At 35.0% G+C, this 72,089-nt stretch overlaps 4 protein-coding genes and 2 long non-coding RNA genes across 13 annotated transcripts; 5 read left to right on the top strand and 1 right to left on the bottom strand.

The window, feature by feature from the left end:
* Positions 1-3,209: 3,209 nt before the first annotated feature.
* On the top strand, positions 3,210-4,722 carry LOC133791546 (uncharacterized). The gene is made up of 3 exons (XM_062229467.1): positions 3,210-3,441; positions 3,631-4,139; positions 4,255-4,722. The coding sequence occupies exons 1-3, from the start codon at positions 3,210-3,212 to the stop codon at positions 4,720-4,722; spliced, it is 1,209 nt and encodes a 402-aa protein (XP_062085451.1).
* A 5,269-nt stretch (positions 4,723-9,991) lies between these two features.
* LOC133789524 (uncharacterized) lies at positions 9,992-11,371 on the top strand. The gene is made up of 3 exons (XR_009873594.1): positions 9,992-10,679; positions 11,026-11,085; positions 11,257-11,371. It is a non-coding gene; the product is annotated as an uncharacterized LOC133789524 (long non-coding RNA).
* Positions 11,372-11,560: 189 nt separating this feature from the next.
* LOC133789523 (alpha,alpha-trehalose-phosphate synthase [UDP-forming] 1-like) lies at positions 11,561-14,759 on the top strand. Of its 2 annotated transcripts, XM_062227355.1 has the most exons (8): positions 11,561-11,929; positions 12,124-12,192; positions 12,297-12,338; positions 12,935-13,115; positions 13,427-13,475; positions 13,821-13,921; positions 14,114-14,301; positions 14,505-14,759. In XM_062227355.1, the coding sequence occupies exons 2-8, from the start codon at positions 12,137-12,139 to the stop codon at positions 14,611-14,613; spliced, it is 726 nt and encodes a 241-aa protein (XP_062083339.1). In that variant the 5' UTR covers positions 11,561-11,929; positions 12,124-12,136; the 3' UTR covers positions 14,614-14,759. The 2 variants fall into 2 exon arrangements, with proteins under 2 accessions (XP_062083339.1, XP_062083340.1); XM_062227356.1 differs by lacking the exon at positions 11,561-11,929 and having other exon boundaries at positions 12,128-12,192; positions 12,927-13,115.
* Positions 14,760-30,954: 16,195 nt separating this feature from the next.
* Positions 30,955-41,591, top strand: LOC133791066 (uncharacterized). Of its 7 annotated transcripts, none has more exons than XR_009874115.1 (10): positions 30,956-31,634; positions 32,521-33,243; positions 34,574-34,669; positions 34,867-34,909; positions 35,114-35,247; positions 37,629-37,716; positions 39,430-39,494; positions 39,878-39,931; positions 40,621-40,710; positions 41,289-41,591. It is a non-coding gene; the product is annotated as an uncharacterized LOC133791066 (long non-coding RNA). The 7 variants fall into 7 exon arrangements; XR_009874116.1 differs by having other exon boundaries at positions 34,867-34,936; XR_009874113.1 differs by lacking the exon at positions 34,867-34,909 and having other exon boundaries at positions 30,959-31,634; positions 32,521-32,627; positions 33,169-33,243.
* Positions 41,592-45,662: 4,071 nt separating this feature from the next.
* Positions 45,663-46,485, top strand: LOC133791065 (16.9 kDa class I heat shock protein 1-like). The gene has a single exon (XM_062228955.1). The coding sequence runs from the start codon at positions 45,869-45,871 to the stop codon at positions 46,343-46,345; it is 477 nt and encodes a 158-aa protein (XP_062084939.1). The 5' UTR covers positions 45,663-45,868; the 3' UTR covers positions 46,346-46,485.
* LOC133791064 (uncharacterized) lies at positions 46,467-49,153 on the bottom strand. Its single transcript, XM_062228954.1, has 11 exons — positions 48,950-49,153; positions 48,714-48,848; positions 48,485-48,551; positions 48,272-48,368; positions 48,148-48,192; positions 47,781-47,877; positions 47,519-47,602; positions 47,244-47,284; positions 47,025-47,150; positions 46,851-46,902; positions 46,467-46,740 (listed from the first exon to the last, which is right to left on the bottom strand). The coding sequence occupies exons 1-11, from the start codon at positions 49,110-49,112 to the stop codon at positions 46,652-46,654; spliced, it is 996 nt and encodes a 331-aa protein (XP_062084938.1). The 5' UTR covers positions 49,113-49,153; the 3' UTR covers positions 46,467-46,651.
* Positions 49,154-72,089: the final 22,936 nt, after the last annotated feature.

Raw genomic sequence — 72,089 nt, 5'->3', positions numbered from 1 at the left:
AAGGAAGGGGTCAAGTGGAATATGGTGTTACTTGCTAAATATATCTGGGTTGTTTCTTCTAAACAGGATATACTTTGGGTGAAGTGGATAGATATCATTTATCTTAAAGGGCAATCTATTTGGGATTACAAACTTCAATCAGATGTGAGCTGGTATTGGCGTAAACTAATTAAGCTGAAATCTGTCATCAATGTTGAGATGTTGGACAAAGCAATTTTGAGAAACAATTTGAATACCAGCAAACTGTATGTTCAGTTGGTTCACAAGGAAAGAGTTCTTTATGCTCATGTTGTTTGGTGTAATCTGACCTTGCCCAAGCATCGGTTTATACTTTGGCAAGCTACTTTGAGGCATTTGTTAACTAGAGACAACTTATTAAAGTGTCATATGCAACTGCCTTCTGACTTGTGTCCTACTTGTGAATTGCAGCAGGAATGCCATGAGCATTTGTTCTTTCAATGCCAGTTCTCTCAATTGGTGAGATTTTGAGTTGCTGAATGGCTGAACTGTGATGTCTGACCAATTCAGTTTCAAGGCTGGGTTGATTGGATGGTGGGGAAACCGAAGGGGATTCAGCAAAAATTTTTAGCTGCTCGTTTAGCAGCTTCAATTTATTTGATATGGTGGAATAGGAATCATTGTTTATTTAATCTTTGTTCTTTATCTGTTAATTCAGTTGTTTTTTTGTTGCAAAATTGCTTAAAAGCTATAATTAAAAATTGTCTAGAGCTAAGTTGAATAGCAAGGATATAAATTTCCTTGAGAAAATTAATCTCATGTAATCCTCGGCTTGAGGGGCTCTTTTGAGCTTGTCTTTGTATTTGGTTTGTGGTTCAATTTAATTTTAGTTTCATCAAAAAAAAAAAAAATTAATCTTCCATTTTATAATTTTTAATTAAAAATAAAACTATGGCTTAATCACCAATTTATACAAAAATATGGGTAAATAAAACCCATAACTTAAGAATTTTAATTAAAAAAACCATAAAATAACTTTTTTTTAAAAGCCATATTTTTGCACAAATTCTATAAAAGCCATAAAATGTGTAATTTCCTCTTATTTAGGAAAAAATGGTAAAATTTTTGTATTATATGAAAATGGAAAATAAAAAGAGAACTTAACATAAATATGGGAATCTTAACTAAACTTAACATATATATGGACAAAAAATTTTCTCGCCCACTGCCAATCAAGAAAATTTTTGTCCGCGTACAGCAATTCATCGACCATTTTTTCCGATCACAGCTTCATATTCTCCATTGTTTCCGATCAAGAACTGGTGGCTGCTACTGTCATCATCGTCTCCGATCAAAATACGATCAAGAATTGGTGGCTGCTACTCCATCATCGTCTCCTTTCTCCAGTCATCCAATTAAAAATTCAATTCAATTTAAGATCTTCTTCTACTTTTTCTCCGGCAGATCTTCTTCTTCTTCTTCTCCGGCAGATCTTCTTCTCCGATTACATCCCCTGCTTATATGTTCGTTCACATAAGCAAAAGCAGAAATCAATCAACTTCTCTGATTTCTCAAACAGGTAAGCAAATCTTTCTTCAAATATACGACATGCAAAATATTTACACAAAGAATCTGCAAATTACTTCCTGATAAAATTCTTGACTCAAACTACTTGTTTCAAAACTTTTTTAATTACACACGTGAAACTAGTTACATCACAAAAAAGTTCAACATTGGATAATTCAAATATTACAAAATAATATAAAAATAACAACAAAATAAATACAGAAACCAATTACATACGAAAAATAATAATAATAACATTCTGCATAATAAATTATCATGAAAAATGTAAAAATACAAACTGATTTACGTTTATGAAACTAGTTACACAATATAATTTTAACTTTGCATATTTGAAAATAAAAATAAAAAGACAACACATTCACTAAAGTAACCAGTTACACACACAAAAACAGAATTTAATGCAACATAAATAATTATGGAATCTGGAAAATAGTTCTCGATTCAGTAAAAGAAACCAGTTACTAAAATAATTTCAACATTAATAATATTCATTCACTAACACAACCAGATACATTTTAAACATCACTAAAAATTATGTTGTGCTATATTGCAGATATGGAGACCATAATGACATTGATTAGTTTTGGATGAAAATGGATAGATAGGTATCAGTATGATGAGTACACCATGACTGGACTGATAATACCAACAAATTGTTCTCTAAACAATTTGGTTCATTTAGTGAAAACTGAAATAAAATGCAATATTCAAAATATTGAGCTGAGTTACCAATTATCACCAGGTATGCCACCAATGAAATTACTCACTGACAATTCAGTCCTATTCTACATTGAGCTGAAAAAGAAGCAAAATGAAGTAACTGAGCTACCACTATGCATCACCACTGTTGATCAAGCAATAGCTGAAACTGTTCAACACACTACATATGAAGAAGAAACACAAAAACAAAACACAGATTTAGAAAAGCTAGTTCTTCAACTAAACAACGAGCAATCAGCTACAGAATTACAATATCACGAAGCAACCTACACGAGAAATAACCAGGTACAAACGTTCCCAAATACTACAGACATAGCTGATGATGTAGGAGAATTTATCATAGAGAGAACAGAAGAAAACAAAAGAAAAAGAAAAGAAGAAACATAAATTATAAATGATCATAAAATTTTCAAAGTTGAAGAAGGCCAGATTTATAAGGACAAAAAGCTCTTAAAATCTGCTCTATGTTATTATGCTATGATCCACAACTTCCAATTCAAGACAAAAAGATCTGAACCAAGAGAGTACCTGGTAACCTGTGTGGATGACAATTGTAACTGGTTACTTAGAGCTTCAAAGTTCAGGAAAACAGAAACATTTAAAATAAGAAAATATGTAAAAACTCACACATGCTCCTTGGATATCATTATGGAAGACCACAGGCAGGCTAATTGCAATGTCATTGGGGAACTAATAAAATCAAAATACATGTCAATAAAGAGAGTACACACACCACATGACATAATCAACGACATGCTAGATGATTTTGGTGTTTCAATGGGGTACCAAAAAGCCTGGAGACAAGAGAAAAAGCTTTAGAATTGGCAAGGGGACACCAAGATGATTCATACCAAAAACTTCCTATCTACCTTCACATGCTAAAAGTCTCGAACCCAGGTACAATTACACACCTGGTTACAGACAATACAGATCACTTCAAATATATGTACCTAGCATTTGCAAATTCCATCAAAGGATGGAAACACTGTAGGCCAGTCATTGTGATAGATGGAACTTACTTGAAGACATCATTTGGGGGAACTTTATTCACTGCTTCAACAATGGATGCTAACAACAACATATTCCCATTAGCCTTTGGAATAGGAGACTCTGAAAATGATTCATCATGGTTATGGTTTTTCACAAAGCTGAAGGAGACATATGGAGAAAGAGAAGGTACTGTTTTCTTCTTTATATTCTTATTGAAACAAACTAAACTCATAAAATTACCAGTTTAATAATAATCCAGCAATAAAATAGAGAAAATAGTGTAAAAAAATAATAATAACAGTCATATAAATTAATGAAACCAGTTACTCAGTTAAGACATAATAACCAGTTACTCCATTGTGATTTTGCAAACAGGTATGTCAATCATTTCAGACAGGCATAAAAGCATAGAAAATGCTATAGACGATGTATACCCAAAAGCTTTCCATGGAGCATGCATATTCCACCTGTTAAACAACATCAAAGTCAATTTTGGTGTCCATGGGGAGGACCTAAACCTAAACTTTGTCAAAGCAGCAAAGGCATACAGGGTACAATCATTTGAGCACTACATGCATGAAATAGACAAGATTGACACACGCATAAGACCGTATTTACAAAAAATTGGATATTCAACTTGGTCTAGATGCCATGCTCCAACAAGAAGATATACAATGATGACATCAAATATAGCTGAATCAATAAATGCTGCATTGAAAGCTGCAAGAACGCTGCCAATCACTACAATGATGGAGGGTCTTCGAAGTTTAGTTCAAAAATGGGTATGGAAAAATGGTAACGAAGCAAACGGAACATTCACACAAATAACAACAGATACTGAAACTATGCTTAGAGAAAACTTTATTCGTGCCATTAAATTTCAGGTACCTGACATATATTGAGCACTGAATATTATTTATCAAAACTTTTAGTAACCAGTTACTCAAAAATATCACAGTATCCAGTTTCTAACATGTGTTTCTCTACTAAAATAAACAGGTCTTCCCAGTAAACACTATACTGTACCAAGTTGTGGTTGAACAGAAAGGAAATTTTTTGGTCAACCTAATGGAGAAAACATGTGAATGCAAAAGATTCCAACAAGACGAAATACCGTGTGCACATGCAATAGCAGTATTCGCCAAAACACGGCTGAAAACATATGATTATGTTATTGATTACTACAAAACTACAACTATGAAAGCAACATATGACTCAACTGTTCTTCCATTGCCAAATGAAAGCGAATGGACATTGCCAGAGACTTTAAACATAATTGTCCTACCACCAAAATCAAGAAAACCACCAGGCCGCCCTAGAAGAAAAAGAATCAGATCTAGAGGAGAACCAAAGGTGCAAATAAAATGTGGAAGATGCGCGCAACAAGGGCATAATAGAAAAACATGCAGGAATGAACCAATCCCAAAGCTGCGAAACACAACAAAGTCAAAGAAAATAGACAAATAATTTTCTAAAGAATAGATATACTACAATTTCAATATTTTCATTTGATGTAATAAAATTGTATCCTAATGTTTTCTACCTCAATAAAAGTACAAACTTTTTAAACATTTTAATTTTATAAACTTGATACTCAACTTCATGGTTCCAAACACAAAGATATTCCAAATTTGGAGACTCAAGTACCTGGTTACAACATTATAGAAAGAAAAAAAACAGATATTATAACTAAATTTAACAAACAACTACATATATATGTAACCAACGATTTAAAAACCTAATTATATAACCACAAATCTTTCACAAAAAACAAAAAAAACATAAATATTATAAACTTGATACTCAACTTCTAGGTTCCAACACAAGATATTCAAAAACTGAAAATTCAAGTACCTGGTTACAACACATAAAAATATATATATAAAAAAAAAAAAAGCAGTTACTATAAGAAAATTTAACAAACAACTATATATCAATAAAACCAACTACTTAAAAAACCTAGTTATATAATCACAAATCGTTCACACAAAAAAAAACACAACAAATATAAATAAATCAAAAAATAATTAAAAAAATATATATAAAAACTAAAGAAACAGTAACCAGTTACCTGAAACATATAGCTTTTACAATCTAACACAGAAGTAACCGGTTACACCATCTTCATACAATAATAATCGAAACCTATATGAAAAAAAAACATGTACATAACAATATCTTCACACTTTAAAAAAAAAAAATCACCAACTCTATTGAAAAAAGAAACATACACATTAAAATAAAATACATTAAAAAAAACTGTATATTAAGCCAAAAGTTGAAACCAATTCTTTACATTGACAAAAAAAAAAACCATACATAAGTCCAGTACTAAAACAGTATCCAGTTACAAACCACAACTTCACTATTAAACAAAGAAAAAAAAAAAGACATGGTCGTTAATACAGCTAAAAAAAAAAAAAATCCAACATCTCTACTTATAATTCCTTCTCCTCTTTGATTTCTTTGATGGAGCATCATCTTCTGTCTTGTACCCACCAATCTGCTTCTTTTTTGCATGACTATACAAGTTAATGGCAAGATAATCACGATAGGTAGCAATTTTGGCAGCCATGTTCTTCGGGATGTCATCAATCTTCCCATGGATAAACAAATCAGCATACTTGATAACAAATACTCCACAATCACTGCAAAAAAAAAAACACAAAAAACAGCATATGAAATTATTTAAAAACAAACAAAATAGAAAAATAAACAACAATATACAAAAAACCAGTTACTTACTTATCCTCTTGAAATGGCAAGTCTTTGGCAAAGTTAAAATCAATTGGATCCTTCTTCCCAACAGAATATGGACCAACATTCAAGTCCAAATCTTTCCTAGAACAATAAAAATCAAGAAAATCTAGAAAATATGGTAAAACAACAGAATAAGTCTTCACATATGGCAAAGCAATACTCTCATTCTTCTTCCCCGTCAAAGAATTGTAGACAGTTAACATCCTACTCTTAATGGAAAAGTGAATAAAAACCCAATGCAACTGAACCTTCACATGCACAGGAAAAAGAACATGATCCACATCCACCCAAGGAGTGTTACAAAACAAATATTCACCAATAATGTAATCTGAAATTAGGTTATTAAAATGAATGCTGCTTGAATCACATTTGGCTGCCACAAAATTATCATACAAACCCTTGATAGTTGCATCAAATCAAGAGTTTGTAGTTGTAACCCTCTTGTTCAAACCATGAATCAACTTAATCTTCTTCCTCAAGTAATAAAAACATATATTTATATGCTACAACAAATAAATAAACATACAAAAGTTAGGAACCTGGATACTAGCAAATATATAATAAAAAAAAACAAGTTACACACAATGCTACAAGAACCTGGTTACTACCCATAAATAATAAAAACAATTTACACACAGTACTAAAAGGAACCTGGTTACTTGTCTTAACCATAATCAACAACAAAAACAAAACATCTAAACAAACAAATACTAATTAATAAACATTATACCAAGAACCTGGTTACTAGCCAATATATAATAAAAAAAAACAAGTTATACACAATGCTTCAAAGAACCTGGTTACTACCCAAAATTTAAAAATAATTTACACACAGTACTAAAAGGAACTTGGTTACTTGTCTTAAACATGATCAACAACAAAAAAAAAAAACATCTAAATAAACAAATACTAATAAATAAACATTATAACAAGAACCTGGTTACTTACAGTGTCCATAAGCTCCTCCCCACAAGTTTGAAGCTTGTAAAACCACATTTTCTCAGAAATTTTAACAAAAGAATAATCCATTGGGGGATTGATAATGTTATTGACATCAGAAAATTTTTTCTTCCTTCAAAACAAAAAAAATATATATATTAACAAACAATTAAATATCAAGAATAATAATATTAAACAAAATATAAAAAAAAACATACTTATTCTTAAAATTCATTTTATTCTCAATTCAAGAAATATAATCCAGGCAATCATTCTTTGAAACATTCTGCCCAATTTCATTTTCAAATGGAAGAAATCCTCTAACAATCACCACTTCCTCTCCCTTCCTCTTCACAGTTTCTTTTACTTCAGAAGAGCCAAACTCAGTAACAAAAGGAGATTTGACATGAGTACTAGGTTTAGGCTCCCTCTTTTCAATAGCAACAGGAACCTCATCATCATCACCAACCATCACAACCTTCCAATCATCCTTACTCCCACTAAATATCTTTTCTCCTTCTGCATACTTAACAGTTTTATCAATAACACTCAAAATCTCTGGATCCACATATACTTCTTCAAAACTTAAACCAACTGAACTGAACTCAGGCTTCTTTGTAAAATCCTATAATGAATAAAAATAAAATCAATTACAACAAATTCAATTTTAAATAAAATAATACAAGAAACAAAAACAAAAATAAATTACAAAACCTTATCTCCACACACAACATTTGACAAATCCAACCCAGAATAAACAGCATCAAAATTTTCATTTAAATCATTCTCGACACCCTAAAAGAAAAAATGAAACTGGTTACAACAGTAACTGGTTACGCTAAACAACTACAAAAACACAACATACTATTAAGAAACATAAATCAGTTACCTTACTACCATCAGACTCTTCAGCAGAATCATTTCCACAATCCTAGCCAAAAAAAAAAACAATCTGGTTACAACTAAAAATGGTTAAAAAAAACAATAAAGCATAAAAACAAACAAGTTACCTTAGAATCATCAGAAATAGGACTGGAAACATTATTACAATCAGCTGGCTTTTCCCCTTCATTAAAACCAACACTTTCATCACTTGTATTTGCAACTTTTTCAGAATTTTTTGCAACAAATTTTGCAATCATTGCAGATAAATCACTGAGTTTCCCCATGAACTCAGATCTCATAATTGCAATGTCACTAATAATAGTTTCTTGGCATGCTTTTATTGATGAGATTGATTCACAAATCAATCTCAACTTTTCACTATCAACCTAAAAAAACAAAATAAAATACTTTACAAAACAGCAAAAAAAAAAAAAAAACATAAAAAGAAACCTATAAATTTCAAAACAAAATAATAATTTTTTTTTTAACTAAAACAAACAACAAAACTAACCAGTACCTGGGTACCCGGACTACTGTCTCCATCTTCAGCACACACCTTCGGCAAGTACAGAGGCTCAAACTTAAACTTCTTTACTGCCAGTTTCTTTCTCTCCTCAGAAGACGGATAGACATTCAGGATAGTCAACTGAATAAATTAAAAATATATATATATATATACAAAATCAAGAAAACTGGTTACCATCAACTGAAACCAGGTACACAAACAAAAATCCAAAAATGAATAAAACAAATTTAGCAAGAAACGAGTTACAAAACAAAAAGATTATACCTTCTGATTGTTGAAAACCTTTCCCACCAAGTTTGCATAGAAGGCATTATTTGTACTCTTCCAATTCAACAAACGTGGAAATTTTTTCCCAACCCGTTGACAAAACTCAGCTATACTTTCATATATCCATACAAGAAAAGCAATGGGAAACCCAAGAAGTTTGTAAGGGTGAAGGCCAACCTTCCCATCAACAAACAGTCCATCAAAGATTTTATTCCCACCCTTCAAAGCAGTTTTCAAATAATGAAAACTCCTATCCCATACAAACTTGCCAAAACTAATATTTGCTAATTCAGAAAAATCTCGATCAACCATCTCAAAAAAGAAATCATCAACCAACTTATCACTAGTATAGCCGTACAAATAGTTAACTAGGATATGAACTATACCCAATTTGACAACATCCTCATCATCAACTAGATCCTTACTAATAAAAGCATTTCGTAATTCAGACTTTGACACCTTACCAACAAAACGGCCAAATATTTTTTTCTTAAACAAAACTTTCTTTTTTTGAAAATGACTTAAATCAAAATCACCATCACATCTAAGACCTGTAACTAGAACAAACTCTTCAATAGAAAACCTACACACTCTACGACCAAGCTTAAACCACATTTCCTCTTCCACTACAAGAAATCTGATTTTTACCTACCAATATTTTACCTACCAATATATATTGGTAGGGAAAGTAATGTTTTGCCTACCAATATTTATTGGTAGATAATATTAGTAGGTAAATGCTAGTCCATTATATTATATTTCGGAACATAGCTTTACCTACCAATAATATCAGTAGGTAATGATCTTTACCTACGTATATTATGGAGGGAAATTTTTTAACCATTCCCGCTCAATTTTCCCCCCCCATTTTTTATTTTCATTATATTATTTTATTATTATAAATGCTTATTTGGAAGCTTATGCGGAGTAAATAATATGATGTGTACACATTGTATAACATGTGGCATGCCACGTGTGTACATAGTTAGAAAAAATATAAATAAAATATATTTATAATAAATTTGTATTTAAAATTAAAATAAAAACTAAAAATTCTACCTACCCACATTTTTTTCTTTTCTAAAAACCCAGAAAAGTGTACTACTACAAAATACACTTTACGGGACACCCTTTTAGGACATGCACCTAAATGTAAGTCCTAAAAAATATCTCTAAAGTTTTTAGGACTCTCATTGAGAGTCCTTAAAAATCATATTTTAGGACTCGCAATGAGAGTCCTTAAAACATATGTGAGTCCTAAAAAACCTGAATAAATAATTTAAGAGTGGTGACTTTTAAGGACTCACTTTGGTGCCATAAAAACTCTTTTAGTACACCCAAAGTGAGCCCTAATTTTTTTTAAGCAAAATTAGGTAAAAAGCTATTGTTGTGGTCGAAAATTGGGGCTGCCATTACATTTTCTCAGCAAACAAGTGAAGAAAAAAAAATCTAAAAATATAATTAATAAATAATTTAATTTTAAAAATAAACTAATTTTTTTATAAATTAAAAATTAAAAATTAAAAATATGAAGCATATGTTTCCAAAACTAATACAACAATTTATTTTAAAAAGTGAGGATACACAAGCTTTAGGCGCCAAATGAAATTGTAAGAAGGCACCAAATGAAATTTCTTTCTAATCATGGACTACCTCTCAGAAATTCAATACACCAAAAGTATGAGATTTAAAAGGGCAAAATACTCTCTCCCTCTCTCTTCTTTCTTTCACTCTCTCGCTTGTCTCTGCCACTCATAGACGAGCCACCTCTGGCCTCCGACCAGAGGCACACGACCCACCATGGGCTTCAGAGTTTGTTGAAACCTCTCTCCCTGTGACCCCGTCACCTGACGCGCCGGAGATCGCCGCAGGAGGAGCTCGGAAGTCGCACCGCAGTTGTGGGTTTCGAAGCTTTTTCGGACCTCCACCGTCGTCCAAACTAGATTCCAAGGGAGTGGTTGTGCTCCGGACATCGAGAGGATGAAAAGCCACCAAAGAATCTGGGTAATTATGAAAGCTCTTAAATCTGAAGACGTCAAATCGCAAGGTTTGCTTTCTATCTCGTTTCATTTTCAGAGCTTTTAGTTATTCAAGCTTTGATGAATTTTTCTTATTTGTTCAATTATGCTAGTGGGACACAGATAGGTACTGGAAGCAAAATCTAGTTCTCAGTTTCTATTTTTTTTTGCAAAACTGGTTATATACTATTGATTTTGTGGGAATTCATCTTGGGTTTATTCAGAGATTAATGGGGACTTGAACTTCATTTAGTTGATTCCTATTATACGATTGATTTAACTGAACTTGAATTACTTGTTTATCTTTTCCAATTTGCTTTCTGCATCTAAATCTCATTTGTCATGCTTGGCTTATGTGTTTTGATCCCATGACAGCTCGGGTTGGAACTTGTTGGTGAAAGCCTCATCTTTTTTCTTTGTTTTGTTTGCAAAAAGGTTAGGTTCTGATTATTACATATTTGTCGAGCATTTTTTTTAATGTAAACCCAGTTTTCTTCTTTCCACTTGATGCTGAAACTGAATTTTTTTCAATGGTTTTGTGTTAGTAATATAGGTTTGTTGAAGTTAGTATTCATTGATTTTTTTTTTGTCTTTAAATTGCATTAGATTCTCCTATATTGCAATATGCTACCTTGCATTGGTGCATCAGTTGAATAAAATTAATGTTGAGAAGGCTGTGAAGTATATAGTTAGTTGCAAAAACATGGATAGTTAGTTGCTACATATAACTTGACAACATGAGTCAGGTTTGTAAAAATATGTTTTTGAATATTTTTTTTATATATATTGGCTTTTAGATGACGAGGAATGGATTAAGACAGAAAACTTAAAGTTGTTATTGCTATGGAGAAAGTGGTCACTAATTAGTTTCTCTGTCTTATTTATTTATTTTTATACAGGTGGTTTTAGTGGCAACATTGGGCATGATCCACATGTAATGTATACCCTAAGTGTTGTGCAAGTTTTAGCCCTCTTTGACAAGCTTGATGTTCTAGACGTTGAGAAGGAGTCAAATTGTATCCTTTTTACCATTTGTTTATGTTAAAATTACTTTTACACAAGTTTGAAAAGAAATCTTCTTTCATCTTATTACAAATGTTTTATTTTAGTCCATGGTTAATTTTTCATTTTCTTGATAGAGAACAACTTGTTGACATGCTTGGTAGCTGAGAAAATATGGGAAGAAGGAATCATTTTCAGACTCTACACATGGGATATTGTATCTTTCTATTGGTGTGATGTTCATCCCTTTTCTCACCCCATTTTTCTGGACTTAAAGGTTCATATAAAGCTTTTGAGGCTTTTTATTTTGTTTATTATAATTTTTTTCTTTTAACTTGAAGATGTCAACTTGTATAAAACTCAAGTTTCTGCAACAATTTTTTTAATTGTTTTCTTTCCTGATTGTATATCACCTTATTGTTCAACATTTCTAATTTTATATCTCATCAAAATCTTATGGCATTTTCCTAGGGGCATTTTGAAGATGTTGAAAAGCCACTGCCTTTACCCTCTAAAGCACCTTGAGAAAAAAAGGAGCTGGTAAGCATATTATGATTTGGTATTGATATTTGGATTCTTCACTTTCTTTTGAGTTCCCATGATGGAAGAAGTAATTTTTTCCAACTTTTTTTAATGATATGCAGGATGAGAATAAGAGCAAAAAGGGTCTGGCTGAAATTTATGAGGTTCATAATTCTTGGTCTGTTGACATACATAACTGAGTTTGTTGTTTCTCATTTTTTTATATTGTTTCCTTGTGGCATTGATTTTTAGTAGTCCTCCAAAAATAAGAGGTAAATAATATTTAAAATCAAGATAAGAAGAAGAAAATAATTGCGAGGGAATAACAACATTACTGATTAATAGTGTATCTTATCTTGTTCTATGTCACTACTAATAGAGCTTGGGAGAACGGATCGGCCCATAAGAAAATATATTGATTTTAAGCCATGGTTAGCAATTTGGTTTGCAGCAGAATTCTCTCCTGTAAATGTAGGAAAAGATTTCCTGTAATGTTAGAAAAGCTGATAAAGAACATTCCTAGTGTTCCTAATATCCCAACGGACTACAGGGCCCTGCAGAGTCACCATAAGCTAGCATCATCTGAATTCATTGATGCTCCCATTTCTCGACATCTCTTCCAGGCTATAAAAATAGTAGTAATCTCATCATTTATATTTGTATTAGGAGCTGTTTTAACAAGAAGATTATACTTAATATCTTTCAAAATGATTCCTGTTATTTAGAAAGACTATTTCTAACAGCCACCTCAGATGTGCAGGATGCACCGTTTGTGTTCTTTTCCCAGGAGGGGAAAGAGGAAAGAAAGCATAAAAAAAAGCTTTGGAGCTTATTTAATCTTTGAACTGGATATGTTTCAGCATATAAGCCAAGTTCATGAGATTGTGGGACGCATTAATGGGAGATTTGGAACTCTTACTGCTGTTCCCATACACCATCTGGTTTGTCTTTTTTATATATCATGTAAATTAGAGACAGTGTTTCAAGTGATCTTTGTTCTGTTTTAATCACTTTCCCAAATTTCTAAAGACATTTTAATGAAAGAAAAATCAAACAAAAGGAAGAATAAAAGGTCTGAGTTCAGGTCTTTTTAAGCAACAGCATTTGATTAATATATGTTTTGAGACTACAATTTAGTCAAATATTATATATGTTATGTTTTTGTCTCTCATTTTCTTTGAACTTGATTTTCTTACAATTTTGTTCAATGATTATGTCAAGACTGCTAAACCATTTTCTCTTCTTTGTACAGGACCAATCTCTTGACTTTCACGCATTGTGCGCTCTGTATGCTGTTATTGGTACTCATTTTTGTTTTGTAACAAAACCGTTAATCAATTTTGTTTTAGATAAGTAAATTGTTCCTAGGCTGCTTAGTTTGTAGTGATTCCTATGGTAACTCAATCATGTAATACATTAATATGGTGACTCAATCATGTAATACATTAATATGGTGAAACAACAGAATGCAATTGTGCCTTCAATTAATTAATTTTGTTTACCATGAGTAACTCAATTGTTATTTCTTTTTCCGGTGCAAATTTTATATATATATATATATGTATATATAAAAATAAATATAGATATTTTTCATTTCTGTTTATATGCATGTAATTTTGTTTATTTGTTTGTTTTTCCTTGTTTAGATGTTGCACTTGTTACTTCTCTTAGAGATGGAATGAATCTTGTGAGTTATGAGTTTGTTGCTTGCCAAGCATTCAAGAAAGGAGTCCTTATTCTGAGTGAGGTAATTTAACTTTATATTTTCTCTGAGTTTGCATGGTAGGTTTTTTCCATTGTTAAATTCATCAGAAAAGCTTAAATTATCAATAAAAAAAGAAAAAGGAAAAAAAGAATACTTTGTTGTGAATTCTGTTCAACGCATTGTCTTCATAGTTCTTCGGGCTTGCATCTTCTTGTTTATTCCATTTAAATTTAGTTTGCAGGTGCAGCACAATCGCTCGGTGCTGGTGCCATTTTAGTAAATCCATGGAATATCACAGAAGTTGCTGCTTCCATTGCTTATGCTTTGAATATGCCAGCTGATGAAAGAGAAAAGAGACATCAACATAATTTCATGCATGTAACAACTCATACATCTCAAGAATGGGCTGCAACCTTTGTTAGGTATGCTCATATATAACATTAGCATTAGCATGCATGATTTATAGATAATGAAACCTTCTCAATGTGGAGATTGACATGTATTCTAGGATTTCAAATTTCACTTCTGTTCTAAGAAGCAAAAATATTTATCTGTTCATATCAACTAGTGTTTCTTTTTCAGGCTTTATTCTAATCTAGTGTCATTTTTTGTTTCTCCATTTCAGTGAACTTAATGATACTATTGTGGAAGCTCAACTGAGGACTAGGCAAGTTCCACCTCTACTTCCTATGAAAGAAGCCGTTGATCACTATTTGGAATCCAATAATAGATGATTCTTAGTTTATTTACATTAATTTACTAAGGAATGAACTTTATGAAGTTTTTTTTTTTATTTTGGTAGGGGTAACCTTAAAATGACAACTTTATGACTTATTTTAGTATTGAACATTATAAAGAATTTTAGCATTATTAAACAATTTATTATTGAATGGTTTTTTTCTAGTTTATTTCTAACATATAACATTTATAAATAACTGTTATTATCTTTTACCTACACATAACCATTAAATTTGAACAAAATATAAATTGTGTAACAAACCAATAAAATAATGCTATGTGGGCTAATAAAATGACACCACGTAGGATGCCACATATGATGCTACGCAGAATGCCACGCAGGATGCCACATATGATGCCACGTAGGATGCCACATATGATGTCACGTCATCAGACACATAAAACTACAAAAACCATGTCAGCATACACGTAGGATGCCATGTCATCAAACACGTCATTTGATGACTCATCAATTGATTTATAACTTAGTGGGGTCCACTGATTCTTTTACCTACCAGTGTTAACAAATGTAGGTAAAGACTCTTTCCCCACTAACTTTTACCTACCAATCTTTACCAATTCAATATTGGTAGGTAAACCATATTACCCACCATTAGACTAGTTTTACCTACACTTACAGTTGGTAGGTAAATACCCCATTTTCTTGTAGTGTTCCTCCCTCTCATGAGAGACCTCTCTCAATAACACAAGCTGGGCAAGTTGAGTTTGAAAATAAATATCACATACTTCTAAAAAGTGCCCAAATGGGGTCTTCTTAAACAATGATTTCTGACTTTTCGTAAACTTAGATTTCAAGTCAGTAATGACACTCTTGTCAGTAAAATGTTGAACCTTACTACCAAACTTCTTGGAGGGGTTTATCTTTAAATGAGCCTGCAGAAAAAAACAAAATAATTAAACATGTAACCAGTTTCAAAAAATATAAACATGAAAAATTGATAAGTACTTTACATTTATAAAACCACTTATATGTATTTAACTTTGTATGGTTGAAATATACATATAAAAAAAACAATTCATTCACTAAGGTAACCAGTTAAAAACTCATTAAGCAAAATCGTTCACTGTTATCTGCAAAGTAACCAGGTACATATGTAACCAGGTACACATGAAACCAGGTACAAAAAAAAATTAAACAGTTTAACAAAAAAAAACAACAATAATAATAATAAAACAAACACAAAACAGAATTGAAAATTATGCAAATTAACTACAAATCTACAAGAACCCAGATACACAACCATAAAAAAATACAAAAAAAAACAGAATCCACATGTAACCAGGAACACATGTAACCAGGTACAAAAAAAAAATAAAACAGTTTAACAACAAAAGAAAACACAACAATAACAATAAAACAAACACAAAACAGAATTAAACATTATGCAAATTAACTAAAAAACTACAAGAAACCAGATACACAACCATAAAAAAATAAAACAAACAGAATCCACCGAATGTGAAACACAATAACAGAAACATAAACATATGAACAATTTTTTATTATAATAATTAAAAAAAGAAAGACATACCACAACATGTTTAGTCTCATGAGAATCATCTCCAGCATCCTTACTACCAGATGCACACAAATCCTTCATCTGTTTAACAGTGGAAGGCGATTTACTTGTCTTCCTTGCAACAAAGGAAGGGGATTTACTCTTCTTCCTTGCAACAGACTTCAAATGTGTAATGTTACTCCTTCGAGGAAGAATCTCGCCAATATCATCCCCTACATTCTTCGATTCATCCTCTACTATACCAGAAATTTTCTTCTCAGAACCAGAAACACCACCACATTCACCAGAGTGATCTATCACACAAATTCGAGCAAGAGAAATATACAATGCATTGCATAAAAAAAACAAACAACACAAATGAAAAAAGAATAACAGATATACATATATATATAGAGCACAAATTACAAATAACTACCCATAAACTTACCAAAAAATAAACTGATCAAAAACTGACAAAAACCCCACTAAAAAACTAACGATAAAATCGAGCACCAAAAATAAAAACCACCATTAACACATATTAAAAAACAACCACCCACGATCAAATCAAAATATATAATACAAATCAAAATTAACAATCAATATACATTAAAAAAATAAAAAAAATAAACCCTGAAACCGGGTACTCACCGATACGAAAACACCACAAAGAGGCACAAATCCACAACGAGAAACTTATAAAAATCCTAAGAAAAAGAAAAAAAAGAAGAAATCAACACAAAAAACCAAATGCTGAAGGAAAGAAAAAATTCGAACCAAACGATATATAAAAAACGTGATACTGAAGCAAACGGAAAAATACATACCTGAAACTAGGTACTCACCGAGACGAATACACGCACAGATGGCACAAAATCGACAACAAAATACTTAAATAAACCCTAAAACAGAAGGAAAACTAAGAACAAATATCATCCCTGAAGAAAACGTGATGCTGAATAAAATAAACTAATAAAATTGAAGAAACGTGATGCAGAATAAAACGTGATAGAGCATATGTACTCAAGTACCTGCATGCATACTGGGAATTGATTTCCTTACAAAAAATAATAATAAAAATAATAAAAAAAAACACATAAAATGACTGAAAAACGCTCACAAAAATCCATATAAATGCATAATAAACAACTACTGAATTAAAATTTTCTTACAAAAATGTTTACCAAAATAATAATAAAAAAATAATAATAAAAAGACAAAAATTCCCTCATAAAAATACCCCTATAGAATAAAAAAACGTATATAAAAAAATATGGGATACAAAAGTCATATTTTGATAAATATGGGAAAACAAAACTTATAAAAAAAAAAAACAACAAAAAAAACCATAAAAAATGCACACAAAAAGAAAAAAAAAACCATATATATCAAATTTTATTGAATTTTCCTATTTCATTTCATGTAACACTTGAAAATCTTGTTCCACATGGAGTTTCCGCGTTGTCCAGCAAAATACTACAAAAAAGCATATTCTTTTAAAAACATTTGAAATCTTAAGAAAAAACACACAATTTGACTCTCTTTTTTTTCTTTCATTTTTTCCGCAATGGAGGCGCAAAAAAATGTACAAATTGAATTCAATAAAGAAAAACGCATTTCTCTTTGATCGAATTTGAAGAAACACTTTGACCCATATATTTAGAATAGACATTTCATTCGAGCCTAATAGAAGAGAATGTTACATGGTCAGTCTTGACTTAAAATTGGAGAAATTTATAAAATACATTGAATTTAAAATGAAAAAAATATATTCTATTGAATGAATATTTGGTCATTTGTCAAAATACAATAAAATATCTCTCATATAATAAGTGTGTAGATAATATAAATTTTTTATTTTAACAATATTTTATTTTTTTTAATGTTAACTTTAGCAGAATATTCTTATATTTAACGGAAGTTTGTAAATACTTAAACTTAAATAAAATAAATAATTAAAAAAATTAAAATAAGATATTTTACAATGTTAATTATTTAAAAATAATAAATAATTAAACAAAATAAAATAAAATATTTTTGAGATATTTTACAATGATAATTATTTAAAAATAATAAAATAATATGTTTTATAACTTAAATAAAATTTAATTAAACTTAAACTCACTTATTAGAATAATATCATATTAAACATATAATATAATCTATTGTCAATTAGCAACAAATTATTTTAAAAATAAAAACTAGCAAGAAACTTAAATTTAAAATCTACGTATAATATTTAATATTACATTAAACATATAATATATAATCTCTTATTGTCACTCCCAAATTTAAAAATTAGAACAAACATAAACTTAAACAAAAATAAAAAAATTATTTATCTAAAATAGGATATTTATTTAAAATTTATATGATATTAATATAAATTTAATAAAAATAATTAATAAATTCTACAAATAAAATTAAGCAAACGTTGGTTGTATCTAGTATATATATACATAACTCAAATAAAAATTAAGCAAACGTTGGTTGTATCTAGTATATATATAAAAAATATTTAAAAAACATGATTAATACCGGCGGATTCAGTTTTCCGCCGGTAAAGATAGTATTATTACCGGCGGACTGACTCCGCCGGTAATAGTTCCGCCGATATACTTGATTTTTGTTGTAGTGAAAATAATTATTTTACAAAAATACGATGGGATAGGAAAAAAAATGTTATTTTAGCAGTAGCCCTTTTTGGTTTAAATAACATTTACAAAAATTAAGTTAGACAAGTAATAGGTGACTAGTGCTCTACTAGGAGCGTCCTAGTATTCTAGGGTTTGTTTCCGATCCGTTTTCACACTAGAGAAGGAATCAGGGAGGCTGACATAGAACGCAAAGAAAGGATCCCCTCACAACAATGCAGGGAAAAGAAAAACACAACAAAGGGAAAATCGATATGGGAACAAAAGTCCATCAACTTGTCGATGGAAGACGTCTCCATGGAACTACCGCAAAGAGGAGTTGATCAGCGGCTAATGTTCGCAAGATTTCTTTCGGAGAAGGTATACTCAAAGAAACGAATATTCAAAACCATTAGAGAGAGTTCACTTCGGATGGCATGGGCCTCAATCAAATATTAGAAATGGAAGGAGTTACAATAGGGCCTACTTGAGTTTGAGTTTCACAAGGAAGAGGATGTCGACTATGTGCTATCTAAAAGACCATGGGTGGTAGGGGATCTTTAATGGTGATACAAGAATGGCCTAGCCATAGTGCCTACTCAGAGGTCTCGTTTGATACAACGCTAGTGTGGATCATCATTCAGGGTGATTCCACCACGTTACTGGTCACCACAAAATCTATACCACATTGCAGCTAAGGCTAGCCCGGAGTATGAAATACCAGAAAGTGCAATGAAGTATGGAATTGGTACACTAAGATTCAAATCTAGAGTGGAGGTTGAGAAACCCTTATGCTCAGGATTTTATCTTAAACGAATAAGTATGGAACCACTATGGTTGCAATATAAATACTTTCATCTCCCACGTATATGCTTTAAATGTGGTGTTCTCGTCCATGATCACAAATTTTGTTTTAGAGCACCAACTATAGTAGAAGACATTCAAGGTGAGATTTTCCCACTCTATGGAACATGGATCCATGCAGAATCTTGGGAAAGGTCCTGTTTTGCAGTCTAAAGACCAAAATGGTTTGTAGATTAAACGAAAGGGAGGGTTACGCCTGCTTACAAAGTTGCAAGATTCCTCTAGTTTACATCGACTGAACTGTCGGTTGGCTCACCGCCGACGAAGAGAATAGTGGAAAATGATTCAGGGACACAAACGGAATCAAGCCACGCCATGGAAGGGAACTTACACAGTACGAGTACAGGAAGAGTACGAGTTGAGGAGCCATGCAACATGTAGGATTCTTCAGCCACTACGTATGAAACAATGACACAAAGGAAAAGAAACAGTGAGGATAGGGCCAACGTGGCGAGAGGTGTCAAGAATTCTGGGTCTAGAGCAGATATTGAAACACAAGATCTCGAAAAGGGAGAAATACGCGATGCCGACCCTACTCAGCCCAGCTTGGATAAGAGTTGGACCACACTATTTGGCCCAAATGTCCAAGCTATACCTTGGCCTTCCCAAGAGTGTTGGGCCAATGCTTTGGCAATGTACCTGGGCTCATTAACGGTGGATAAGTATCATAGCCAGCCTACTCTATTCAACCCTCCTTGTTCAATTGATGAATTTAGGGTAGCAGAACACACGAGGCAGAACACACGACTGGTGATAACCCTACAATATAGAGTTATTTTACCATATTTTGTAAGCTAATTATTGTTTGGTTCTTGAGTTTTTAATTAATTTGTTAAGTTTTTGAGTCATTCTGAATTTATTAGGTTTATTTTATTTTTATAGAATTTTGTGTGTTCTTATGATTATTTTGTTGTAGACTGTTGTACTTGAATTATTTAAATTGTTATTGTTTGATTAAAGGTAAAAAAAATTGTCTTATTGAAGTTAAATGTTAAAGTAATATAAGTTCTAATTAATATTTTCATTGATTTAATGTGATGTAATTTTAATATAGAAATATTTTATTATTATTTAATTTATGATATTTTATAGAAATTAAATTGTATATTTGGTTGATTCAAATGAAGGAAAGGGAAATAAGTAAAACTAGAAGAAATGAAGCTGTAATCCCCCAAATTTCCTAATAAGGTTTAGGATCTTGATTAGGAGGTCGGGAGGGCCATAATTGATTTATTATGGTATTTAATGAATATATGCATGTTTACGTGAATTATATTATTATATGATGGTGAATGCATGCATATGGACGTATTTATTATTATAAGGGTATTTTGGTAATTTGGCCATTGTGGGCGTAATTGTATATTTTGGGTGCATGGTTGTGATTAATTAATATAACCACATTATAAGGTGGATTGGTTCGAGCGATTCGGCATGAGACGATCATGAGATGTAAGTGTTCGGTCTAGTCATAACGGGTTTAAGTTTGGGGCTCGGGGTGAGTCTCGGGGTGAATTTAATGATTAGAGCATTACCGGGAATTAAAGGGTAATGGGATATGATTTATTGGTATTTGGGAATATTGAGAATAGCGGGAATTGGAGAGCGTTAATTATAATTAACGAGATAGGCGGGAAATGACGGTTTTACCCTTGGAAGCTTTTAGAGGGATTTAAGTGACTTAAGGGAAATTTGGTCATTTGGAGTTTGGATATATATGACTTAGGAGGGCTGTAGAAAGAACAGAGCCAAAACAGGGGTTTTCTTCTTCAACCCGTACATCATCCCTCACCATCTCTTCTTTGGTGTTCTTGAGGCCATCTTGAGGTTTTGAGCTAGGAAATCAGAGCTGGCAGCTAGGGGACTTGTTTCAGCCATTAAAGGGGATTCAAAACTGTGTTTGGGGTGAGTTTTAATCATTGAATTCAGGTGGTACTCTGTTTTCTTCTTTAGTTTTTCAGTTTTGATTTCTTGTTGGAAGTTTGGATTTAAAGGAGTTTTGGTTGATGGTTAGATTGGGTTTTGATGATGGGAGGTTATGGGTGATGTTTAGAGGTTTAATTGAGTGTTTGGAGAAGGTTTGGAACTAGTTTGAAGGCTTGGTTCTAAGGGAATATGCAGGGGAGGTTGGCTGATCTGGGTAATGAGCCGCGGCCTAAGGTGGCTTTTAAGGCAAATATGCCTCTGTCAGGGAGATGAGCCGCGGCATGGCTCTAGTGAGCCGCGGCCCATCAGGGCAGATTTGACCAAAATTGTGTTTTTAGCTTAGGGATGCTTACCGTAGGCCTCGGGGTTGATCCTACTACTCGGTTAAGTGGGGATTGATGTCCCGGAGGCTAGATATTGGTTTGGGAACTTAAGTTGATCATTTTTATTGATGATACCTTATATTTGGTCATGACTAGGTGACCGCTAAAGGACTAAAAGTTGATCATTCTCAAGGATCGTTCTTTAAATCATTCTAGCTCGAATCTGAGGTAAGAAAACTGCACACTGTGTATATGTGACATGCATGGCTATTATGATGCATGTTTGTTGATTATTGAGTATGACATGCGTGGTTATTATTGATGCATGTCGGTTGATTATTAAACGTGACATGCATGGCTATTCTTGATGCATGTTGATTGACTATTACACGTGTCATGCATGGCTGTTATTGGTGCATGATGGATTGCTGGATATAATGCATATGATGCATGAGAAACATGTGATTATGACATGCTTTGTATACTGGGTATGATATTGTTCAGAGCTTGAGCCTCTGTGGTTGTACATGGTCCTAATTGTACTGGTATCTGTTTAGTAAGCATGCTGAATACCTTGTTTATGGATATTGAACATGTGGTATATGTTTGGTGGCATGACTTGCTTGTGTATGGCACTGACTAGTCAGGGACCGACTCTAGAGTCGAGAATCATGCATTGAATGGCTCTATGGCATTAATGCTAGACCGACCCTAGGGTCGAAGAACTTATAAGCGCTTGCCTGGTCTATGATCAGATGTTTATAGCCAAGGTATATGACCCCGGTGACTGTTTGTCACATGGCTAGGGGACGCTGTCCATAGCACGACTCTAGAGTCGGGAGGAAGGTTATGTTGGTGACCATTCACCATGCACCTGTCCTAATCGAACTTATGAAAGGATCACTTATCAGTTAAGCCCTGGTGACCCCATCGTCACATGGCTAGAGGGAGCGGTGCTCATTATTGTGACTTTTGGCTATTGTCACCTATTTGCCTGGACTGATAGTCCTGAATGGTTATTATGATCGTTGTTGATATTATACCATGCTTTACTATGTTTTCTTGTTGGGCTTCGGTTCACGGGTGCTACGTGGTGCAGGTAAAGGCAAGAGGAAGCTGGACCATCCTTGAGTTGGAGAGCTTAGATGATGACGTGTTCATATGCAGCTGCTCGTCCGCCACAGCTGAGGTTTAAAGTGGAACTAGGGTTGAACCCTGTTTTGCCGCTTAGAACGGCCTGTTGTAAATATTTTTCTGTAATAGACTCTGAAACTTTATTTTCGGGATCCCAATGTATATATTAAACGTTCTAGTGAAACGTTACATCCTAGCCAAGGTTTTTAATCCCTAAACCGCTAATCATACTTAGTTCACGATTTTGGCCAAATGACTCGATTAACGAGTTTAGCACTGTTTACAAGGCACACCGTAACGGTCCCTGGAGTTTGGGGCGTTACAGAAGCAAAGATTGGTATTTTTTAGAGTCAAAAGAAGGTCGGCATTTTGTCCAGGCCCGATTTCCCCAAGCTCCCAAGCAGGCCCGCCTACCATTCCTTCAGCCCACGCTAGCCCAGAAGCCCACCAACGCCCTAGGTTCGCGCCTGCTCCTTGCCTTTTAGCTCCACGGGCCACTTGCTCCATCCAAGCCCACCAGCATCCCAAGCCCGCCTGGGCCTTTCCCTTCCCAGCCAGGCCCACGGTTCAGCCGCCTGTACCCACAAAAGTTGTCTGCACCTTTTTCTCTTGAGCACACAATTGTCTCCTTGTCCTCTTGTCTCCTTATCTCTTAATGTCCAAAAATGTCATTTTTTTACCTAACTATTCTACATATTTTACCACAAAATCCATCATTACACTCTAAAATTTACCTCTACTTGTCATATAATTATTCATTTAAAATTTAATATAATCAATTTAATTTATTTAACTTGATTATTTCAATACTTACATTTGGCTATAAATAGGTAATTTCAAAACTATTTTTAGGGTGCTTAATTTTTGGTTACTATCAAATTTTCTACACTTTGTCTCTACAATTCTCTTATCCATTTTTAGTGTTTTTCAAGTATATATCTCTTTTGTATTGTAATTTCTACTCTAGTTATGAGTTTTTAATCTTTTTAAGATTATTAAAGTGATGATGAAACGATATGTAACTGGATAATATTTATTTTGTATGTTGATTTCACATTTTGTGCAATAAAGTCTATGGATTTTCTTTTTTAAATATCTTCTTATATCTTTAATATCTTGTATTTTTTATTGTTGGAAAATATTTACACTTTGTTCGTCATTTGCGCAAAATCATAATATTCTTTTATTAAGGTGTGCCATTAAATTGAGCACATCCAAACTTAGAACAAAAATATTATATTTCGCCTTATAAGTAATATTCTTTGATTTTTTTTGTTGTTTCATTAGATTAATTCACACCAAATACTTTGAAATTATAATTTTAAAAGTGAAGATAAATCATATATTTCTATAATAACTTGTGCTTAAATTGAAAATCTAATTTGAAAAAAGTGATAGTTTGATTTGTTGGGATTTTACCCTAATAACCCTACACCAGTTCACTAAGACAATATAACACACAAAGGTTAGTATAGTCCTTTCACACATAAAACAAATGGCCCAGAAAATGCCACGATACTCTATCAATATTGATACAAAAACTCAACCCTAAAACCAATATATATCCGTAAGACTAACTCAGAAGATATGAGAGCTTTCTTTTTGTAACACTTAGAACATAGGGCAAAAAGTTAGGGCAAATTTTCATACACACACAGAGAAGAATAAAACTCAGAGATTATAGAATAGAGTAAGCAGGGAAAACAGAAATTCAAATGCAGTGATTTATCGCGGTTCGCCCTAAAATGGACTACTTCCTCGTTGAGCTCGCCTCAGGGATGCAACTCAGCCTTTTCACTATTCAATTAGAGTTTCAGTTACAGCAATGGAGGCCAAGCCACAAATCGAGTGGTAAGCCTCAAATAACTCTCTTTCTCGCTTTTGTTTCTCAGTTTCTGGATATCTCTCTCAATTTGACACTCTTTCTTTTCTTTACATGAACACCTCACGAGTATACTCTCTCTCTCTCAAGATCTAAAAACGCTCTATAGAAAAATGTAGCTTCTCTCTCTAAGATCTGGATTACTTCTTGGGTTGGTCTTCTCTGAACTCTCATCTCTTATTTATAGCTTTTATGTAGTGATTCATGCATGTAAGGAATTTGTTAGATCTAATGAGATTCTGTTAAGGCTGTTGTGTTGTTCTGTTTATGAGTTTGTTGTAAATGTTGCCACGCTGTAAGCATTAATGCCCTCCTCTTTGTTCATACTATGATTGCAATTATGTTAAGATAAGTGCAGCTTATAAGGGAATTTAAACAACAAATTCCACCTCAATTCTCTTATAAGCTCACTTTAGGTATAGTGAACAATTCCCTGAGGGTCCTCACTCAGTTAGTAATGGTTAGCCTCCATTACTAATTCCTAACAAGCTTATACAATGTCTGAACTTAGCTAGGTTTACTACCTTAGTACCCATATCCGCATGATTCTCTTCTGTAGGAAATTTTTCGACCTTAACTACTCCTTGAGTCACCGGATCTCTAATAAAATGATACTTGATTCTCACATGTTTAGTCCTATCATGAAACATAGGATTCTTACATAAGTGCATACAACTTTGGCTATCTGAGTAGATTGTAGGGGTTTCCTTTAGCAGCCTTAACTCCTCCATTAGGCCCTTTATCCAGATGGCTTCCTTTATAGTTTCTGTTACTACTACATACTCAAATTCTGTAGTTGAGAGGGCCCCTACTGGCTGTAGTTGTATTCTTCAGCTTACACAATTTCCTCCCACTAAGAAAAAATATGCTGAGGTAGACTTCCTGTTATCCCTATCACCAGCATAGTCAACATCATTGTATCCTTCTATTAAAGTGAAATTTAGTTGCTTAGTGAACCTAAGTCCCACTTCAATTGTTCCAAGTAGATATCTGATTACCCAATTCATTGCCTCCCAATGCTCTTTCCCAGGGTTTGCCATGTATTTTCTTAGTACACTTATAGCATAGGCGAAGTCTGGTCTTGTACATACCATGAGATACATTATAGACCCAACTGCATTAGAGTAGGGTACTTTATCCATTTCTTCCCTTTCTGATTGAGTCTTAGGGCACTGTTCTTTGCTAAGGTAGTATTGATATGTCATAGGTTGCTTAGTTGTCTTGGCATTCTTCATTGAGAACTTTTCAATGATTCTTCTCACATAGTCTCCCTGAGATAGAGTAAGCACTCATTTTCCTTTGTCCTTGTGTATACCTATGCCTAGGATCTTAGTTGCCAATCCCAAGTCTTTTATTTCAAACTCTAATTTTAGCCAGCCCTTCATTAGGTCTACTGTAGTTTTCTCCTTGCTTATTATAAGCACATCATCCACATACAACAGTAGGTAGATCACATCCTTAATCTGAGATCCCTTATAATATAGGCATGTGTCATAGTAGCTCCTAGAGAACCCTTTCTTGTTCATAAAAGAATTAAACCTTTTATTCCATTGCCTTGGTGACTATTTTAAACCATATAGGGATTTGATTAGCTTACAAACCATATATTCCTTTCCTTTAACTTCATATCCCTTTGGATGTTCCATATAGATGTCTTCTTCTAGTTCCCCATGTAGAAAAGTTGTGGTAACATCCATCTGATCAACCTCTAGATCATATTGTGTAGTAATAGAGAGACTGATTCGTATAGTCTTGTACTTAACCATTGGTAAGAAAATTTCAGTAAAATCAATTCCATCCTTCTGTGTAAAACCCTTTGCAACTAGTCTAACCTTGAATTTTATGGGTTCTTCCTTATTTCTCCCCTCTTTTAGCTTGTACAACCATTTACATGACACCACATTCTTGCCCTTTGGTCTATTTACCAACTTCCAGGTTCTGATCTTCATTAATGAGTCCATCTCTTCATTCATAGCTATGGCCCAATGCCTAGAATCCTTATCTCTCATAGCTTCCTCATAAGTAGCAGGTTCAGTTCTGTCTAGTCCAATAGCACTCACAAAAGCATAAGCCAACACCTCTTCCCAAGCATTAAAACTGAATTTCTTAGTAGGTTTAGGGATTCTTCTTGTTTTGTCTATAGTAAGCTGGTAGTCTGCCAATGTTTTAGCTGGTTCTTGTTCTTCTAGATTAGTGTTGACGGTGAGAACTCGTTAATGAATTAATGTCAGAAAATTCAAAGACTTAACCAAGAACCTATATTCTTAGGAAAACTTATGGAAACTTAGAGAATAACGAAAGAAAACATGTATATTGCTCTTTGAATAGCCTAGAATTACAAGAATTTCCCCACCCCTTAGTTTGAGGGGTGGAGGTCTATTTATAGCTTGGCTCTAATGGCCTCTGATACAAGGTGGTCTCAGGGGACAAGAAGGTACTTGGGTACACTGTCATGGTAGTGGCACAGGTTGTGGTGGAGCAGAGGATCGTGGTGTCGATGCTTGTTTGTGGTCAGAGTCATGCAGGTCATGCCACCACTCCTCGTACTTCCATTACTTGCCAGGAACGGATGTCAGAATTGCGCCTCTGTCATCCTCAGGGTCGTATATTCCGTACTCATGGGCATGCCTTGTACCTGATGGTTCTTTTTACTATTTCAAAGATACACCTTTTTGCCAGACTTTCTTACATTTTGTTAAGTGTTGTAGAACTTATGGATCGTCATGGAAGATATAGCGAGGCAAGGCACCTTTCACGGGTCTTCATCCCGGCAAGATGTGGGGTCTCGCATGGACCCTTGAGCGCAAGGCATGGCATCTCACATAGTGAGGCTTATGGGCCTATGGCGAGGCATGCCTTTGGCTATGGATGCTTTGGCAAGTGGCATATGTCCTATGCGTGACCGACATCACGGCAGGTAGGCGATATGGGCGAGATGGGCGAGATGGGCCTCGCTAGGTGATGCCCTTGTGTCTAGGTAGATGGGTAAGGCAGGTGTGCAAGGCATCTCCCGAATAGCCAATGCATGATGACCTTGCGAGGCACCTATGGGGCGTGAGATACAAGGGTGTGGTCGAGGCGGTGTCCGCGAGACCCTGGCGTGAGACGCAGGGGCGTGGTCGAGGCGGTGTCCGCGAGACCCTGGTGCGAGATGCAGGGGCGTGGCCGAGGTGGTGTCTGCGAGACCTATGGGGCGCGAGACGCAGGGGAGTGGCCGAGGCGGTGTCTGCGAGACCTATGGGGCGCGAGACGCAGGGGAGTGGCCGAGGCAGTGTCCGCGAGACCTATGTGGCGCGAGATGCAAGAGCGTGGCCGAGGAGGTGTCTGCGAGACGCACGGGCGTGGTCGAGGCGGTGTTCGCGAGACCCTGGCGCGAGACGCAGGGATGTGAGGGATATTTCCATCCTAAGCCTATACACTGAGGGCCACGAGGCGGCGGTCTCATTCAAGCAAAATTTTGGTATCCACAATTAGGTTCCACCTGACCTGTATTATCCTCTTGAATCTGTTCTGCTTGATCTGTTCTTACTTGGTTAGGTTCATTTTGATGAGGTTCTGCTTGTGTTGTTTTATGTTGATCCATTTCTGCATGATAGTTTATTATTGTACCTGCATGGTTTGTGTTTAAACTAGCATATGCACTTGAATATGCACTTGAAATAGGGTTAGTATTGCATGGAAAAACATCTTCATTAAAAACAATATCCATACTTAGTATAGTTTTAAGTCCAGATTTCTCTTTAACCCATAATCTGTATCCGTTAGTGCCCTCGGGGTAGCCTAAGAAAACACACTTTAGAGTTCTAGGTTCTAGCTTACCTACACTTTGGTGTGCATAGGCTGCACAACCAAATACCCTTAAGTTTGATAGATCAGGTGGTTTTCCTGTCCAAACTTCCTCGAGTGTTTTTCACTCAATAGCACTAGATGGGCACCTATTGACTAGATAAGCAGCAATTAGTACAACCTCTCCCCAAAAACCTTTTGCTAATCCTGATTGTAACATTAAGCATCTTACTTTGTTCATTAATGTTCGGTTCATCCTCTCAGCAACCCCTCTTTGTTGAGGGGTTAACCAAACTGTTCTATAACTTTGAATCCCAGCTTCCCTACAATATAGATCAAATTGATCATTACAAAATTCTAGCCCGTTATCAGTTCTTAGGGTCTTGACTCTATGATTAGTAAGGTTTTCCATTAATGTTTTCTATTGAGCAAACTTCTGAAAAGCTTCATTTTTATTGTTAAGTAGAAACACCCAAACTTTCCTAGAATAGCCATCTATTATTGACATAAAATAAGAACACCCCCCATGAGTAGAAGTCTTTTCAGGACCCCACAAATCCGAGTGTATGTATTCTATAATTTTCTTAGTTTTGTGTGCCCCTGTCTTGAACCTAGCCGATGATGCTTACCAAGTATACACGATTCACAGAAGTCCACCTTGCTCACTCTGTCTTTGCCAAACAGGTCTGTTCACTTAGGATTTGTAGCCCCTTTTCACTAATGTGCCCCAATCTTCTATCCCATAAAACAACCTTTTTATCTTCAGTTGCTTGTGTCATGGTATTGTTGCATTGAGTCACTAGTTCTCCTTGTAGGTAGTATAAGCCTTCATGCTTGTGCCCATTTATGATAGTCATTGCCTCTTTACTTAGTTTCATTGTACCTGCCTCAATTTTACTCACAATACCCATGTCATCTAGAACACTAATTGAAATCGAATTTCTAGCAAGATTAGGAACAAACCTGACACCTATTAGTGATCTTACAACCCCATCAAACATTTTGAAACTTACTATACCCAATCCTTCTATTTTAAATGATTGGTTGTTTCCCAAAATGACTTTCCCTCTTGTTGATTCCCTAAAATCAGTCAAAATTTGTTTTGTGTTAGTCATGTGAAAATTACAACTTGAATCTGGTATCCAATCGTCTGTGAATGTTGTAGCTGAGACATAGACTTCTCCACTGTCATTACCACTGCTTATATTGGCCTGCTCTGATTTATTTTTGAATGAATGGTAGTCTAATTTATTTGTTTCCAAATCTTGTCCTTCTGCCCTGAACTTATTCTTTCTTCTCAAGAAATAACAATCTCTTTTAAAGTGTCCTGGTTTCCCACAATGTTAACACCCTTTCTGGTCATTAGGTCCTCTAGAACTTGATCTACCTATGTTGTTATTGGGTCCCCTAGAGTGTCCTCGGTGTTGACTTCTGCCCTAATTATGATGATATTTCTTATGCTGAGGCTTGCCTTGACTAAAATTCACTTCTCCACTTGATGACCCGAGTCTTTCGTTTTTCATTTCAAGATCTTTAGATTTGAGAGATGAGATTACTTCTTCAAGAGTGATCTCTATTCTACCATATTTGATAGTTGTTTTAACCTCCCTGTAGGAATCTGGAAGTGAGTTGAGTATGATGATGGCCTGGTTCTCATCACTTAGGTTTGCTAACTCTATGTGCATCTTTAGGAACTAATCAAGATTCTATTCAAGAGTCTTGGTGTGACTCATCTTGTATCCAAATATCCTTTCCTTCAAAAAATCTTGTTTGTTAGTGATTCTTGTTGAAACGGTTACTCCAACTTCTTCCATATCTTGGTTGGGTCTCTTCCTTATCCACCAATTGAATGATAGCATTAGATAGATTAAAAATGATTATTCCAGTAGCTGTTTCTAAGAATTCTTCTTGCTGTATCTTAGAAGTATTTTCTAGCCATTCAATTGGATCCTCTAGTACCCTTAGTAGTTCTATTGAGCCAGTAGTGATCTTATCTTCCTCCTCCAGATCCTATAATCACCAAAACCATCGAACTTGCCAATATAAATTTTAAGATTACTCATGTTAGTAAAATATGAATTAAAGATAGGTAATATAATAAGATTTCACTACACCAAATAACCCTTTCCACAACATTTAAGTATAACTCTTTTAAAAAAGTGTTATCCTAAACACATAAAATTTGGCAGGACATAAAAAAATGGCGCACAAATAATTGGCGGCAAATGAAATAATCGTGACAAATATTGTATTATTTCACTTGCTATTATCATTTTCTAAATGTACATATCTCATTCTCTCTCTTAACTCTCTGTCTCCCTCATATCTATCTAACCCCAAACCCTAAATTTTCCCGAACATTTAGAAATTTTTCCGAACCTCCGAGACCCCTCTAAAAAAATTTCCAAACTTTCCTAGAGGAAATTCTCCAAATTTCCCAGAAATTTCCCCACAACCTCAAACTCCCAGCTCTCCCTACCTCTCACCGAAATCCCAAAATTCTAGTCCTTCGTCGTTCGAATCCTTCCGGTGATGAATTCCCGATGAATAGGACTGTCCTCACTGGTAGTTCTACTAGTTGTGTGGTGGTTGGCCACCACGGGATCCGAATCAGACCTTGGCCGTATCCGAATCCGACTGAGGTCATGAAGGCGCACCAGATTATTGACACGGTTCAGAGGGAGCAGAGGCGTCAATTTGGAGTCAAGAACCCTAGAACCGTCATTGTGGTTACTCCCTTCACATGACCGGTCTGATGCATTCGCTGATGCTGGTGCTGTACGAAGTCGTTTGGATCGTGGTGGAGGCTGGTGGAGCTAGCAATGAGACCGATTCGATCCTTGCCAAGTCGGGACTCCGGACCATTCACGTTGGATTCGAGTAGCGGATGCCGAATTCTTGGGAGGGTCGTCATCGATTGGAGGCTCGGATGAGGCTTCGTGCATTGAGGTGAGTTCATGGTACTTTTGCTCAGCTCAGTTGTTGATTTTAGCGTTTATGTTAGTTTTGTTTCCAAAATTGAGCTACATTTATGATACTTGATCTTGATATATAAATAAATTAGCAAGGTGATTCTATACTCTCTGTTCTCTATTCGCACCTTTCTTTCCTCACTTATTTTGTTCTTACTTTGATACAAGTTTAGGTTCATATTTTAAATTATTTGAATATGGCAGTTTTAATTAATAATAGTCCTTTAGATTTGGGCTGTGTTCATTTGTGTTTGTGTGAGTTTTTGGATTTTTCATTAACTTTACTGTATAATTATTTATTTTACAGCAATTTTATAGTCTAATTATTGATTATGAGCTCTCTTTTTGTTGTTTGGTTTGTTAGTACTGATACTTTACAAGGATGATTGACCTAGCTGCTGATTATTGTCCATGATTCATTCTATAATTAAGACAGAAAGTATGCTTTTTAGTTTGGAAAATTACAAGAGATGAACATCCATACTCTAATTTTAGTCTTACAAGAGATGTGTTATATGTTATTTTCATTATAAATTCTATACGTGTATGCCCAGAATTTTGAAAGTTGTACAGTTAGTTTTCCATCTATTTTATTACAAAAAAAATGCATACTAGTCCAATTTGGTAAACTTTTAAAAAGGGAACAATTAGTCTATAATGCATGGACTGTTCCTGTTACAAATCTATCAAAGGGACTAAAGCTCTGAATTTTGTTTTTGATTTAACAAGGATGCCATTTTACCCGAACAAATTAAGTGAAAACTAACTGACAGTTTTAGTAGCCATAGGCCTGTCCCAGATAATTTAATCTTTCTGTAAGATTTTTAGTGGTCTGACTCTTTTTCTTTTTCCATTTGTACCAGGAAAATGGGTATTCTCGAGACATTCTGACTACGGTGCACAGAAGTAGAGCTGACTGTCCACAACCTGAGGTTTAAAGTTGTTGAATCCTTGTGCAATCTTATTTTCGGTAATGTACATCTTATTCAAAACTTCATGTAATTGTCATTGGGCAGGAAATGGTTACTGTTAGTGTAGGTGGTTCTATGCTTGATCGAATTTATAAAATCATGTCATATTTACGTCTCTGATTTATATTTGTCATAAAATCATGTCATCTTGATGCTAAATTGAAGTTATTAAGCATGTATATCTGTTTTGATGTAATATATATAAATATATAAATTTTTATTAAGCTGTCTCTGATGATACATTAGACTAAATTTTGGGGCTCAGTTGTTGAATTCTTGAAGTATAAAAATCTTCTTGGTAAATTTTCATATCAGTATTGTGATTCATATGGCCTCTTTCTATTATGAGTCTAGTTATTTCTCACTGCAACTAATCATTCGAGGAGAGGTTAGATATACAGAATCAGTTTTGAGTTCTATAATTTGATGGCACTCTTATTTATTTGTTTACTTATTTATATTTGTGGCACTCTTTTAGGTCTTGTCTTAAAAAAAATTTGTATTTTCTTCTTTCATTATTGTCTCCAATGTTTTTTGCAGCCACATGTTGACTTTGGATTAAAAGTACTTGGTGCAAATGCTATGTCCATTCTTGGCCTATATGGGTTTGTCCAGGTAGAGTACTCGTTTAAGTTTCGTTGATTGATGCTTAGTTGAATAAACACATAAATACATGCATCCATCTTATAGACAAACATAATTTTCTGAGAGTACATATTAATCCTAATATAGTAACTAAATGAATATTGCTTGCAGTTTTTACTTATATTTTTATTTTTATTTTTCAGAGATGTTTCATTCTGTTCCTTAATACTATTTTCCCTGAAAAAGATGTGATTTTTACCTGTGTTTTGGGGGTAACAGAAGTGTTTGTACATTAGTAACAAGGTTTTAGTTGCTGCCATAGTCTGGTGGCCATATATTTTCCCAATGTCCCCACTCAAGGGCCTTAAAAACAGAAAGAGGTCTTAGATCACTATTGGGTTCCATGACTAATGAGTTGATTGAGTAATCAAGATAATGATTTAGACAAAAGATTTGTTTTTTTTAATCAACTGGGGCTCACTTTTGTGCTGTATGTTAGTATTTGATGTTGAATTGGTCCACCGTTAAGAGTGCAAGTTCTTATTGTATCTCCTGAAACAAGTTCTAGCTAGTGATAAATCATAGTTATGATTAGACTGAGATTGGCTATAGTGCATGCTTAGATTCAGGACATACCGCCTGGAAATTTGGTACCTAATAGACTTTGGAGTCCTATGCCTCAGTTGGTGCTTATATTGGAAATCTAGTACTAGTTGGATAAAATGGGATTATTGGCTACACATAGGGTTAGGGACTCAATGGGATGCAACAGACTTATTTATTTCTTTGGTCCCCTTTCTAAAATTGTTTGGTTTTAGTTGTTTGCAAATAGTTTTATTCTTTATGTTTCATGATTTCTTTTTGTTTCCTTGATTAATTCTATTTGTAGCTGAGTTAAACTACCCCTTTTATACATTATTTCAACTTTTTTTTTACCCCTGTTTTACAATTCACACAGTATGATCCTATTTATAGTTTTTGTATATATTTAATTCAATCTTGGAATGGATGCCCTGGAAATATATTTGTCAAACAAATTTTCGTGCAAACTGGAAATATATTTAATAATTTAATATTACTTTTTGCAATCTTTTGTTTCTTATTGCCCAATGGCTTCCCTTCTAAATCTTTCCATAACAACCACCCTACCCAAATCCATCCAATAACCCCCATCCCATCCCTTTCCTTTCCTTTCCTTTCTTCCACTTCTTCCTCCCGCCTAGCACACTCTAAATAAGTGTATTTCTGGGTTTATGTGGACTCTCCTAAAATATAAGTGTTGAATTATACAAAGAAGTTGTTATTAAGATCATATTCTTTATTTTGTACCATCTGAATAATTAGATCTTGCTTGTTACAGTGTTTAGATGATGTTTAGTCATATATCCTCGTTGAAAGATCTTTGGAGAAGTACAATGTTGTTCTTGACTCTATAGTTCAAGACTTTCCTCACGTGGTTAGTTGCTTATTGTTATTATTATTATTATTATTATTATTATCTTTTTCTTTCCATGTTATCAAATTCATTTTCAAATTCTATCTAGAGGAATGGGGTTTCAACACTTATCTTCAAAGGAAGCTTTTCTCTATGAATGTTAGATTTTTCCTCCATGCTCTTGAAATTGCATTACTTTTCTGTCTATTTTGTTTTAGGTATTGCTTCAATACTACATTGAATGACAGTGCCTGCTGAAATGTACGAGGAGGATTCTCATGCATGCTTGTAATTTTATAATGAATGATGAGTGATTTACTTATTTAGTTCTCAGTTGTTATCCCTTAGAGACTTATTTTCCTTTATTGGGCATCCTCAACTAGTGCTAGATATCTACAGCTGAACTTTAAATCCTACTTTCTAAAACTCATTATTTTTCTTTTTATACTGCTACTATTGATGCAGTATCTCTAGGAAATGGCTCTCAGAGAGATGTCGATATACGGAAGGAGGCACTAAACCTCATTTCTGATGGTTTAGAAGGAAAACTATTGTATGTTCTCCAAGAGCTTCTATCTTCTAGTCACCCTGACCAAATGGTATATTTACTAATTACTATGAAAAGATGTATTTCCTACATTCCTTATATTGTTTTGAAATATGATGATTAAAATGATACATAATGAAGCCTTGTAACATAAGCTTTAGGTGTTACTTTTTCAAACTTATATCTGTGTTTTGTGGATGCACTTTATTGATATTAGATGTACTTTAGTTATTGATATATTCCTTCAAATTAAAAACAGAACATAATAGCATTTTTGTGTCAATTATTCTAATGCACATGTTTGTGTGAAAAGCGACGTTTTGAAGATACTCTACAAATGATGACGTATAAAAGCCTATTAATTGTTCTAGTAGTGCAATATAACTATGTTGATCTGCTTGAAACTGTAGTTCTTGAATTTTAATTAAAAGGGGAACAAAAAGAAGCTCACATGTCTAATTTTGAAAGAGAAGTGTACAATATTTTTTTTGTTTTTTAAAAAACTGAGACAATATATACTGTTCCCCAGAAAACAATTGATCATGTAGTTTTTGTCCATTAGAGAAGAGAAAGTTTGGAGGTTGATTTGATTATTATTTTTAGTATTATCATAATCAATCGGTATTAATATTGGCTTTTTCTAGGAGCTTTTATTTGGTTCAAATCATGGACCAAATTGAATTTTCTTTTCTTTTCTTTTTCCTTTCTTTTGTTTGGGAGAACAAGATTTCCCAACTTATTTTCTTTCTTTGTAATGTCTATTATAATGTTTATTATTCTGATATGGAATCAATAGGAACAAGGGCTGGTTAGTACTAACTTTTCAGTAACTCTCATTAAATAAATTGTCTCAATAGTTATATGTTATTTGATGAAACATGAGCATTGTTGCATTTGCAATTGCCAAGCTGCATGTGTTTTGGGTGTGTTTTGTTAGTACATTTTAATGGGCCACTTAGCAAATCTAGTTCTCATGCATGTTACAAGTAATAGAAAAACTTGGTCTTCTAAACAATTCTAAGTTTGAATTGTTAAGGATTTACTAGTACAGTAGTCTTTCGTGATTATTTCCTTTTCAAGACTTAATCATTGGCTATAAATGACTCATAATTTTATAAGTGCTTGTATTTTTTTGTTTTCTTCTTTGTCTGACTCACGTACTCATAAATGCTCTATATGAATCTAATTATTGATAGTAAGGGTTTAGCTACAACAATGTATTCCTTGAGCACTTAAATTTTTTCCAAAGTGGATTGATTATCACTTAAAATTCGAGGCTTGCTTAGATTTCATAATTACATGGTAATATTTTTTTAATATATATGTATGCTTGACCATATTTTTTCTTCAATTCCTCTGAAATAAGGTAGCATGTCAACTTGCATTTATTATGATTATGGAGCATTTATTCCCAATTTGGTCTCTCCTTGTGTAAGAGTTATAAATCTTTTTTATGTAATGAGATAAAAGGGTGCATTATTATATAAATTCATCATGCAAGTTAGTTGGGCAAAGCTTAAGTAAAGAAAAAAGAAAAAAGAGAATAAAGGTGGTAGCTAGGCATGTTTGCTTTGACAAGAAAATAAATTCAATTCCAGAAAGGGCATTCAACATATGATAGTTTGTTAAGTTGTTGGATAAAAATATTGATTTGTTACAAGCCACCATTTCTCTTTGAAATTTTGGTTTGCCCTGCATCATACAAGATATTGTAACTTATAAATAATTTCTTTTATATAGCTTTTTTTTCCCTTTCAATTGTTGCATGTTAAAATGAATGGCATGGGCTAAAAGAATGAAAAATAATTACATTTAAATTTATGTAATAATTGCATCCATGCTTTATTTGAGGAGTGTTGTCTCCCTTTTCTTTAATTGAGGAGTCTTATCTCCATTATAATCTTTATTTAATATTTGTTATCTTTTATCTTGTAGTAGGTCCTTATGCATATATATAACTGTTGAAGCATATGTATGCTCTTTCCATTTTCTTTTATTTTGTTTGATTGTGTTGTGCCATATGATTCTAGTTCAATAAAGTATCATGTTGCTACTATTTTGTTATTAGCATTCATTTAGTTACAAATTTAGTGACTTAATTATCGTTCTTTCTTTTTTTTTTTTGATGATTTTTGACTAGTTTATTAATGGTCTTGAAGTCTTGAAAACAATTGTTGGTGAAAAAAAAATAATGTTAGTGATAATAGTGATAACGATGTTATTGTTAATGGTCTAGGAGTTATGAAACAAAAGACTACAAAGTCCATGTCTTCTTTTTGTTGGCTTTTGGTATAAATACATGCTTCTACTTCTTATAACACTACACCAATAACCCCTTTTTATAATATAATACATGGGCATGATGGAATTGCGAGGATAAAATATAAGTGTTGTTTATTCTTACCCGAATTTCTTATCTTTTGAACATTACAGTGATATTGAACCCAAGGCACCCGAACTACTGTTGAAGCTGCATGCCGCCGCTAATCTGCCGTCGGTCTCCTCTGCTCTGGTTTCAGAGGTAGGTTTTCTTGCCTTATATCTCTTGTCTTTTGCTTCTTTGAAAAAGTTCTGGGTTAGATTTTGGAATGTTTGTTTGTATTGAGGTTCAAGGTAGTGTAAGGTAACTGTGGTCTATGTTACTCTTTAACTAATGGTCAATGCCCCACAAGTGCATGATAAAATGATGCAAAGAAACTGTATATACATTATGAGCTTGGACAGATAGAATATGCTATATGAGCCCTTTTGTTTAATGAAGTATTCAATTTTAGAAGGTGAGCTATATATTTCTAGGCTAAGACAACAATTTCTTGCATGAGATGAGATATAATGAGCTTTGTAAGAAAGGAGAGGGGGAAAGTATATACCACTTATATACTTCCTCTATGTTTAATGATAGTAATTCCTACTATTTTGTCTCGGAGAGGCTTTCTTGTATAAATATATACACATATATATATATTGTGTATATATAGAGAAAGAGAGGTATACTTTTCTTCAATTGGAGAGAAGAGCTGTAGTTATTTTGTAATCAATTAAGGAATCTGTAGAAATTTTTGCGTTGGTAGTTCCTAAAAACTTACTTTCTATGCTATTTTAATTTGATATTCTTATGACTAGTATTAATATGGACAGTAAATTTGGCCTAGAAAATTGTAATGGGTCTATGACAGTGTTAGCAAGTTATGGCTTGTTTGAGGAGTAGTGCTTTTGTGGACCTGAAGCTTGTCTTTTTCCAACCCTTTTACTAAACATAGTCTTTGGGTGATCATGTACTCTCTGGTTTTGAGTTTACTGGTGATGGTGATGTTTCTGTATAGCAATTTCATTTTCAACTTATGAGGTTCATCTCATCTGAGGTTCATGCATATCTATCTAATAATCTATTTGGTTTTAAGGGAAATTAAATTTAAAATTTGTACAACCAAAATAGCTTATAAATGAATGATTGTTTGTCTTTTAGTTTCAAAATCAAATCCTAGGCTGCATAAGAAATGTCTTCCAAGGTTCAGTAAAAGAATTACATGATTATTGATCAAGTATAGAGAAAAAGGGAGGAATTATAGATTTAATGGAGAGTTACTAAGTTGTAGCAAGAAGTTGAAAATTGGATCATATTGCTTGGAGTAGAAATACATGTGTTTTAGTGTTTTTTTTCTTTCATGTAAACAGAAAATCATGGATTCCCTGTACTTTTTAGCTTAAGAAATTTGCTTGTCATGTCTCATTTTCTGTTTCTTGTGAACCTTTGTTATTGACACCGAGTTAGATGCATTTTTTACTGACTCAGGTCAAAAGAACACTAGAATTAAGGCACAGTATTTAAGTTTAGACAATGTTACAAAGAACTTGAGAAAGTTCTATGCACAAGCTTACTTGGGACAATCACCAAACCAAGCTCCAAAGTATTGGCTTCATTTTCAAGTTTCTGTACTATCGCTTGGTTGGAATACTTTCTTTGTCTCAAAGGCATATAGTATAGGTAATTGAGTTCAAACTTGCTAGTCAAATTATATTGAACATATAGTTGATTCTTATGAAGCTCACCATTAAGATACAATATCATACAGTATGCATAAAGAGTAATGCATGTTGGTGAATTGGATTGCTTACTTATTTATAGTAGTGTTTGAAACTAATTTGTTTGATGTGATCTGAACTAGTAACTGAAGTTGTTTCATGAGTTTCAAAAGCTTGATTCATGAATTGGATTGCTTACTTCTTCATGCAGAAAATGGGATCAATGGCAGATGAATTAGATCCATGTTGAACAATTGGATCCATGTTGAACAATCAGTAAGTTGCTTAAAATTTCTGCTGAGTTGTTTATGTCAAGCATAAGTAGAGAAACGAGTATCAGGTTACTACTTGGGTATATTGTTAAATGAGTCCTTTGATTACAGTTTTTAAAAAGATGACGCTTCTTCCTGCCCTTCTTTATTATTGAAATTAATTCCCCTGCTCATGTATGTTGTTCGGTGTGATTATATGCTGAATATCATTCCTTGTATTTTCTTCTGTGTGAATTGATTTTGTTATTAATTTTTAAATTCTATACAAGTGTGACTTAAATAAGTATGTGAATATTTCAGCATGATCTAGAATATGATATTTTAGTCATAAATTTACGAATTTGATATTGTTGTTAGAAAGTTACTTAGTAGACTGTCTGTTTTCAGTTGGTGAACACAGGAAAGGAAAGGGCAAAAGTCAGCCTTCTTTTTACATGGGCGGTAAGCATCTCTTTTCCTAACATAATTGTGTATAATTACTCCTAGATGTTGAAATTCTTGATTTCAGGTATTGACTTGCATGAAACTTATATAAATTTTTCTTCATTTTGTTTGAGACAACTGTGACAAAGTTCAGAGTGGGGTTTTCCTGATTATCACATATATGGCTGTCATGAAACATCTAATATCTAACAATATTTGAACTAAATGTATGCTCTGGTGTATTGAGCAAAACTCATATTGCAGTTCTGAGAGCAAAATATGGTTCTTTTGTTATTTCATTGTTGCTATTAGATGGCTGTCTTTACTTGTCCCTAACTGACAAAATAATATTTTTTCATTACTCTCTTTTTCAAAGGCAAAAAATGTCTAGTTAACAATAGTTTTCGCAGCTAGTGTTATGGTGCTCTAAATTTGATTATTGTACCCTTCCTAAGACTATTTCATGGTTTGGAAAACTATCTATGGCTCTGAGGTTTTTTTTCTTAAAAAAATAGATGTTAAAGGAGATAGCTTCTGACTAGACAATCTCTAGAAAAAGGTTGAGATATGACTTTACTTGTCCATTCAGGCCATTTTTGCCAAGTACTTCTGATTTCTGTTTTCCATGGTTGGACTATGTGCTCTTTCTTCTGCATTGCTCATATTTTGATGCTTCTCTGAATTTTCATAATGTGTTTTCTAACCAGGAAGACAATGTTGCCAACCAGAGGGAACATCTAATTCTTCTCCTTGCCAATATTCACATTCAGAAAGCTAAAAAGCAGTCTGTCTTGAAGGTATTCTGATAGTTAATTAAGGTTGTAAAGCTTTGCCTTGTGGTGTTTATTCCATATTGGCTGCTTCCTAGTTATTTTTAGTTTTCTGGTTTTGCCTTGTGGTGTTTATTCCATATGCCTTGTGATGTGATTGGTTTGAATAGATGCTTTGAAATATACACAAGTTAGCTAATCTCTGCCTCTATTTTGGGCAGTGAATGCTTTTTCTTATGAGACTAAATTTTTTTTGTTGTATTTTAAGTTGTGGATAACAATTGGTTTTTATTTTTTAAGATAACAATTGGTTTTTGTGCTGTGGATCATTAGATCTGTTTTATTAACATAAGGATGTAATATTTGCTTCTACATTTACTATCATTCTAGTCAAAGAAATTTAGTATAGTTTAGTTACAAGTAATTTAGTTGATGCTGTTGACAATTTGTGGTATCTAAAAGATGGAATACATACTGTAGTCTTGAAAAAACTTTCAGAAAATGGTAAGAGCTATGTGGGTTTTACAGTTTTATTTTTGTATGATACTTCAAGCACTGATCTGTAGACTTATCTCAGTTTTGGTGGATCCTACTCCATTTTCTAGGATCTTGCAGGCAAAGGACACCAAGTGAATTAGATAGAGAGGTTAAGAACTTGAGGGTGGCATTTACTGACCTGTTTTTGAAGCATAACACTTTCAAAGAAACTGCAAAGCCATCGAGATATTGATGCAAAGAATGGAAGAATGTATTTCACTAATTTTTGTATACATTTCTTGTTTTGTATTTAGTGATAAAGGAATCTGAATTGGGCATAAATTATGTTGTAATATGATTTCTTAAGCCTAGACTAGTAGACTAAATATTGTAATTACATTTGAGTAATTAATAAAAATTTATTTATGTTACCTTATTTGGCTTCAACTTTCATATTTGTTTTCCTAGTTTTGTGTAAGTAAAAAAAGATTATGTTTCTCTAAGCTAATATAACACGTGTCATACTAAAGTGTAGTATAACACAAAAAAAGTGTTATATAATTGACTATAAATAACATAATTCAACACTTTTCTATATATTAAAATAACACAGAAATTGTGTTATCGTTGACAATACAATAACACATCTGTATAACACTGATAAAGTGTTATGTAAAGTACCCTAACCTACGATAACATAGTCGGTCTTAACACATCAGAAAGTGTTATCGTATGTTTTGATAACACATTTTCGGTGTTATTAAAAACATTTTTTCTTGTAGTGTTTTTAGCTGGATCGTTCAAAGGAACATCCACAAAGTCTTCTGTATCGAGTATCTCCCCTAGAGGGTCAACGTCCTCCAGTCTTGCTTGTTTTCTTGATCAATTTTGTGACCTGAATCCTCTTGTCGAACCTGGCTCTGATACCACTGTTGGATTTTTACCCTAATAACCCTACACCAGTTCATTAAGACAATATAACGCACAAAGGTTAGTATAGTCCTTTCATACAAAAAACAAATGGCCCAGAAAATTCCACAATACTCTGTCAATATTGATACAAAAACTCAACCCTAAAACCAATATATATCCCTAAGACTAACTCAGAAGATACGAGAGCTTTCTTTCTGTAACACTTAGAACATAGGGCAAAAAGTTAGGGCAAATGTTTATGCACATACAGAGAAGAATAAAACTCAGAGATTATAGAAGATAGTAAGCAGGGAAAACAGAAATTCAAACACAGTGATTTATCAAGGTTCGCCCTAAAAGGGACTACTTCTTCGTTGAGCTCGCCTTAGGGATTCAGCTCAACCTTTTCACTATTCAATCAGAGTTTCAGTTACAGCAATGGAGGATCCAAGCCACAAATCGAGTGGTAAGCCTCAAATAACTCTCTTTCTCGCTTTTGTTTCTTAGTTTCTGGATATTTCTCTCAATCTGACACTCTTTCTTTTCTTTACATGAACACCTCACGAGTATACTCTCTCTCTCTCAAGATCTAAAAACGCTCTACAGAAAAACATAGCTTCTCTCTCTAAGATCTGGATTACTTCATGGATTGGTATTCTCTGAATAATTTCTTATTTATAGATTTTCTGTAGTGATTCATGCCTGTAAGGAGTTTGTTAGATCTGATGAGATTCCGTTAAGGCTGTTGTGTTGTTTTGTTTATGAGTTTGTTGTAAATGTTGCCACGCTGTAAGCTTTAATGTCCTCCTCTCTGTTTATACTCTGATTGTAATTTTGTTAAGATGAGTGCAGCTTATAAGGGAATTTAAACAACATGATTCATTTCTAGTATCAATAAAACTTAGGAATCAATATACTTTTAATATTATTAAATTTATGTTTTGTGGATTCTAATACCTTAATAATCTTCTTCTACCAACTTGTTTACAATTCCTATTTTATTTATATCTCGTCTTTAATACATTTATTTTAGTTTATATTTAACTCAACTTAAAGTCAAACTGATTCAATCTAATAGATAATTGAATTGCATTAGAGCACTTCCAATGGATGAGCTAAAATGTGTTATTCTTTATAATATAAAGAAAAAATGGTTAAGTAGTCTTCCAATGGGTGATGTAAAGTTATATTTTTTTACCTAAATGAATAATATATCTCTATATGTAGTAAAATATTATTCATCAAGGTATAAATATTTTATTATTTTTTTTTATAAACTTTTGTATATATGTGAGTGTGATACTATTATATTTAATTATTTTATATCTTAAAATGAATAAAATATTTTAAAAAATATAATATATAAATGATGTAGAGAAAAAATAGAGAAGCAGATGTATGGTATAATGTAAAAGTTTGGGATAAATTATAAAATTGTATGTTTTTGTAATATATTTTATAATACATTTTCTCTATAATATTTAGCTAAAACTCATAAAAACATCTTCCATCAGCTCTTTTATACATATATTTATAATAGTTATGCACAAACTCCAATTAATCCATATATACATTTACATAACATTTACATATCATTTATATAATATTTTAATATTATTATTTTTCTTTATAAGTTTTCTCTCTCCATTTAGTATATATTTATTATTTCTTTTTTCTTTTTCAATTATTTTATTTTACTTTAAGTAATAAAATATATTTAAAGATATAATATTTAAATGATGTAGATAAATATATAGAGAAACTGATGTATGGTATAATGTAAAAATTAAAAGTAAAATAAAAAAATGTGTGTTTTAATGAGGTATTTTAAAAGATGGAGTGGAGCACCCATTGTGAGTGCTCTTAGATCAGTTTATAAAATCCATCATCCCGTAACTAATTTGGTTGGATCAATTATAACTAAAATGATAGTATTGCATTCGATGCACCCCTACTTGGCTAGCCTCCATAAGTTAAAATACCTACAACTATTGAAAATCCATGCTCGATCTAGTCAACAGCCTAAGATTTACCTGTATATGCCTAATATTATCCAACATAGAGCTTCTATCCTCTGTATAAAGAAGTTGAACTACCTTATTTATTTACAATTAATATTGTTGTCAAAACTCTATTCATCTCTATAATTACCACCTCTCTTTACATTTACTCTTTCAATCCCATTAATACTCACTATTTGCTACATGTTTATTGCACCAAATTTTTTGTTTCACTTTATCATCCCCACATTGAAGACTACTGGGCAAATATCAAACTGATACCAAATCCTCCTGAATTTGTGCCTCATAACCTTGAGGTTGGAGAATAGGCCTAACTCGATGATCTCGAGCTTAGAACTAACTCAAGACTAGAGTTTAAGACCTGAGCTCAATAACAATAGATAATTCACCATATATTTTTTTTAAAAAAGCATAATAAAAATAAATTTCTCAAATCAAATTCAAATTGAAAAGAGAAAGTTTAATTCTAACATACTATATGTTCGGATCAAATCCTTCGAGCAATATATGCTTCCCAAAATAGAAACTACGATTCATGATCTTTCTCAGTCTTTACTATGTTCTGTTTTGAACTCCTTGTTGACTAAATCAACTTTTGAGATATGCTCTTCCTGTAACCAAACTTTGTCAAAAATAAATGGTGGGTACCTACAAGAAAACTCTCTGATGTTTAAGTCAGATCTTTTTTTCTCTATACTTGACAGAATAAATGTATAGCAAAGACTTCGAAAAGACTCCCCTATCTATGATAAAAGTCAACTATTTATAGTAAAAAAAAAACAAAAAGAAGGTTTGGAATGAGTTGTTGTCATTGGTCCATGTGTCCGCTCAAAGTTCATTTTTCCCGCTCAATTATAACCGACTTTCTCTTGCTTTGTTACATCGTTCGTTCTTCTTCAGAGGCCCGAGTCTTTGCATCTTTTCCTCTTCTTGTAGGACCTTTTGCTCAACTTTGCCTTTTAGTGATATGAGCGTTTCGATATCTCTAAAAATAAAGCAACTTCTTTTGCACACATATTAGCCACATGACTAGCATGTTCTTTTAACAATATATAGAATATTTTTAATTTCTATTCTTTCAATAATATATATAAATGGAAAGTAATTACTAAGTGGGCAAAATACCTTCACACTATAAGTGAAATTAACCCATTTTTTTAGTATTTATTAAGATACTGTCTGTCCTTATTGGTGTCCTTACTGCCGTTTCATAAACGTTGTCGAATTTATTCCCCGTATGGACTACAATGCAACTTCATAACTATAGTAACTTTTGTTTCCTATTGGTAAAACAACACGAGTAACATGAAATCTAAAATTATGAAGGCATGTCGTATAAGCCAACCTTGAATCTAATACATATTGGCTACATAAGAAGAAAATTATACTCTTTCTTCAGGATTAATCTACGATAATTTTCCTTTATTATGTTGTAATAATAATGTAGGTTCGGGAGAAGGTAGTAGAACGTTGTGGAAAAAAGACAACCTATTGCCATTTCTTTATTGGAGAAAAGCTTTTGATCGAAACTAATAGTATCATCAAGATCACGACATGATGAGATGGGCTTATCTTGAAATCGCTAGAACTCTCTTTCTTATCTTTTACCTTTTTGATTATACCCCAACAAACCAGAACACTCTTCTCATCACTATAAATAGTGTGTGTGTGTGTGTTAATACTCCACCAATATCCATAGCGAACTTGTTCAGTCATCTATTTACGGCCTTTTCTTTCAGCAAGATCATACATTTTAAGTTTAATTCTCTCAAACAATGTCTCTCATTCCCAGCTTTTTTGGGAGCCGAAGAAGCAATGTGTTTGATCCACTCTCTCTAGACATATGGGATCCCTTCGATGACATCTTCAGCACTGCACGGGCTGTGGTGCCTTCTTCTGCAAGAGAAACATTGGCATTTGCCAACACAAGAATTGACTGGAAGGAGACCCCGGAAGCTCATGTTTTCCAAGCTGACCTCCCTGGCCTCAAGAAAGAAGAAGTGAAAGTTGAGGTGGAGGAAGGTAGAATCCTCCAGATAAGTGGGGAGAGGAGCAAAGAGCAAGAGGAGAAGAATGACAAGTGGCACCGCATTGAGCGCAGCAGCGGAAAGTTCCACCGCCGATTCAGGCTGCCAGAGAACGCCAAGATGGATCAGGTGAAAGCTAACCTGGAGAATGGTGTGCTTACTGTTACTATTCCTAAGGAGGAGGAGAAGAAGCCTGAGGTCAAGCCTATTGAGATCACTGGCTAGAGATGATCATTTGGCTCACTAAGATGTTTCCTCACACTGGTTTATGTTTTGTGTCAATTTAAATAATGTCCCAGTGCTTGTGTTCGTGTGTGTAACAGTTATTTTGTGTTAGTCTGATGGGTAATCAAAAGTGTGTGCAACTTGTTTCTAAGTTAATGAATGTTTAATTTTCTTTAAGGAAATCAAAAGGCTATGCCCTTTTCTTTCTTTACTCTAACCAAGAATTACTTTGAAATATACATACTAACTTTCTTTACTCTAACCAAGATTAAAAAGCTACAAACTGGTACTGCACTTGATGCAACGTCATCCTTTTGATGATAGAAATTCCTTCACATTCTGTAGAATGCCTCTATCATATGGATTTGTAAACCACACTTCAGTAGAGCCATGTCCTGGATGGAGATTTTATTTATTTATGTAAGGATGCATATTTCAGATACATGATTATAACCTACAATTGTGCCCAAGTTAAATTAGTGCTTTGAAAAATTGAAAAATTTACCTGGTTGGTGTTGCATAATTAACTGGAATTCTGGATACTTGTTCCAATTTATCTAAAATGGAATAACAAAAAGATCATTGCTTATTAGCATCTGCATTTCAAGCGACCAAGAATAAATTCTAGGATCTATCACTAGAGAAAAGGAAAGTGTTCGACTACCACATAGCAACTTACCCACTCATCAGTTCTGATATTGAAACATATGCAATATGCATGCCACGTCAAAAACGGCACCTGCCATACCAATTGAAGAATAGCGAAGATCCTTGAGCTAACAGCCAATCTTTCAGAGAGAATAGTCTATTCATTGGATGGAATAACAATAGATTAATCATGGAAGCAGTGATGATTGATGCTGAAAAAGATCTAGAATTGAATCAGTGCACTTTATACCTCTGAACTATGTCTTCTTGAAATTCTAAATTTCGTAGTGTCTGAAAATTCAACAGCAACACAATCGATCAGTCATCAAAGCTTATGTCAATTCAATGAGCCTTCTGATTCTTGAAAATATAGATATGTGAGTGCAATAGCTTAGAGAAGGTACAAAAATGTTCCAAGCAGTATGTTTTTCATCGATTCTGAAGGAAAATGATAACGATATCCATACTTCCTACATATGCATGTGTTTAGAACATATAATCAGTCATGACAGAGCATGAACTTACACTCAGACGAGCATGCCAGAAATGAAGCTTCAGTAACAATGAACCCAATCAAAAGAGCCATGAAAAGGAGATAATTCTTTTGACCTGCAAATGAAACCAGTTCAAAGTATAATACGGTTTAAAAACAAACTCAACGTTGAGAAATTGAAGTTAACGGCCACCTTTAATGGAAATAGTAGCATCATGCAATTTTTGGACTAGTTTAAAATCTTAATGAAAACAATTATGTGGGAAACATTAAGCATAACATCATTATCATTACCTATGCAGTTTCCAAAAGCAGGACAATGATGGTCAAAACCTTTTATGTATGCCGAGCAGCTACTGCAGTATCTCACCCTCCTCCCCAAAACGGAATCCTAAAAGAAAATTAAGTAAAGAACATTCAATTGTACAAAGTTAAAAAAAAAATACCCAGATGCACTTAGCTAAATTTCATATTGGATATAGATGAGAATTTTTTAAAATTTTTGCATCAACAGTATATACGAAATCAGCTTGAAGAGTATATGTGTCACCCCATACTTTCTATCTTCAACATTCACTACAACAAAATAAGGGACTGAACTAAATTTTGATTAACAGAGCTGCTGTGTTCCTTCAGACTATAATGGAATAAAGAAGATTACTTCAGTCGATTCATGACCTAAGCCACTTGTGGAAAGCTCCAATTCCTGCACATTGATTATTAAGTCATTAGTGGTTCTACAAGCCTACAATGGCATATGAATTAGCTCTGTTCAAATTACTAACCTCGTCCTGATTATTAAGTTCAGAAACTGTGCCCTCTGTTGGTTTGTCTGACAAGGAAGGCGCATGCCTTACCACCCCAGGATCACTCTTTAAGATACTGCAAATAAGAACATCTACATTAGTAGTTCCAATTTTTCCTTCTGTACTGAAAATAATAGCGGCTATAATTTTATATCCTATTGACCAAAAAAACAAACAAACAAGTATAACAACCTACACAGACCAAAAACGAGCATAGAAACTTCTCCATTAAACACAATATCCATAACAAGCGATACAGCTGCAACAAAAAATGGGGATCATAAGCTTGCACAATATGACTAACCAGTAAAACATCTTAATATTTGCAATACCCAAATGAAATATCAGCTTAATCTATACACTAATATAATACAGAGTCTAGTTACATATACATAATAATTTACCAATCAAGAAATAGTACCTTTTCGGATGATAAAGACATAAAAACACCAAATGAACAGTATATTGAAGAAGACAAAAGCTGGGGCTGAAGCATGAATACCAAGAAGCCTTCGGAACCATCCTCCCAAACCCATTACCACCAGCAGCACTAGAGCTGTTATAGAATATTAAAACGATATATAAAGACAATTAGTATCAAGTTTCCATGAAAATTCAACAAACATGTAAAGTTGAGAATAGAAAATAAAATAGGACCTGAGAGTGAGAGTTGAGGTAGAAGAGAGGAGGAAGCAGAGAAGTATCGAGGCACCAACGAAAGAGCAAATTGAGTAAGCAAGACCATGTTACATGAAACGAAGCAACGAGCAATTAAGCTCGGCCAAGCTGAACTCTTTCTCTGATTCTGCAATTGAAGCATTTTCGAGCCCAGAAAATACTTTGATTTATTATGTTTTTGTAAGTGCTATTCTGTCGTTGACAATTACGGGAAAGAAGCCTAATCCAATTGGAAGATACGTCGTCGTTTGAGCACTTTAAACCCATTGCTAAACTTGTGAAATTATACTAAAATGTACCATTCTTGTACATGTTGTAGTGACCAAAAAATGATTTTGGGCTCAATACCACGGCCCTTGTGCGAGCAGGCCCATAATAAGATCCAATTCAAAGCCCACACAGCGTTTGGAGACCATAGACCATAAGGCCCAAGTTTAAAATTAGCTAGCACTAATAGACCAAGTCCACGATCTTAAGTCTATGAGCTCAACAGTCATTCATTATTGAATAAGAGTACTTTACATTGTAAAATTTTCAAAAATTTGATAAATATGGTATTTTTTTTATACATTTTATATGGTATTTTATGTTTTTTTTTTACTTTTTTTATGGGATTTGTTTTCCCATATTTGTGTAATAATTTATTAGTATTACCATATTTGATTATATAAGGATATTGTGACTAATTTTGAATTTTTGTGAGGGTATTTTAGTAATTGTAGGTATTATTTTAATTTATTTTTTTGTACAAATATTGAAAAAAGTTTTTTAATAATATTTTTTTAAAAATTAGGCAAAAGTTGGTTTCATGTGCCTCTTTATTTCTCCCATGCAGGTACTCGAGAGTACTTATAGCCTCCATTTTTCTCTAACTTGCTTCCTTCACACGTTTTATATTTTGCCCATGCCTTTGTGCTCCTGTTCTTCAATCGATTCCTCTTCTTCATTTTCTTTTTAGGTTTTACTCTTTATTTCTCAGGTTCTAACATTGTCGTTTGTGGATTTATCGTTGTATTGTGTTGTTCTACGTGGTGAGTTCTTGGTTCAATGGGTTACGTTTTTAGTTAATTTTTTTAATATTTTTTGGATATTGCTTTGGATAATATATTTTTTCTCTTTATATTAGTTTTGTTTCACTGTATTAATTTTGGCCATTGTTGGTGGTTGATTTTGTATCGGTGTTAATGGGGGGTTTTCGGTTTTCAAACACATTTTGATAGTTAGTATTTTAGTGGGGAGGTTTCGGTAGTTTTTGATCAATTTTTTGTTTTAATCACGTTTTTGTTGATTTGTTTTAAATGGGAAGTTTATGGTAGTTATTTTTATTATGTGCACTATATATTAGGGGTGTTCATTTGTCGGTTTGGGCGGGTTGGGTGAATTTTTAACAAACCCAAACTTATAATCGGGTTGGTACTTTTCAACCCATAACCCACCCAATTAAAAAAAAATGAATTTCAACCCGACCATCGGTTTGGGCGGGTTACCCGCCCAAACTGCCGAAACTTTTTTTTTTATTTTTTTTCTAAAAAAATCATTTTTTCACTAATATTGTTTATTATTTTCTCTATTTTTAGTTTGTATTTGTAACAAAAATAATTGTTACTTTAAAATATAGGGTATTTTATAAATAAATAATAGTTTGAATTTAGTTTTATGTATGCATAATTAATAATTAAATAAATATAAAATTAAAAAATACGCAAATCCTTAATTGGGCGGGTCGGGTTGCCAAAATTTTCAACCCGCCCAATATAATAATTTGGCGGTTTGAAATGAAGGTCGGGTTTTTCGGGTTGCATTTTTTGTCGGTTTTTTCGGGTTGGTTTGGGCGGTTTATTTGGGTTGGGCGAGTTGTAAAATTTTTTGCACAGCCCTACTATATATATATATATTTGTTTTTCACTTTTTTTTTGTTGTATGTGTTTTACTTTGGCAGTGAATTTTGCATTTTAAGTTCAAACAACATTGATGGAATAGTTAGAGTTTTCTAGTGATTTTGGTCCTAGAGTTGGTGAGGTTGGTGGTGCATCTGGTTCTAAGAATATTGCTCAGAATGTATTTGATTATGAGAAGAAATCGTCTGAAGATGTAGAGAATGCATCCAAGGTGGCTGATGTTGGTGATGAGATTGGTGAAGTTCTTCCCAGGAGGAGTAATATTACTCATGTGAAGTCTGTAGCAAGGAAGAATAGTAAATCTCCTGTAAATGTGAAATAGAAGAGGAAATCATTTGCATCTAGAAGTAAGGATGCTAAATTTGATGCATCGGGAAGCAAAGATGCTAAATTTGATATCACGGAGATGAAGCATGTTGTGGTATGATTTTTTGTTTGTTTATTTTTCAAATATATTAAAAATAAGTTCATATGGTGATGTTAATGTATCAGAGTTCACATTCTGTGTTTGTGTTTTTTTTTTTTTTGGCTATTTAAGATTTTTGCCCCCCGAACATATGACCTATACATTATCGTGTCCCCTGATTTTTTCTGGCCGTTAAAAACTCCCACCGAACTATTCACAGTGTTGTAAAGTGGAACTTCTGTCCAATTTTGTCCAATGCGGCTAACGACATGCTGACGTGGTTTTTTGCTTGTTGATGTGTCTTGACCATGTTAGCATCACATGTATAATTTAAAAATACTAAAACACTCTTTTTTTTATTAAAAAATTAATAAATTTAAAATAAATCATTACACTAAAAAAAATTTAAATTAAATCAAATCTTATAAAATTAAATTTTTTATAAACTATGATTTATTTTTAATTTATTAATTTTAATATTTTTTTTAATATTTTAAAATACACATGTGGAGCTGACGTGGCCAAGACATATTAGCAAGCAAAGAGCCCCATATCAGTATGTTAGTCACATTGGACAAAATTGGACAGAAGGCCCACTTTACAACACTGTGAATAGTTCGGGGGAAATTTTCAACAGCCCCGAAAAAATCAAGGGGGCACGATAATGTATAGGTCATAGTTCGGGGGGGGGGGGGGGGGGGTAGCTTTTTATTATTATTGTTTGTCATTTTTTCCTTAAAGTGTTCTGTTTCATAGTTACTGGTTACTAGTAGATAAGTTTACATTTATTTTTTTATGAAACCGGTTACATGTTTTTGTAATTGGCTTCTTTGTTTCTTTTGCAGGCTCATTTAAAGATTAGTCCTTCTAAGAAGTTTGGAAGTAAAGTTCAAAGTTTCAATGACAAGCTTGTCATTACAAACTTGAAACAAAAGTTCACTGCAAAACAAAAAGAATTGTTTAAGAAGACGCCATTTGGGTATTTCTTAAATGTTTTTTATATTCATTTCCAAACCCAACTTGCACAACTGGTTTTGTTGAGAAAAGCATTCTATGAGAAGGAGGATGAGGAGATGTGGTTTAAGTTGGGTTGTAGGGTTGTTAGGTTTTCTATTGAGGAGTTTGCCCTTGTTACAGGTATTAATTGCCATGCTTTTATGATGTAAGTATTTTTCATAAAAGGAAGGTTTCTTTTGAGAAAAAATATTTGGTCGTTTTAGTGGTAAGGTGTCAAATGTAGAATTGAGTAATGCTTTCACTAGTAAGGAGTTAGTAGATGATGATGACGCTGTGAAGTTGGGGATAGTTTATTTGTTAGGAAACTACTTGTGTGGCTATACTGGTGACAAATTGGTTGATGACTTTTTTTGAGATGGTTGATCGTGATCTGTTTGATTTGGGAAGTATTGGGCTTGGGAAATTAATTTGGGATAGGACTTTTCATTATTTGAAGATTGCTTTGAAAGATGGTAATAATTTTTTTTATGAACTTTATGTGGATGGGAAGGTTGGCCTTCATCCTTACAAACTACTAGGTTTTCCTGTTGCTTTTCTGGTTTGGATATATGAAACCATATCTGAGTTGTCTTCTGGGGATAGAAAAGATCGTGACTTTTCTAAAAAGTACCCCCGTTTGTTGAATTGGAAGAGTTCTGATAATGCTTCCTATTCTGGCATGGTGTCAAAGATTTTAACAATGAAAAAATATAATAATTATTTTTTTGTAACTGGTTACTATATGTATATTTTTTGTATCATTTAGGTTTTTTGTTTGTGTAACTGTTTACGGACCATGGTAAGTAGTTTATGTTTTTTATTGTTATTTATTTATTTTATTTATTTCCCGTTGACTATTTTGGATTTTTATCCCATTCTGGGGAGAGGCACAAACCTGAATTGAAGAATTTTAAAAGTTTTAGCTGATATATTAGCCTAAGGAGTCTCTTAATAACAGAGTAGAAGTTTATTCGGGTACCCAAGTACTTGTTAGTGTTGGTGATTTTTTTTTTTAAAAATTATTATTTGTTTAAAGTTTATAGGTTTGGTTTTATTTTCTATTTTTATTATGGTTTGTAATGTATTTGATTATGTTTTTTCAAGTAGATAATGAAAACTTGAAAATGATTTGCAAAATAATTACTTCAATAAAAAAGAGCCAACAAATAATTATTGATGATATTGGAAGTCTAAGGTCTGAGTTTATGGGGAAACTTTTTGAGTTGTCTGTCATGATTAGAAGTGTGGTTGAAAATAATTCAGAAAAATTTGGATGTTCTGTTGATGAAACAATTGAGATTGGTTAAATATAATGGTTAAGATGTTTACACGTTGAGGTGCAAAACACTTAACGGTTTTCACTTAAGGTGAAGTGAAAACATAAGATTGTGTAGAAGGCATCTAAAAGTGACTTTTATGGGTCTAAAGTGATACAATGAGGTATCCAAATATTCCCAAAATGTTTGGGAGCATTTGGAGGTGTTTTGAGACAAGTCTTGGAGTGCGAAAACAGAGGCATTGGCGATGTGTCGCCTAGGGCTTCAAAACCCTTGCTGAGACAGATCAGGCAATGCAGTGCTTGGGCTGTTACGGGTGTCCGTACAATTTATGTAAAATGCTCCAAATGATGTGTTTTAAATGCTCTAATCCTATTGGTTAGAAAAATGATGATGCCTAAACTATAAATATGGGTTAAAAGAGTTGTAAAGCCTTGATTACACTTTCCAAATCTCTCTCTCTCTAGCTCTCAAAGACCAAAATTTTCTTCAAGAAACTCATCAAGCTTTGCTTGACTTGCATGAGTTTTAAGGTTTGTTAAATCCCTAATCTCATTCGACTTAGTTGAAGCTTTAAGCAATAAGGGAAGACTTGGAATAGAGATTTTGGACAACAATATTCTTATTGTGTATAAGCCTTAGAAGTTCCCAAAGTTTGAAGATTCAATTTTCTATAAATCAAAGGTTGTATCTATCTAACCCCAACTTTGTTTTGTGTTACTCTATTGTGTTTTTTTTTTTTTGTGAATAAGAAGTCATTGTATTGCTCAAAAGCAATATCATTTACACTTTTTCAAATTTTGACTCTAAGCTCCCTATAATCCCATGTTCCCGGTCATCTATACAATCAATGTTGTGTATCTTTACAAATTGTATTAAACCAATCCCTATCTATACTCCTTGCCTTAGTCGGCATTACAATGCACAACCTAAGCTTAAGATCTCTTTGATTTATATGCCAAAGTTTGTGAGACCATAGCACATCACTTCTCACTCTCCAAATGTGATACACCAAGGTTGCAACAATAGTTGTAAGTATGCTCTTCTTAACTTTACTCAGATGTTTGGCTTTGGTAATCCATTGGATCAATCGGTCATATTTCTCTGTTTAAGCTCTCCATTCTAGCCAAGTCTTCATTTTCAGCAAACAAGTCTTGCTATATTGACACTGAAAAAATAAGTGTTGAATATCTTCATTGTACTCACCACACAATAAACATGATTGATCTATGTGTGGATTATAGTTCCTGATGTGAACTCCGGTGCGAAGCTTCTGTATCATCACTATACTCTATTATATTTTCATTGTTAGTATTGATGATTAAATGTTTCTAGGTTCATCTTATCATCATTTAATCATTTAGTTTCTTATATTCAAGATTGACATTCATATTATGAACATATTTATTTAATTATCAAGATTTGTATTCAAAATTTGAATAAGGTTCTTGCTTAGCATTTAGGGTTTCAAATATTGAAATACTTCCATTATTAATGGTTGATTTGCAAAATGTAAAGCCATATATTCCCAACACATGGCTGCCAAAGTTACTACCCATCGCGATAATCTTGCTATTAACTTGTATACTCATGGAAAAAATAAGCCGATTGGTGGGTACAAGACAAAAGATGAGGGTCCATCGAAGAAATCAAAGAGGAGGAAGAAGAATAACTAGATATTTGTAGACTTTTTAAGTTGTAGTAATTACTTTGCCACCCTTCAGAGTATGCATCATAACATTTGGATTGATTCCCACGATATCTCATGTGGCCAATCGAAGACGTCCAGGTTATTTCTCAAAAACTCGACCACCTCCTTCTTCCTTTCAGTTCTAAGATTATTTCCAATATTTACAACTCTTAAAGGTACCTCTAGGTCGATACTAATTTCCTCGAGCTCTTCCAAAGCTTGGAGCTTTTCCTAATCTCAAATCAATGTCATCCTGTTGGGCGACCTCGTTATCTCCTTCCTGAGGTTCTTCCGCCCCATGGGCAATTTGCAGTACTTGGGGCTCCTCATCCCCCTCAATGATGACCATCACTTGTTGCCCGGGTTATGATTTTCCCTTTATAGCAATGCTCTAGCATTCTCTGGTAGCAAGTTGATCTCCTCTTATAGTAGATATACCTGAGGTCAAGGCAAATTTCATTGCTAGATGTTAGATTGAGGTGATAACTTCAAAATTCATCAGTGCGGGTCGTCCCAAAATTGTGTTGTATGAAGCCAGGCAATCAATTACAACGAATTTGAGCATTTTAGCAACAACTCGCATATCATATCCAGTGTCACTACAAGCCCGATCATCCCTATGGATGTTGTTCCTTCTCTTGAGAATCCGTATAGGGTCATCGAGGCCGCCTTAAGATCGGCTACAGATAGCCCCATATTTTCTAGGGTGGACCTGAATAACATGTTTACAGAGCTCCCATTATCAATCAATATCCTCTGTACTCTTCGATTGGCGAGCTGAACGATTATCACCAACGGATCATTATGTGGGAACTGGACGTGGCTAGTGTCTTCTTCCATGAAAATGATTGGTTGTTTCTCCAACCGTTGTTGTTTTGATAACCTTTGCTCAAGAATGAACTCAGTGCCATTGTGGGTTTTTAGCTCCTGTATGTACCTTTTCTGGGCCCCATTACTCGTGCCCGCCAGATGAGGTCCTTCGGCAATAGTAGCTATGTCCTTCCCTTCTATTGGTGGGGGGATGATTTGATTCCCCTGATATGGTTAAACCTAGGGTTGATTGACCAGATTTTCCTAAGCTGGTTGAATATTTTGCCCGACTGGCTGATTGGTAACTACTCTGTTTCAGGCATATTGGCCTAACGGTCCAGCCAAGATGAGAGTCTCGATCTCATCTTTTAGCTTACATCAATCACCAGTGTTATGGCCAATGTCGTTGTGATATCGACTGAATTTGGCTGGGTCTCTCTTTGCCCTCTGGTGCCTCAAGGGCTCTGGTTCTTCCTTGGAAGGCGATTAGAGTTTTCCAAGAATATATGCTCCTGTGTATCTGTTAGGTCGGTATAGGTGGTGTAGCTGGACTTCTACTTTTCATCGGGCTTATTCTTTTTGGTGTCATTATGGTCGCCTGTAGCAGCCCCCTTCCGCTTATTGCACCTTGTCTGGTTATTCTGGGTAGTGGGCTGAGCTGTAGCTACAACATCCACCATCGCTCCAACAGGTTGAACAAGGATTTGGCTGGTTCTTGCAACAGCAGATTGTGCTTCCTCCAGATTTATCCACTCCTGAGCCCGAGCCAGGAATTCATCTACACTCCTAACTCATTTCCGCTGGAGTTCTTTCCATAAATCACCTCCTACTGTGATCCCTGTCCTCATAGCCATGAGCTTGGAGTTGTCATCAACATTCTAGCTCGTGTTGCTGCATTGGTGAACCGGTTCTGATATGCCTTCAGGGACTCACCAGGTTGTTGTTTAATGTTAGCCAACGAATCAGCTTCAATGGGAGCTTCCTTCGCAGCTCGAAACTGTCTTTTAAACTCAGAAGATAATTTCTTCCATGAGGTGATTGAATGTGTTCTTGTACTTATTGAACCACAACTTGGTCTGTCCAGTCAGTGTTGCGGGGAACAAGATACATCGTAAGTCAAACTCGACATTGTGGACCATCATTAACATGTTGAAAGTCCTAAGGGGATTGGACGGGTCAGTGTTTTCATCATATATGGGCATGGTCGGCATCCTAAAGCCAATAGGATACAAAGATGTCGCAATGTTAGGAGCTCAAGCTCCTCATCGGAATCACACTCGTTGACTCTTTTTCCAGATAGGAATTTCTTCATTTGTTCTTCCATTAAGGTCAGTCACTCGAGGGTTGGATTCTTGGCATCTAGGTTATTCGGGAGCTGATTATCAGCCCCCTTCATGTTATACGCGTTAAATGAGTTATTTTCTCTCCAAGCTTGAGCTCGGTTAGGTGGGACATTCCCATTGTCCCGTTCGATAGACGGATCTCCTCTGGGCTAAGTATAACTCAAATCATCATGGCGAGGTGCATATCCTCTTTGTGAGTTCAGATGATCACGCAGGTCAAAATGTGGGTCGGAGCAAAGGTTTTGTTCGGAGCTCAAGTGATTCCTCAGGTCGCTTTCATGCCTGCCTATGTTCAGGCTCTCTGTCCACTAGCTTCCATTAGTAAAGCTTACAGCTCGTGGTTGGGATCGAGGACCTGGATTATTAGCACAAGGTCGTGGGATATAATTTTCCTCTGAGGGGGGAGGATTTCTCCTGCTATCCCCTCAAGCTGGAGGTTGAGCATTTCGTGGGATCCGTTCAGAAGGTACGGAACTCGGGGTTCCAATTCGAACAGACCGACAAACATGAGGTCGATGAATCCTGTGAGGAATAGCAGGTTGAGTATTTCACTGAATCAACTCAGAAGGTATGAAGCTCAGAGTTGCAGTTCTGATAGAGTGACTATGATTGGGTCGATTATTCCTGTGGGACCTATGGAACCCATTTTTCCTCCTTCTATTTTAACATCGGTTGCAGGAGGGGGTAATTGAGCCAAGATCTCCTCAATCTTCTTGTTAGCCTGGGAAATATGGTTCCTTAACCAGCCATTTTCCATCTCGATGGTTGTCAGATACCCAGGATGGGGATTTGGTGGGTGTGAGGCTGAGCTCCCAGGATCGTCTTGGTCCACATGTTGTTTTACAGAATGACGTTGTGCATATGAGCCTTCTCCAGTGGGGATGGCCACACAATGTGCCTCATGATCTTCAGGTTGCTCTGTCTCATTGTCACGCATAGATCGGGTGACCACCAGGTGAAACTTGCATGGGGAATTAAGCCTAATATGCTGTCAACGAAAGCACAAATTAGTTGGCGCGATTTTCCGACAACAGTTGATTAAGAAATTCGAAAATAGAGATATTAGGCTTTTCTAAACCACAATTAGACAAGTAAGAAATATCAAGAACCTTCCTACACTTTTTACATAGTTCAGTGGTTAAAATCCACCTAGTCCATAAGTCACTCTTATTAATATGTATGTTTCTCACCGTGAAATTGTATGTGACAATTTCACGAGAGTTTCAGAATACAAAAATGTCGATCCTCTTTATTGTCCATTCTCCCTTGTATTTATAGGAAATTCTGCCTGGACAGTGTTGGGTAACCGTGCATAAATATGATAACATACATTTTTGGGTAATATCTCATTTACATAAATACATTAATGTCTATTGATTCTATGCTTACAATATCAGGTAATAAATACATCATAATATCTGAGCATTAATGAGTGTATAAAGAATCTGTGAGTCTTTTGGGATCCTTCACTATGTGTCATGATCAAGCTTCCGCAGCTGAACACTTCCTTCGAGTTGAGTGTCGAAGAACTAACCTGAACTAACATGGGTCACGTTCAGAATTTCATGAAGGCGATCTGGCTCTCACGCATCTCGAACTAAGTTGTTGACTCAAGAGGCAATCTGGAGACTATCTGGTTTTCGTAAGCTTTCAAGTTTGACTTGAACTATTCACCACAGAGTTAACAAGATGCTCTATCTGTACGCTTTCTTCATACACTTGTCTGCCAGCTGTACCCCGTGTTGAGTAATTCAGCTCGTATTTTTTGGGGGTACAACAACATTCATATTATGAATATATTTTTTTAACTATCAAGATTTGTATTCAAACTTTGAATAAGGTTTTTTCTTAGCATTTAGGGTTTCAAATATTGAATTATTCCCATTATTAATTGTTGATTTGCAAAGTGTAAAGTCATATATTCCCAACACATGCCTGCCAAAGTTGCTACCTATCGCGATAATCTTGCTATTAACTTGTATACTCATGACAAAAAAGAAGCAGATTGATGGGTACAAGACAGAAGATGAGCGTCCATCGAAGAAATCAAAGAGGAGGAAGAATAATAACTAGGTATTTGTAGACTTTTCAAGTTGTAGTAATTACTTTCACATTTTTTAAAGTAAATTTGTGGTTTTTAAGTAGATACTACTTTGAACTATACTTGTTTGTGGGTATTTTTTTTTTTAGTTGTTTTAGTTAATGTAAAGAATTGGTTTCACATTTTGGTTCAATATTTTTTTTGTATAATTACGTGTATGTTTTTTTTCAATAGAGTTGGTTAATTTTTTGTTAAATTTTGAAGATAATGTTTTGTATATATTTTTTTTTATATAGGTGTCTATCATTTTTGGAGAAGTTTGTGTGCTAATGGATAACCGGAAACTGCAGTCTTTGAAATTGTAAGTCATATGTTACAGGTAACTGGTTATAATATTTTTTATTATTGTTTTTATTTTTAATTTTAGAAATATTGTTTGTTAAAGTATAATCATTAATTATTTATGAATTTTTAATTTATTTGTAAAAGATAATTGATTAAGTAACTAGTTTGTAAATATATATATATATATTTTTAAATAGGTGTGTATCATTTTTTGACAAGTTTGTATGAGGATGGGGTAACTAGTTACTTCAATTTTCGCTAGTGTAATTCAATGTTACAGGTAATTGGTTACAATATTTTATTATTATTATTTCTTAATTTTGATGTATTTTTTGTTAGAGTATGAGCATTAATTGTTAATCTTTTTTGTAAAAGATATGTGATTAAGTAATTGGTTTTTATTTATATTAATAGGTGGTGTATCATTTTTTCCCAAGTTTATTTTTTGCTAGTGTAAGTCATATGGTACAGATAACTATAGTAATTGGTTACAGTAAGTATATTTTTTTGATTAACTTGTGTGTTGATGGGTAACTAGGAATTTGAGTCTCTAGTTTATTTAAAATGTTATATTCTTAAAAAATACATCAGTTTCTATAATGGGGAAAACAAATTTCCAAAATGTCTGACATTAGCATACAATTTTGTTCTATCCATTGAATGAATTGAAATTGTAGTCTATGTAGTCCTTAAAAACTTATTTGTCTAATTTCTTTGACATTTTTGGGTTTTGCACCTTTGGGATTGGTTGATTTCTGTATGTTTTTCTATTGTGTCCTAGTTGCCCGTATCGTCCACATTTAATCAGCACTTTTTGCTCTCCTTTAGATTAGATTTTTTTTCTTCTAGGTCGACCTGGCGGTTTTCTTGTTTTTGGTGGTCGGACAATTTTGTCTAAAGTCCCTAGTAATTTCCATTCACTTTTATTTGGCAGAGGATGAATAGTTGACTCATATGTTGCTTTCATAGTTGTAGTTTTGTAATAATCAGCAACATAATCATATGTTTTCAGTCGTGTTTTTGCAAATATCGCTATTGCATGTGCACACGGTGTTTCATCTTGTTGGAACCTTTTGCACTCGCATCTTTTCTAAATTAGGTTGACCAGAAAATTTCCTTTGTCTTCTACCACAACTTGGTACAGTATAGTGTTTACTAGGAAGGCCTGTTTTTTTTAGCAGAAGAATATATGTTAGAAACTGGTTACTTTGATGATTTCTAGTAACTGGTTACTGAATGTCTTGGAAAATAATATTAAGTGCGGAATTTATGTTAGTTACCTGAAATTTAATGGTTCGAACAAAATTTCTCTGAGCACGGTTTCAACATTTTTTGTTACTTGTGTGAATGCTCCATTTTCTTCGTTTCCATTTTCCATACCCACTTTTGAACTAAACTTTGAAGACCCTTCATCATTGTAGTGATTGGTAGCGTTCTTGCAGCTTTTAATGCAACATTTATTGATTCTGCTATATTTGATTTCATCACTGTATATCTTCTTGTTGGAGCATAGCATCTACACCAAATGTTATCCAATTTTCTGTAAATATGGTCTTATGCGAGTGTCAATCTTGTCTATTTCGTGCATGTAGTGCTCGAATGATCTTACCCTGTATGCTTTCGCTGCCTTCACAAAATTTATGTTTAGGTCTTCACCATGCACACAAAAATTCACTTTGATGTTGTTTGGTATGTGGAATATGCATGCTCCATGGAAAGCTTTTGGGTATACATTGTCTACAACGTTTTCTATGTTTTTATGCCTGTGTGAAATGATTGTTAGACCTATTTGCAAAATCACGATCATGTAATTGGTTATTATTTGGAATTGAAGTAATTGATTTCATTAATGGAAATGATTATTATTTTTTAAGCTGAAGTTATCATTGTTTTGCTGAAGTAGTATTAAACTAGTTACTTTTATGTGTTTAGTTTGTTCGAATAAAAATATGAAAAGAAAAACAGTGCCTTCTTTTTCTCCATATGTAATGCCCTATTACCTTAGAGTCGTTACCATGTGATTTATAAATGTACCATTAGCTCGTTAATCGAGGTTTTAGGTTGAAAAGTGTGCTTAAATCGAAATAAAGACTCATTTGATGAACGTTAATTTAAAAGATTTGGACATTAATTAAAATCATAAAAGTTATACATCGGGATCCCAAAATACTTTTTAAAAAATGTATTACAATTCAAAAGTTAAGATACAGTAGACCTAAGCGACAAAACCAACCATTTACAGTATATTCCTTAAAACAACCCCGCCCAGGTTGGCCGAACATGTACACGCCGCTTGATAACTCTACAAAATAGAGTTATTTTACCATATATGCTAATTGTTGCTTAGTTCTTGAGTTTTTAATTAATTTATTAAGTTTTTAAGTAATTTTGAATTTATTAGTCTTATCATGATTTTATATGCTTTTGTGTGTTTTTATAGATATTTTATTATAATATTGTAGTTTAATTATTTGAAATTAATATTTTTGGATTAAAAGTTAAAAATGTAATTTTATTGAACTTAATTGCCAAAGTAAATTGATATTTTCATAGATTTAATATGTTTTATTTTATAATTAAAAATATTTTATTATAATTTAATGTTTACTTATTTTATAGGATGAACTTTGCATTTTTGTATGCTTGAAAATAAAGAAGAGCAAAAACAAGAGAGATGTGTAATTTTAAAAGAAAATAAAAAAAAAGTGGCATTTTTCCTAGGCCCAAGGAGGCCTGCCAGCCAGTTGGCCCACGGCCAGATCCGGCCCACCATGCAGCCTCCCAGCCAGCCCCAAACATCACAACCACTTAGGCTCGCGTCTCCTAGCTCTTGCTCCAAGGCCCGCCTGCCTTCTGAAGCCCACGCCAGGCCCAGTCAGGCCCTTGCCCAGCCGAAGCTCTTCCTTCTCCTCACCTAGGCCTGCACCAGTTTCAGCCCAGCTGTCAGGCCCTTGCCCAGCTATCAGGCCATTGCCCAGCCTCCGGTTTCCTCTTCAACCATTTCCTTGCAGCCAACCCAATTGGGCCTACGAACCACTCGACCTAGCTACTGCCACAGCCGCCTGGCTAGCCACCAACAACCCTCTTGAGCCCACAATGTACTTTTGTCCCCTATGTCCAAAAATGCCAACTTTTTACCTAATTTTTCCATATATTTCACCACAAAAAATCATCATTACACCCTATAATTTACATCTACATGACATATTTACTTTGTTTAATTAATTTAATCAATTTAATTAATTTCAGTTGATTATTTTAATGCTCTCATTTTGGCTATAAATATAGAATTTCAAGACCATTTTAGGGTGCTTAATTTTTTGTTACCATCTTCTTTTCTACCATTTTCTCTCTACCATTCTCTCTTCCATTTTGGGATTTTTGAAGAGCATTTTCAAGTATGTATTTTGTTTATTTTGTAAATCTATTCTAGTTATGTGCTTCTAATCTTTTTCATAAGATTATTAAGATCATGATGAAGCAACTTATAACTAGATAATATTTATGTTGTATGTTGATTTCCCTTGTAATGCAACAAAGTTTATGGATTTTTCTTCTTCATATATGTCTTTCACCATTAATATCTAATATTTTGGATTGTTAGATAAAATGCACTTTGTTCTTTATTTTGCAAAACATAATATTCTTTGTGTAAGATGTGTCATTAAATTGTACACATCCAATGCTTAGAACAAAAATATTATGTTTTGCCTTATAAATAATGTTATTTGATTTTTTGTTGTTTCATTAGGTTGATTCACATTAAATACTTTGAAATTATACTTTTTGAAAAGTGAAGAAAAATCCTATCTTTTTATAAGTAATTTGTGCTTAAAATTATAAATCTATTTGGAAAATGATAGTTTGACTTATTTTAACTATCACTAAAACTTGGGAATCAATATAGTAATAAGTATTATTAAACTTACATTTTGTGGATTCCAGTATCTTAATAATCTTTCTTTTAACACTTATTTTCATATCATTATTGGTTATTTTTATTATCTTAAATAGCTTTATTTTCAATCTTTTATTTTATGTTCATAACATTAAAACTCATCAATATTTGGACCTAAGTTAGAATTTAATAATTTTGGTTTAAAATAGTTCTCTTTTTGATTTTAGACAACTCCTTTGGGTTCGATCTCGTGCTTACATGAACACTATACTTCATATACAATTCGTGCACTTGCGAGTTATAAATTTTTAAAACATATCCGTTTTGGGTCCATCACCGCTCCACGCTCTCCACCAACTCATGGTTGGTCGACCTTTCCCTTGCCCTTACCTGCACCATAGATGACCCGTGAGCCGAAGCCCAGCAAGAAAACTCAAAGATAACATATCACAATTCAATCCAGTAATAAATAACCTAAACAGATAGCAGATTAAACATATAGCGACCTATGTCGATCCAGGTGCTTTACCAGGCACTAGGTTCACAGTCTTTGTAACGACCCAAATTTCCTAATAAGGCTTAGGGCTTTGATTAGGGGGGCAGGATGGCGAATTATGTAATTATATGATTATATGATATTTATGTGTATCATTATGTGATTATGTGAGTTATATCATAATATGAATTGATATGCATGTTTAGGTTTATTAAATATGCATGTGGACCCATTCTGTTTAATTGGTGCATTTTCATAATTTGGCCCATTTTGGGTATATTTGGCATATATGTGGCATGTGTGTGGTGCTTCATTATTATTTAGTTATGCTTAGGTTACTCGACACGAGTCGATCCTAGGAAGCAAGCTAGTGGGAAAGTCACAATGGTATCGATACTTGACTCGGAGTGAGTCAAGGGGTATTTTGGATATTTAGCACATTATTGGGATATTGGGAAATAGGAATAAATATTTGATGATAAATTGAGAGTTAGTGAGATCAGGAGGGAATTCTGGGAATTTTGACTATTTTACCCCTGGGGGGCGTTTTCGGGACCCCGAGCATTAGGATTTGCTTGAGGTTACTTAAGCTCAAAGTAACCTGACAGAAATAAAAAGAACATTCGGAAAGTTATCTTTCTCTCTCCTGTTCCTTTTTGACACCAATCGCATTTTCGAAGGAAACTCAAGTTTTAGGACTCGGATTCAAGCAATGATCGAGGCATAACAATTATAGGAAATATTAGAAGCTTATTAGTCGGAGGATTTAGTTGGGAAATGACTTAATCGGAGGTAATCCAAGTTTTAAGTTTTCAAGTATTTAAGCTTTGATTGGATTTTATGTTTGGATGAGTTTTTGGATGATTTGAGACTTGGGTTTTAATAGTTTTGGATAATTGGGATGTTTGGGAACTTTGATTTTGGGATTTGGATATGTTTGGATAGGTTTTTGGAAGGTTTTAAATGGGAGAATACACAGGTTATGGCTGGGTTCGTGGTCGGGTCGCGGCCCTGTTCTTGGGCGCTGCGGCCCAGGCTTGACGAAGAAGGTGAAGTTGGTTGATGGGCAATTAGGGTCGCGGTGCAAGGTAGGTGCGACGCTAGTCACAGGCAGAGAAGGGCTCGGCCTATGTTTGGAGGCGAGCCACGACTCAAAGCTAGGGGAGGGTCACGATGCTTAAGGGCAGTTTTGGCCGTTTTGGGTTTTTAGTCATGGGAACTTAATTCTAAGGGACTGAGATCGATCCTACTGCTCAGTTGAGTAGGATTCGACGTCCCAGAGGCTAGTACTTGATCCAGAAATATTTATTTACTCATTTTTATGGGGTTTTATATTATGGTTGTGACTAGGTTATCGCCATGGGGCTTGGAAACAGGATCGTGCTTAAGGGTTAGTAACATGTGCTTGGACCAAAGGTAAGAAAACTCCACCGAGTATGTGATGCATGTGATACATGTGATTAGGGCATGACATGAATATTGAATATGGAATTGGTCAGAGCTTGAGTCTCTATAAATGTGCATGATCATAATTATGCTAGTGATTGTTGAGTAAGCATGATGAATGCCCTATATTTGGATATTTGACATATGATATATTCCTGGTTGCATTGCTTACTTGTGAGTAGCACTGGCTCATTAGTCAGAAATGATAATGGTGTTAACACTTGTCATATGGTATTGGCTTATGAGTCAAGAGCGGTATTAGCGTGTTTAATGCAAAACGAAATGATTAGATCTAATCAATATGAGCATTAAATGCTTGACCGACCCCAAGGTTGAAGAAAACTAAAAGCACTGGTCTAGTCTAAAGGCTAGTTACTTAGAGCCAGGGCCAAAAGGCTCAGGTGACTGAAACGTTACATGGCTTAGGGTGCAGAGCCCCAGAGTGTGACTCATTAGTCACCTATCCAAAGTATGACTCATTAGTCACCTATCCAGAGTGTGACTCTATTACACCCAGATTTCGAGATGGGTAGTTATGATCCCGAAATCTAGGCTTATTAGGTGTAAGCTCGAAATATGCACGGACGTCATATGATCCTTCAGTCGGACCTCTTTGTAGTAAATAGCGACCTCGAAAAGCTCAAGAATATGTAGCCTCAAACATGCTCTGAGCTCGCATATAACCATGGTTTGGCGCGTGTATTTCCCTGATACATGTCTTACCTTCGGGTGAAATGATTTGAGCTCGGGAAGTGTAGGCTCGAATGAGATGGCTTCGTCAGGTTTTACTTGTTCAGAGCATGGGCGAGGTTAAGCGACGAGCTCGAGATCGACTGATTGTCTCGAGGATGTAATGAATCCTGTATTTGAATTAATTGGTTGCATGCGAACACATTTATTGTTGTACAATCCCGATGTTTAAGGGATATTGTTAAATTTGTTATCTGATCCCACATTTTATGGGACGTTTCCGTGTACATAGGGAATAATGCATTAAATAGCATTATAGTAATTGATTCACAGAATATCTTCCCGAGATATGTGGGAATGAATTATCCAACCTTCTCTATAATAGAGAAGGAAGCACCATTTGTAAAGATCGATTTCTGATTTATTGAGAGAAAACTCTGGGCAACTATTCTCTGAAAAGTTTCCAGAAAACTCCCAAGTGCTAATAACACCGACTAGTGGACTAGGCAGATTTAACTGCTGAACCACGTTAAAAACCTCTTGTGTTCATCCTTGTTCATTTCCGCTGATATTTTCTTGTTTAATTGCTCTCCTATTTAAGATGACGAAAAACGGCGTCAACAAATTGGTGCTTTCATTGAGAAGCATTAAACAATGTGTGAGTCTGTTTAGTCAGAAAGCCTATCGAATTAGCAATGGCTGCAAATGATCCCAATATTCCTGAGGAGGAAATTTTAGGTGAAGGTGAGTACCCCCGGCGCCCTGGAAAGCAGCCTATGGTGAGTCCTAATACCGATGAAAGAAGTGCTTCATCCGACTCTCGAGGACCACCTGCTCCTAGGGCCGACGAGGACATGTACTACAATCCCGAGAGATATCTCCCGATCGTGGAGCTCGAAAATCGCCAACTGCGTAAGCAATTGGCAGAAGCTAAAAAATGCAATGAAGAGCTAGCCAGACTAGTTGCAGAAGTGCAAGTAGCTCAGGCCCCACCTTCGTAAGATGCCCAGGGTCCGCCTCTGCGGGACGTTCACATCCCACCGCATAGGCCTCGGGGATGGCTGCGCAAAAATGCAGCCACCTGAAGAGCGGAGCAACCTCTGCCTCCAGCAGAGTAGCCTGTCCAACTAAGGCCCCGTAGAGGTAACCAGGCCGAAGGTGCTGCTAACCCAACGACAGAAGCACCAGCAGGAGTAGGGAATAACCAAGCCCCCTCAGAGGCTCGGACCCAAAATCCTGGTGCTACGCAGAATGTGCCAGAGGCTTATTGTGCAAATTTAGGGCCTTCTAGGCCCCGTAATGAATGACAGCCACTTTCTCCAATAAGGCATCCCTCGCCAATTTAGAGAGATGCGCAACTGGCCCATCGCGACAGGGAAAGGCGAGCTGGGCGAAGGCATGGGAATGATGGAACTGCTAGGGAGCGTAGGGTACCCATCCCACAAGGAGCCAGTTGTCTCGTTCTCAGACTATTGAGAGAAGGAGGCCAGCAGGAAACCCATCTCGAAATAATCATTCAACGAGCCATGGTAGCGAGAGTTCGGGTGACACCAGGTCCGTGAGTATATATAACTCGGAGCCTAGGTATGCTGGAAATCGAGGAGATCACCCAGATTTACGGGAGCATTTAAACCATAATCGGGGATGTGATAATCCCCCGAATCCAGACTTGAGAGATCATCTTAACGGACGCAAGCATCCCACACTGAGGTGGGAAACTGAAGTTGTAATCAATGATAACTAGTTCCCCCTGATTCAGGTTAGACCTTCCGTAGATCCAGTCCAAGAAAGGATCGAACAGTTGGAAAGAGCATTCATGCTCTTGCAGAATGAACGTAATCGGGAACAGGACGAAGAACTCGAGCCCTTTGCCCCGTATATCTCTAGCACCCCGTTTCCTCAAGGATTTAGAATTCCTCATGTCCCACCATTCGATGAAAATTCAGATTCATCTAGTCACTTAAGCACGTTCAACACGATCATGCGAGCCAGTAATGTAGGCTACGAGCTCAGGTGTATGCTGTTCCCAGCCTCTTTCACGGGACCAGCAAAAAACTGGTTCGAAAAATACAAAAGGCATTCAATTGCTTCTTGGGATCAACTATCGAGAGATTTCAAGAAACAATTCAAAGCCATGGTAGGCATTAGGCCCGAGGCTTCTGCCTAACCAATGTCTGAAAACAGCCAAATGAGTCATTGAAAGGTTATCTCACACGGTTTAACTTGAAAGTCACTCGAGATCGTGATGTCAACGATAGTGGTCATTTAATGGCCATTCGAGCCGGAGTAATGCCTGGAAGTCCTTTCTAGGAAGATATGCAAAGGAAGCCTATAAGGTCCTTAACCGGGTTCAATTGAAGAGCTTAGAAGTTTGTTAATGTAGAGGAGGCGAGGTCAGCTTTGAATATGACCTCTCAGCTTGTAACTACAACAAACACAAACTCTGCCTCGACCTCAGTGGATCCTATGACTTCGAAACCCCCCGGGGGCAATCCTCTAACAGAAAGAAAAATGAAGGGAATAACCCCGAGGCGAAAGGAGGGAAGAAGAAGAAAGGGGAAAGATACTTCTCCATATACAAAGTGTATACCGAGCTTAACGAGTCTCCGGAGAATATCTACCTGGCTAATGAAAACCAGGTCCCTTTCAGACGACCTGATCCCATGAGGAACCAAAAGGCAAAAAGAGACTCCAACAAGTACGGTAGGTTCCACCGAGACATCGGACATACAACCGATGAATGCTGACAATTAAAAGATGAGATCGAAGGACTGATCTCGAGAGGATATTTCAGACAGTATGTAAGAAATCAAAACCCCAACCAGGCCTCCACCAGCCAGAGGTAGCAGCTGCACCACCTGCCCGGAACAGTAACTCCCGAGCACAGGAAGATGAACGACCCCCTCTGATTGATGGAGAAGATGTCATAACCATCTTGGGGGGACCCTATATTGCAGGATCAGGCAGGAATGCCCAGAAAAGATATGTGAATGAGCTGAAGTCTGTGACGGGTCTCCCTACGAACCCGAACCCAGAGCTCCGAAACAACAAAGGGTTGAATCTCAACCCATAAATTTTACTGAGGATGACGCGTCTCATGTACAGTTCCCTCATAATGACCCGCTGGTCATCACCCTTCAACTCGCGAACAAGAGGGTGCACCAAGTCCTAATTGACAATGGGAGCTCGGTGAATTTCCTCTACAAAGCCACTTTAGAAAAGATGGGATTCACACTTTGTGACCTAAAGGCCTGTGCAATGACGTTGTACAGATTTTTCAAGAGAAGGGATTGCCTATATGGGATCCATCGAACTCCCTGTAACCTTGGGAGACTACCCAGTCTCGATAACCAAGATGATGGAGTTTGTCGTGGTGGATCTCCCATCGGCCTACAATGTGCTACTCGGGAGACCTGCCCTAGTAGGGCTGGGGGAAGTTTCGTCTATGAGGCATTTGGCCATCAAGTTCCCAACTTCTAGTGGCATCAGGACTCTAAAGGGGACCAGTTTGCAAGGAGGGAATGTTGTCGCATTTCCTTGATAGGGCAAAGGAAAACAAGTGCACAAGCACTTGTTGTAATTCCGAATAAGGATGGGACGATCTTCGAAATAGACGAAGAAATTGACCCTAGAGTAGAAGAGAGGGCTGACCTCGAGCCGCTAGAAGAGCTCGAAGAGGTAAAGCTCAAAGAAGTTGATCCCCCAAAAAATGTGAAGGTGGGGAAAAATCTTTCAGAAAAGACAAAGTAGCAATTAATTTTCTTCTTGAGGAAGAACCAGGATGTTTTCGCATGGTCACATTCGGGCATGGTAGGGATAAGTCCGAATGTGATAAGCCATGCACTTAAGATTGACAAGAGCTTCCCCCTGAAGCAGCAAAAGCGACGACTCCTGGACGATGATAGGAAGAACGCCTTGAAGGAAAAAGTCGACAGATTAAAGGCGAACTGGTTTATACAAGACACCTTCTACCCTGATTGGGTCGCCAACCTAGTCTTGGTTTCGAAACCTAATGGAACATGGAAAACTTGCATCGACTACTCCGATCTCAACAAGGCATGCCCTAAGGATTGCTTTTCCCTACCTCAAATTGATCAGCTCGTAGATGCCACAGCTGGGCATAGACTTATGTCATTCATGGATGCTTATTCTGGATATAACCAGATAGCCATGCATGCTCCGGACCAAGAGCATACGAGTTTTGTAACTGATAAAGGGTTGTACTGTTACAATGTCATGCCTTTCGGGCTAAAAAATGCTGGAGCCACGTACTAAAGGCTTGTAAACAGGATATTCTCAAAGCAGATAGGTAATAACATGGAAGCGTATGTTGATGATATGTTGGTCAAATCTAAACATAACAATAACCATGTGGACGACCTCGAAGAATGCTTCGCCGTGCTACGAAAGTACAACATGAAACTTAACCCCCAAAAATGCTCCTTTGGAGTATCGTCGGAGAAGTTATTGGGCTTCTTAGTGAACACGCGAGGAATAGAGGTTAATCCTGACAAGATCCAGGCGTTAATCGACATGCCCTCACCTTGAAAGCATAAAGATGTCCAGAGCTTAACTGGACGGATGGCGGCATTAAGTAGATTTATCTCTAAATCTACAGACCAATGTCTGCCATTTTTCAACCTTTTGAGAGGGGGCAAAAAATTTGAGTGGACAGATGAATGCGAGCTTGCATTTCAGGAGCTAAAGAAGCACCTCGCGGAACCTCCCATCTTGTCGAAACCTATCACAGGAGAAATCTTGTACCTATATCTCGCTACAACCGAGCACGCCATCAGCGTTGTGCTCGTTCGAGAAGATCAAAAGGTACAAAAACTAGTGTACTATGTCAGCAAGAGGTTACTAGGGGCAGAATCGAGATACCTGTTAATGGAGAAGCTGTCCCTTAGCCTAATCCACTCATCTCAAAATCTCCGACCTTACTTCCAAGCACACCCCATCCATGTGCTGACTGACCAACCACTATGGCAAGTCTTATCAAAGCCAGAAGCCTCGGGCTGATTATTAAAATGGGATATTGAGCTCGGACAATTCGAGATCACTTATCATCCCAAAATGACCATAAAAGGGCAGGCTCTGGCAGGCTTCATTTGTGAATGTACGAGAATGACTGATGACGAAGTTATAGCCCCAGCCTGCGAGTTGTGGAAACTTTATATCTATGGATCTTCCAACGAAAATGGATCGGGGGCAGGAATCATATTGATCGCTCCAATTGGAAGTCGATTTCATTCCGCCTTGAGGTTTGGCTTCGAAGTGTCTAACAATGAGGCTGAATACGAAGCTCTATTGGTAGGACTTCGAATAGCCAAGGAACTCAGGGCTAAAGTGATACATTGCTACAGTGACTCGCAGTTGGTGGTCAATCAAATCTTAGGGGAATACCAGGCTCGTGGAACAAAGATGGCCACATATTTAGAAAAAGTGAAAGCAACACTTGAACATTTCGAGTTCTATGCGATAGAGCAGGTTCGCCGAGAACAAAATTCAAATGCGGACGCTCTGGCCAGACTTCCCACATCCAATGAGGTCGATGCACTGAATGTTGTGCCAATTGAGCACCTGTCGACACCCAATATTAGCAAGCCTGAATAGGAAGATGTCTGCATGATTAACTTTGAACCAACTTGGATGACCCCAATCAATAGTTGATTACCTCGAAACCGGCATCCTCCCAGCAGAAAGGAAAAAGGCTCGGAAACTGATGTATCAGATTCCCAGACACACTATTGTGGAAGGAAGGTTATATCGGAGAGGATACTTTA

The sequence above is a fragment of the Humulus lupulus genome, chromosome 7 (genome assembly GCF_963169125.1).
Source record: "Humulus lupulus chromosome 7, drHumLupu1.1, whole genome shotgun sequence".
In the NCBI taxonomy this organism is placed as follows: domain Eukaryota; kingdom Viridiplantae; phylum Streptophyta; class Magnoliopsida; order Rosales; family Cannabaceae; genus Humulus; species Humulus lupulus.
This window is presented reverse-complemented; position numbering and strand designations above follow the sequence as displayed.

Bases quoted from the DNA above. Each gene is read 5' to 3' on its own strand.
- LOC133791546 (XM_062229467.1), top strand. From the start codon at position 3,210: ATGTACCTAGCATTTGCAAATTCCATCAAAGGATGGAAACACTGTAGG. The intron at 3,442-3,630 runs GTACTGTTTTCT...TTTTGCAAACAG, and splicing joins GACATATGGAGAAAGAGAAG to GTATGTCAATCATTTCAGAC. The intron at 4,140-4,254 runs GTACCTGACATA...TAAAATAAACAG, and splicing joins TTCGTGCCATTAAATTTCAG to GTCTTCCCAGTAAACACTAT.
- LOC133789523 (XM_062227355.1), top strand. From the start codon at position 12,137: ATGTTGAAAAGCCACTGCCTTTACCCTCTAAAGCACCTTGAGAAAAAA. The intron at 12,339-12,934 runs GTTCATAATTCT...TCAGATGTGCAG, and splicing joins GTCTGGCTGAAATTTATGAG to GATGCACCGTTTGTGTTCTT. The intron at 14,302-14,504 runs GTATGCTCATAT...TCTCCATTTCAG, and splicing joins TGGGCTGCAACCTTTGTTAG to TGAACTTAATGATACTATTG.
- LOC133791065 (XM_062228955.1), top strand. From the start codon at position 45,869: ATGTCTCTCATTCCCAGCTTTTTTGGGAGCCGAAGAAGCAATGTGTTT.
- LOC133791064 (XM_062228954.1), bottom strand. From the start codon at position 49,112: ATGCTTCAATTGCAGAATCAGAGAAAGAGTTCAGCTTGGCCGAGCTTA. The intron at 48,849-48,949 runs GTCCTATTTTAT...ATTCTATAACAG, and splicing joins ACCTCAACTCTCACTCTCAG to CTCTAGTGCTGCTGGTGGTA. The intron at 47,285-47,518 runs GTAAGTTCATGC...TTGAATTTTCAG, and splicing joins TCTGGCATGCTCGTCTGAGT to ACACTACGAAATTTAGAATT.